The sequence below is a fragment of the Cupressus sempervirens genome, chromosome 2, assembly GCF_028749045.1.
Source record: "Cupressus sempervirens isolate cs-2001-9-10 chromosome 2, ASM2874904v1, whole genome shotgun sequence".
In the NCBI taxonomy this organism is placed as follows: Eukaryota; Viridiplantae; Streptophyta; class Pinopsida; order Cupressales; family Cupressaceae; genus Cupressus; species Cupressus sempervirens.
The window spans coordinates 778,963,111-779,035,199 of record NC_143119.1 but is presented as its reverse complement, the minus strand read 5'-3'; the positions used below and the strand labels follow the sequence as shown (position 1 = coordinate 779,035,199).

The 72,089-nt window shown below is 36.2% G+C and overlaps 1 protein-coding gene across 3 annotated transcripts; it reads right to left on the bottom strand.

Moving 5' to 3' along the window:
• Positions 1–38,159: 38,159 nt before the first annotated feature.
• Positions 38,160–59,146, bottom strand: LOC149575788 (nucleotide-sugar uncharacterized transporter 2-like). Of its 3 annotated transcripts, none has more exons than XM_089812266.1 (7): positions 58,438–59,146; positions 57,139–57,290; positions 39,632–39,840; positions 39,440–39,533; positions 39,176–39,342; positions 38,862–39,032; positions 38,160–38,764 (listed from the first exon to the last, which is right to left on the bottom strand). In XM_089812266.1, exons 1-7 carry the CDS (start codon positions 58,535–58,537, stop codon positions 38,476–38,478), a joined length of 1,182 nt encoding a protein of 393 aa, XP_089668392.1. In that variant the 5' UTR covers positions 58,538–59,146; the 3' UTR covers positions 38,160–38,475. The 3 variants fall into 3 exon arrangements, with proteins under 3 accessions (XP_089668392.1, XP_089668395.1, XP_089668394.1); XM_089812269.1 differs by having other exon boundaries at positions 39,632–39,731; positions 58,438–58,902; XM_089812268.1 differs by lacking the exon at positions 38,160–38,764 and having other exon boundaries at positions 38,858–39,032; positions 58,438–58,941.
• Between the last annotated feature and the right edge of the window lie 12,943 nt (positions 59,147–72,089).

The following is a 72,089-nucleotide window of genomic DNA, read 5'->3' as shown; positions in this document are numbered from 1 at the left end:
TTTTCACTTTATTTTAGCTACCATCTATTCCTATATGGTGATTTTGTCCTTTCCCTTTCTATTTTTCTCCAACTGAACCTCCTGCCACCAGATCTTTGCATGTCCCTTCAATTTTGCCTTTGCAAACTTGACCCTATCAGGATCCTCAATATCTTCATACTCAAAGTACTCATATAGTTCATTGATGCAATCAATCAACTCCTCTGGGTTAAGATTTCCCAAAAGTGTGGGAACTTCAAACTTAGGTCTTTTTCCAATCTTTGAGATGGCCCTAAAAGCCTCTCTTCTTCTAGGTTTTGAATTGCCTCTACTTCAAAATTTTCTTCTATTTTGTCCTCATGCTCACTTTCATCTATTATGGGAAGATTTATTCCTCTATACATTTGTTCTTCCAATTCTTGCATTTTTCTTTGGAGGGCTAGGAAACCTTTAGCTATAACACCTATAGCTCTTTCACCATGTTGTCTTTGTGGAGGCATTTTCATGCTTCTGTTGAAACCCTAGTGAAAACTATCTCACAATTAGCAATTTGTCTACACAATCAGTGATCTATCTACACACTCAACCCAAGCCACAATCCTGGTGTGAACTACCTCAAAGTTGATTATTTGTCCATGTACTGAAGAACTCTAGCTCTGATACCACTTGATGAAGGGTGCTCCCCTTAATACCATAAACCATAACAAAAACAAAGAAACAATAGCAAATGCAAGAATAAAATATGGAATTCTTATTTGAACCACAAATGTGGAATTATAAAATTCACAAGTACAATATGCTAACCCACATGGGTGCCTTCATTATGGTAATCTGCAAAACAAGTTGCAAACTATCACCCAGAGCTATCCTAGACAATATTCATGCCTTTCTTAAATAGGTAATTTTATGCTTCTTGAGAAGGTTTTAGACATTTAAACTTAATAGCTAGGGCCAACAAACCCTAACAATATATATATAGAGTCAACCAAATACATCTTTAACAATTATTTTAGATATTTTGGGTAGCCCAACTTTGAAAGGCCATAACTCACAAATTGTTGCTCTGATTGACTATTATAACCACTTTTCAAAAATGATAGCTCCTAATCTACAAGCTTAAAATATCAAAAGCACTCTTCCCTCAAGTTTTTGGACCTCATTCGAGCACTTTAAGGCCTCCAATGGTGAGCCTAAAGATTTTTCTACAAATTTTTCTACTAAAAATCCACAATAACTTCTTTAATACTTAAGCTAGAGAAATGATATTTTTATGGTAGGCTTACAATTCTAAAATGAACCTTCATGTAGAAAATGAGAACATTCTGAGCTTGTATGAAAATTTTACTAAAAATAGCAAGTTCCCATAAATAGTAACCACCTTATCTACTAGTCCTTATTAAAATAGAAAAGACTAAAATCAAAATATTTATGGGTGATGCAAGATTGCTCTTACACCTAGGATGCTCCTACATCACAACTCCTATTGCACTTCCACTTGCACCACATTCAACTTGAAATACCTTATTGAAATCAAGCAAAGCCAATATAGGTAACTCAACAACATTTTTGTTTCAAAGTCTCAAAACTCTTTTCATCTCCATGTGTCCACTTGAAATCATTTTTATTTGCTCTCATAGTCTTAGTCATAACATTACAAATAAAATTGAAATATCTTCTTCTTTTTTATTGTAGAAACCAGCTAAACCATGAAATGATCCTACCTTGCCTACATTCTTAAGTGCAAGCCATTAGAGAATTTGTTTAACCTTCTCAATGATGTAGAGCCTCACCTTGGAAAACTCAGGAGGAAATTAATCACTCAACTAAGTTGCATCAAGGGGTATATACACCTTCAAGATCAATTCTAACTTGTCTCATATTGTTTTTGATTAGATAAACAGGTTTTACAAGGATCCTAAAACCCAATGGTTAAAACATATAAGGCTGATAATAAGTGTGAAAGCCCAGCCCAAAAAGTATTAGTTCAGAGGCTAATAATAAGCATAAAGCCCAGCCAAAAAATAGAGTTCTAAGAAAAGACCAAGAAAAAAGACAAGTAATACCACGGCCTAAAGCTAAAACAAAAGCCAAAAGACAAAGAAAAACAAAAGAATAGGCGAGAGTTATTCCTCACTCTTTCTCTCCAACTCTTGCATAACCTGAGTAGCCTCGTAGGCCAGTTGATTCTCCTATGCTTCTAGCTATTGTGCCCTTTGGTCCCCCTAGTCCTGATCAGGAATGGTGTTGTCCTTTGTAGAGTCATCCTCTATTCTGGCTTCATCCCTATCTTTTCCTTCCTCATCATCCTACATTTCTCTGTCTTTGATCCAGCCCGTAAGAGAGATGATGTTGTTGTTAATGAAGCTTAACAAAGAGAACATCTGATTCGCAAGGTTGTGATTATAGTTCTCCAGGTTGTGTATCCTTCTTTCTACCAGACTGAGCTTATCAGCCAAATCTGTCCTCCTATTAGCATCCATCCCATTCTTTGTTGCCTCAATATGTCGCACCTATTCTTTAACCTCCTCCAACTCATGGAAAAGACATTTGATTGATCTAAAATTTTTAATCATACTGTTATGAGCATTATTCAAGAGGTTCATCCCTATCTCCTTGGCTTTGTCTAAAATAGCCACTATCGTCGGGTCAATGAGTTCTTCCAACCACTGTTCCTCTTGATTTTCTACGAGGATTTGGGGATTCATGACCTCCCTGAAGATGCCCATCTTTGAAGTTTTGACATTAAAGTTTATCCAAGATTTCCTCCTATCATTGACCTGCACTTCCCCTTCCACATACCCTATATTCTCCTGGGCTTGGAGGTGGAAAGGAGATAGGGGCAACATAGACACCTCCTCAAACTAAGAGCGCACTTCCTCCAAACTCTCCCTCTTACATTTCTTCCTTCCACTTTTATCCTTAATTTCCTCCTACATCTCCTTAACCACCTCCTCAGACTCTGGTTCCTCCTCATCATCGTTGTCTCCCTCCTCATCCTTCTCAAGAGGCTTCTTCCTAAGATCTCTAGGGATTTTTCTGCTAGGGGTTATGGGGGAGGGCAATTTTTTAGCTTAGTGAGTCGCTAATTTCCTAGAAGAAGAGATCCCTCCTTCCTCAAAGCTAAGGCTCTGAATTTCATCCAAGTCAGAGGAGTAACTAGAACTACCAGACTCCAAATTCTCTACCTAAGGGGGAGCAATGCTTATAGTCTGAGCCTTGAAGTGCTCGTGGATAAGCAGTAGCAGCCCCTCATGCAGAGCCAGGTTTGCGGTGGGCTTCTTTTTGAAGTTGTCCACTACCTTGCTCATAGAGGTTAACAGATAATATGGAAAGGAAATATTAGCATTATGCCAAAAATGATTCAATATAACAAAGTGGTGGCTATGATTTCTATCAAACCTAGGGTCCAACATGATGTACTCGATAACAGCTCTCAGAACATACCTCCACCGCTTCTTCATGGATTTGGGGACATAGTAGGTGTCAATCTTTCTCAACACCTTTAGTTCCTTCTCACTCTCCACAAATTCCATAACTGCATTGGCCAAGAGCTTCTTATCCCTAAAGAATTTAAAATCCTTGATAGGGATTTCGATGATAGTCGCAATCACCTCCTCCGTTATCCAAAAGTAGACTCCATTCACCTTCACCCTGCCATCCTTCCAGGACCCCACCATACTTTTGGTCACCTCCTAATCGAAACCATGTAGCTTCATGATATAATTGGTAACCCCACCCTCTTCTAGCTTTTCGCACACCTTCTCCCTACTTCTCCATTTCTCAAAATCTCCCACTAGCTCCTTTCTGCACCTTTCACCTACCATTTTTACACATTGCACACCCTCTTTACTCATGTGCTCCTCACTTTGTGACTGAAAGGGACCTTCGAGAGTAAGCAATAAATAGAGGAAAATAGCCCTACTATTGCTCTTGAAGTGAGTGTGAAAAATGAACCACAAAGTGTGTCAATTAATCTATAATGAATCACTGCAGTTACAATTTCCCATGCTTCCATTTTGAAAAGTACCCTTATTTCTTAAAACCTTCATAATCATAATTATAGCTTGATTTTCTTCGTACTTCCTTGGATCTTGTCCAAGTCAGTCAAAATTTTAACGTCCATTGGAAAACAAATTTTGGGATGCCAAGTCATTTTTTGGTCTGCGCTGACCCCAATGTTCACGAACTTGTCGGCAACCGGGTTTGCTTCCCAAAAAAATGAGTGATGTGGATTCTATTAAATTTGGCGAGGGTCTCACAAGTCTCATCAATTAGATTTGCAATCATCCATGATGGATGTGAATTACCAATGATGCACTTTATAGTGTTATTTGAATCCCCTTCATGCCATAAATTGGTAACACCAATTTCAAAAGCTAGTTTTACAACATTGCACACGACATTCACTTCCGCAAAATGATTGGTTTGGAATCCCAATGGGAGAGAAAAAGTTGCAATACTATATCCATTTTCATTCCTTATCACACCTCCACTACCTGAGGAGCTAGGGTTGCCCTTGGAGGCTCCATCGAAGTTGGCTTTGTGCCAGCCTTCAAGAGGGAGGAGCAACTTGGCTTCCTAACTTTTCCTCGATCTGTCTTTTACCTTCTCCTTTTTCCTGCCTCCTATCTCAAATTCTCCCCCCTTCCTCATAGAAAATTCTTCCTTTACATTATTGAAAATCTTTCTCCTAATAACTAAAGTCGGCTCCTCCCTATCTTTGAAAATTTGATTGTTTCTCTCCTTCCATATGCTCCAACAAAAATGGGGCATGATCCAGGAGCTAATTTCTTGCAAGACTGACCCATTGAACAAGCCATGCCATTAATAGAAAAAGTCCAGAAGGTTAGAAGGAAAGCACCAGTTGTGGCCTAAGTCCTGGGTGAGGAAGCCCCAAATTGTCCTAGAGAAAGAATAGTGAATGAACATATGGTTGCCTATCTCTGACTCTTCTTTACACAAAACACATCTGCTAGGCATGATGTGACCTCTTTTGATGAGATTTTCCTGGGTTAGATTTTTTTCCTGAAGAGCCAACCAAAAAAACATGTTGACTTTTGGCATGAGGCCAGGGACCCAAGCCCTCGACCAAGGGGGAGACTATTTTAAGTTCCATAAAGTAGAGTACCCAGAGGCAACCAAATAGAGCCCATTGGCATTATCCCTCCAAACTAGTACATCCTTATTATTGCTAAGGGACAAGGAATTAAGCATGATCATGATAGGTTTGAGATCATCTGAGATAATGGAAAGGTCCCTCCAACCCTGTTCAGTCCTATAATTGCTGACTTTGTGCCCATAAAGGTTGATGCAATCATTAGCCCAAAACCCATAGCTAGGGTTGTTCATAAAGGGGCCCTGAGAAAGCCAAGTGTCAGACTAGAATAGAATATCCTCCCCATTACCTAGCTTCCAGGAGACTTTTGAGTTAGCCAAGTCCCTGGCTTTTAAGAAACCATTCCAAACAACAAAACCTCTTGGGATATCCTCATTGAAGAGGTTGAACTGAATAGAGGGCCTCTTTATATACTTATTTATTATAGTCCCTCTCCATTCCCTTGTGCTACTAAAGATGTGCCAAATTTTCTTTGCCAAGAGGGCCTTATTGAGGTGAATGAGCTTCCTAATTCCCAGACCTCCATTTTTCTTGGGGAGGAAAACTTTGTCCCATGCAACAAGGGGGTACCTTTTATTCCTTTTAGCTCCTGACCACAAAAAATCCCTTCGAATTTTCTCCATCCTCTCACCATATTTCACCGGTATGGTAAAAAGGCTCAAAGCATATATCGGCAAGTTTTGAAGGATGGATTTAACTAGTTGACATTTTCCAGCTTGGCTAAGAATGGCTCCTTTCCAGCCTGCCAGTTTCTTACTGAACCTTTCCATGATGCCATTCCAGAAGGAATCTAAAGGGGTCATTCCCAAGGGGAGACCAAGGTAGGTAGAAGGAAGCTTCCCCACTTGACATTCTAGGATTTTGGAGATTCTCTTATGTCTGTCCTTCAGAGTATTGATAAAGAAAATAGAACTTTTATCCCAATTGATGAGCTGCCCTGACCCTCTAGAATAGGTGTCCAAAGTGTCTTTCATAGCCTTTGCCTCCTTGACCAAGGCCACTCCACCCATAATAGTATCATCAAAAAATTGTTGATGCGTAAAGGGGGTGTATTTGGAAGAAGGTTTAAAACCTTTGATCCTCCCTTCTTTCTTTTTCTTCTCCATGAGTTTTCCAATGCATTCTGCCAAGATAACTTGTCTCATATTGTTATTCAACTATTTCACTCAATATCAATTCATAATTGACATCCAAAAATAACTTCTTTGACCTCCTATAGAAACATTTGGTTCCCTACATCAACTTAATACAAACTGGCCACTTCCTCCTTTAAATTTGAAATACATAGATGAATTGATCACTTTTGAACACATAAAACTGAATTTCCACCTAATGACACACTAAATTACTAAATAACAATAGACTAATTTCTAAATCCACATCACTATTCTACATGCAAAATTTAACACTCGAGTCCAAGGCTACTATCAAACATGACATTTTGAGCATGAATTAGGATTGTAATTTCATGGTTCGGGTATATTCTTGACATTATAACATAACAATCATGTGATTAAGAATATCAATGAATACATAGACATATTCACTCTATTCAGAGATTGACTTCCGCACGGGTATGAGAAGGAATAAAAGGAATGAGGAAAATAGAAGAAAAACAAAAAAACATATAATGCATAACTCTTCCACGATCCTAGAAACCAGATTGTGGAGAGTTTTAAAAACTTATATCAGTTAGCATGACCCTCAAAATAGCAGGTATTCACTTTCATGATTCAAGAAATTGGGTTCACTATAGTAAATTCAAAACCAGACAACTTTATTTGGAATTAAAACTTAACAATAAATTTTTCCAACTATGAATATGTCATGGATGGAATCTTATAACTCTATGTTTCGATTTTAGAGAAAAGATAGGAAAGAAAAACAAATTCACAATCAAAAACCACAAAAATTAGAACACAACACTCAAAAGATATTTATTCCTTTGTTATGTATTTTATTACAAATATACCTTTTCAATACTTTCCTATCTATGATGTAGGAAGATGACACATCATCCAAAATCAAGAACAAAGAGCCATTTTTTCAAATCATGGAGAATCAAAAATTGGCGCCAACTTCCTATAGTTGTCAATTGTTTAGTTGGCTTAATAATTAAACACACAAAGCAGACTTAAAGAAAATTGACTCAACTAAAAGTCAAACACACATTGTCCTAAGTGGCTATACTTGGAGAGTTCATCGAATTACTACTACATTTATGTCACCACAATATAGGACTTTATTAAAACATTAAAATTGAAAACATAATTAAAACATTACATTAAATTTTTGCATAACTTCCTATAGCATTTTTAACAATGTTAGTTCTTGTAGTATCTATCTGATTTGTCACTGCAGCATAATACCCTATAGAATGAATCTCAAGTCCACTTGAGATGAGATGTTGTAATGATGAACCATGCTTGCTGATTTTTTTCTCATCCATCCAAATAGCTTATGTTTTTGGTCTATTCTTCCATTTGACTAAATATTGAGTGTATTGTCTCCTTTGAGTCTTCTTTATCTTTGTATTGAGTATCTTCTCCAATTGAGGTGGTGTTGGTTTAGATAATTGTTTCAAATCTAATGTTACTAATGCTTAAGGTGCTAGTTGGTTTTTTGAACCTTTGTATGGTGTGAGATCACAAACATTAAATATTGGTGAAATACCAAGCTATAGGTAACTAAATCTTGTATGCATTGTGTCCATATTTTTCCAAAATTTGACAAGGACCAACCTTCTTAAGTAATAATTTGGTATGCTTCATTTGAGGTAATCTTTCTTTCTTTAGATATGCCCATACTAAATCACCAACCATGAATTATACTTCTCTTCTTTTTTGATCAACAAATTCTTTGTATTTCGGACTTGAATTCTCTAGTTGTAACTTGACTTGATCTTAGACCTCTTTAATAGCTTTAGCAAATTCTTCACCATGTGAATTATTTGAAAAAGTTTTTGGAAGTTCTCTCATCTCAAGAATTCCTCATGGATGTGTACCATACACAATCTATAATGGATATTTTTCTATATTTCTATTCATTGTATCATTGTATGAGAATTCAACTTGAGCAAATATAGAATCCCATTTTTATCTATGATGTTTTGTATGACATCTTTAAAAAAATTCCAAAGATCTATTGATAGCTTCCATTTTCCCATCAGTTTGTGGGTGATATGCAGATGAAAAAGATAAATTTGTGCCAAGTTTCTATCAAATGACTTACAAATCTTCCATCTCTATCTAAAACAATGTTCAATGGTAATCCATGAATTCATACTATATTTTTGAAGAATAAATCTGCCATGTATGATGCATCTTTAGTGGATTTCCATGGTAAGAAATGTGCCATTTTACTAAACCTATCCACAACAACAAAAACACTATCATACCTTTTTGAGTTTGTGGTAATCCCATAATGAAATCCATACTAATATTTTCCCATGGTCTCGAAGGAAAAGGTAGGGGCTAATATAATCCTGCGTTAGTACTTTTACCTTTTCTTTTCTGAAAAATGGTGCACTCCTACACAAATTTTCTCACATCTTTCTATAACTTTAGCCAAAAGCAATTTCTATGAACCATCTTTAAAGCCTTATATAGTCAAAATGACTGAATAATGCTCCACTATGTTTCTCTTGTATGATGTTATCTCTCATTGATCATTTTGGTAGTTATCATCCAGATTAGTACATGATTGATAAATCTCTTTAAAATTATCATCATTAACATAAAAATCTTTTAGATTTGAAATTTAGTAGTTTTCAACTAAATTTGTGATGAAGTCAAAGTTTTTCTACTTAATGCATCAACAAACTTATTTGCAACTCCCCTTTTGTGCTTAATAGAAAAAGTGAATGCTTGCAATGTCTCTACCCATTTCATATGTCTATGATTCAATTTATCTTGACTATTTATGAAACTAAGGGCCTAGTTATCTGTGTATACAATGAATTTTTTGGGTAGGAAATAGTTTCTCCATTTCTTAAGGGATTGGACAAGGGCATACATTTTCAAATCATAAGAAGAATATTTTTGTTTAGCTTCATTGATTTTCTCACTAAAGAAGGCTATAGGTCTACCCTATTAACTAATTACACCTCTTGTTACTATGTTGTTGGCATCACATTCTATTTAAAAGACTTTAATAAAATTAGAAAATGTGAGGATTGGTTGTTAGGCTACTTTCTACTTAAGAAGTTCAAAGGCTTCACTAGCTTTCGTTGTAGGAGTTGAGAATCCAACTCCGATAATGTGCCAAGATCACCTGCAATGCAAATAGCTTGTTGAAGAGAAAACTAGGGAGAAAAGAGCTTGAAGAAAATATCGCACAAGAGAATATTTCACAATAGAAAATTATAATTGCTATGTGAAAATGGAATTGGAATGAATTTACAATGAGTGAGAGACCGTATAGAAAGGCCTCATGGAAGCTTGTAGAACAAGCTAGAATGAGGTAGGAGATAAGGTTGACAACTAAGCACACATCCACAAGAGGTGTAAAAGATAAGTATGCTAAAGGGAACAAACTCCCGTGTTGTCAACAACTAACCTCAACTACATGCATAAGCCTAAGTAAGCTTAAGCAATAGAATAAATAATTAACAATTAATTAATTATTTACTCTAACACCCCCCTTAAGTGCAACTTAGGGGAATGCCTTAAGCCCACAAAACAAAGGAAAATTGCAAAATGGGTCCCAAAAATGAGACCATTTTAGGTACCCAAGTACAATGTAAAAAATAAAACTAAATGCAACCTCTGTAAAATGGGGAAAGAGAGAAAACCACATGGGAAAAACTCTCCCCCAAAAAGAGGAAAAAATAACATGCTGAAAAAAACATGAAGTGAAGGAAGGAAGGCCTCAACAAATCTCCCCAAGGACAACTTTCGTAACCCCAAGCATTGACCATAACTGAAGAAAGCGAGATGATGCAAAAGGTTTAGTGAAGATGTCTGCAACCTGACCGGCGATAGGAATGTACTCCAATGCAATAACACCATCTTGGATTAACTGATAGATGAAATACATATGCAACTCAATGTGCTTGGTACGTTGATGTTCCACCAAGTTGCATGAAATGTGGATGGCACTCTGATTATCGCACCACAAAATAGTGGGACAACTAGGAGGAAAGCCAAACTCAGTCATCAACTAACGAAGCCATAAAGCCTCCTGACTAGCAAGAACTATGGCCCTGTACTCAACCTCTGTAGATGAAAGTGCTTGAGCATGTTGCTTCTTGCATGACCATGTGATGGGACCAGAGCCAAGGCAAAACACAAAGCCAAAAGTAGACTTCAGATCATCAACATCACCGACCCAATCTGAGTCATGTAGCCAACAATGTGTGGAGTCCCTATAGTGTAATGAATGTCATACATAAGTGTGCCTTGAATGTAGCAAATAATATGCCTAGTAGCTTGCCAATGACTCTCATGAGGGTCCTGAGAAAATTGAGAGACTAGGCCAACCGCAAAAGAAAGATCAGGGTGGGTGTGTGTCAGGTACAACAGGCTGCCAACCAACTATCGATACAAAGTAGCATCCACTATAGATGAGAAGTAGGAGGTAGACAAAGTAGCACCTAACTAAAATGGTGCAGGATCAGCCTTACAATCAAGCATGTGAAAGCGACGAAGCATGTCAAGAGCATACTTTTGCTGATACACAAAAATGCCAGTAGGAGACTGATGAAGCTAAAGGCCAAGAAAGTAGTGCAGCAAACCAAGATCAGTCATCTCAAACTGGTCCATCAGTAAATGCTTAAGATCCTGGAGCATGGATGATGAACTACCTGTAAGGATAAGATCATCAACATACAAAATAAGAATCAGAATCTCATCACCAAGACATTGAATGTACACTGTGGGATCAAAATGGCAACAAGTGAAGCCTGTAGATAGAAGAAATGAGTCCATTTTCTCATACCAAGTCCTAGGGGCTTGTTTGAGACCATACAATGAACGTTGAAGCCTACAAACCAAGGTGGGATCCTGCACAAAACCTAGAGGCTGCTCCATATAAATATCCTCTATGATATCACCATGCAGGAAGGCACTTTTCACATCCATCTGATAAACTGACCATCCCTGTAAAGCTGCGAGGGATAAGGCAAGACGAATAGAATTTATCTTGGCAACAGGGAAAATGTCTTAGAGTAATCAACACCCTCAACTTACGAAAAACCCTTCACAACAAGATGAACCTTATACTTATCAATGGAACCATCAACAGCATACTTAGTGCAATAAATCCACCTACAATGCACTGGTTTTCTCCCCTTGGGAAGAGAACAAAGATCCCATGTGCGGTTCTTCATCAAAGAAGAATATTCCTCCTCCATTGCATTGTCCCATTCTGAATGTCCTATCACCTCCGTAAATGTCTGAGGATCAATACTAATAGCATGACTGAGTAGAGTGGAACCTACAGTGTGAGAATGGGTGCGATGAGATGTGGATGGGTCATTAGCTAGAGATCCTGCAGCCTCAATAGTAGCTCAAGCCCATTTAGGCATCTGGGGAGGATCCTGTGGTGGAGGTATATTGGGATCACCATGATCATCATCCTCATCATCTGTGAAAAAAAGTGGAGATGAAGAGGGAGTAGTGGGAGCTAGAGGAGTCGCTGGAGGTGAGGAATAAATTGCAGGAGGGCTCTCATCAAACTGGACCATCCCGTCGAAATAGGACCTCTCTAGAATTAGGATCAAATAACCTGTAAGCCTTTACATCCTCGCAGTAGCCAACAAAAATCAATGGTTAGCTCTTCAGTTCCATTCCTTTCCTCTGAGCATTAGGTACAAATGCATATGCTATACTCTCAAAAACTCTAAATGATGACACATCAAGCTTGACATGGGACCAAGCTTCCTTAGGAGTCATATGTCAAAGTGCCTTGTGAGGCATTTGATTTTGAATGTAGTTGGCACAATTGATAGCCTCTGCCCAAAAAGATGAATCCATGGACCTAGACTGAATCATGCAATTTTCCATCTCCCGAAGGGTTTTGTTCTTCCTCTCGGCCACACCATTCTACTGAGGAGTGTAGGGCACTAAAATATGATGCTGAAGACCATGCTTAGAACTAAAATCTCTAAAAGCCTGGTTCACATACTCCCCCCCATTGTTAGTGTGTATGCGCCGAATAGAAAGTCCAAACTGCTTCTCTACAAATGCCTTAAAAACTCAAAATGAGTCGAAGGTATTAGACTTGTACTTCAAAAAGTACACCCATGTGCATCTGGAGAAGTCATCAATGAATGTAACCACATATCTAGCACCTGAAAAAGAGGGAGTAGGAAATGACATGAGGTCACTATGAATCAACTCCATAGGTGCTAAAGCATGAGTGGCTCATCCATGTGGAAAAGAATCCCTATGTTTCTTGCCAAGTGCACATCCCTGACAAACACCATCTGGAAAAGAAATCTGGGGAAGCCCAAGAACAAGTGCCTGTGTGCTCATCTGCTAAAGATATTTGTAATTGACATGCCCAAAACATTCATGCCAAAGGCTGCTTACTAAATCTGCATGTGCAACTAAACATGAACATGTGTCATCAGAAGACTCAAATCCATCAAATCTGTAGAGCTGAGATACAAAGTCAACACTCCCAGTGGCCATGATCATCTTCGGATCATGCAAGTCTTGAATAACCACATCATGTGGGGAGAACTTGACTATTTTCCTAGAGCTAGAGTGGCAAATCTAATAGATAGACAAAAGGTTCATCAAAATATCAAGAACACAAAGTACATCTTGTAGAGAGCCCCTAGCCAAAGCAACAATGCTAGAACCCAAAACTAAAAGTTGTGAAGAGTTCCCAATTGAAATTTGTGTGGTGGAATAAGGAGCAAGTGAAGTAAGCAACTTACGAGTGTTTGTTAAGTGGTGAGAAGCCCCAAAATCAACAATCCATAAAGGTGATGAAGTCGTAGCTCGTGTAGAAAGAGCATGACCATTCCCTGTAGGTGGAGATGAAGACTAAGGAGCTCAAATGTGATGCTCCTTCATGGCTTCTTCTAAAGCCTCTAATAATTTCCAACACTTGGAAACTAAATATCCATCTTTCCCACAAAAATTGCAATTCTCACTCGATTTCTTCTTGGTCCTGGAGGTAGACTCACCCGACTTTGAAGAATCTTTACCCTTGGGAGGGTTTGCTGGAGGATTAGCTAGAGGCTTAGGATCAGATTTTGTGGTATCTTTCTTTGATTTTCCTTTCTTCTTTGATTTTCCCTTAGAATTTTGAGCAACCAATGCTTGGCTAGAAGAGCCAGAGCCATCCATCTGTTGGATCTTTGCTTGTTCCCTAGTCAACCTGTCACAAAATGTCTCAAATGTAGGCATCCTGTGTCTGTCTCCAAGGGCATCCATGGTGGAGTAGAAAGTAGAAGAAAATACCTGATACTCCCCCTTCAGCTTTGAGAGTATCAAAAATATGCACTCATTATCAGTTTTGTTCTTCCCACATCCCTGTTAAACTGTACGTAGGGATTTGAACTTCATCAAAAAGTCCTTGATGGTGGGAAAGTTGGTTGGTGACAAAGAAGTTAATTCTACATCCAACTAAAGTGCTCAAAACTCATTCACCTATCCCAAAAAAGTCTAAAATTTTTGCCAATAAGCCCGTGGAGTAGTCAAACCATCCAAGTGAAATAGTAGACTATCTGAAATGTTGAGTGCAATCAGTCCCATGGCTTCATCCATTTTGTTCATGTGTTGTAGAACCTCAAAAAGTCACATAAGAGTAGGTTGATTCTCATCCAGAAAAGACCATAGACCTCTTGACATGATAATCCTAGTCACTTGTGCCTTCCAGGTGTAGTAGTTGTGTGGTGTGAGATGGGTCACAGATGAATCTGCCATTAAGAGAAAGAAGAAGATGGAAGTAGAAGGGTCTTAACTGAAGTAAATTATAGAAAATAAAGACACCCCCCCACAAATGTACAATAATATCCCTCAAATACCACAAAAACAACTATGGAAAACAAAAAATTGGAAAAGAACCTGGATTTGTTGATGCAAAATAGGAGGAAATAGAAGCCTCGACTTTGACACCAAAATGGGAGCTCAAATGAACTTAGAATCTTACAAAACTAGCACCAATGTCTCCATCTCTGAGTCATCTTTTTGACGCTTCTTTTGGATCGAAAAAAGACCTCCGTATGCTCAAGTTATAGCCAAAAACCTGACTGCTACTCCAAAATTGCAACTTGCTGGAAAATTACACACACTGGATTAAATTTTATGCTCATACGATCGTCATGAGGACATTGCCAAAAAATGATGTCAGCCACTAGAATGATGATGTCAGTAAACCTGGAAATAATATCATCTCGACAGGAAATGACATCAGTACAGGTCCCCAGAAAGGTGATGTATGTAGCCAAGAAATGACATCATTGTGTCTAAAGATGATGTCACCAGTTGAAAAGTGATGTCAAGTGGTTGAAGTGGCCACAAGGTGGCAGAGTAGTGGAAACTACTGGTGGTAGTGGTGCCTAGGAGGGAAACTCGATGGCGCAACTGGTGCAGGTGGCTCCTTGGCGGAGCTTCGATGGAGCGCTGGTGGTGAGCTAGCGGCGGTGGCTTTGGGTGGTGCTATAGCAGGAGCCACCGGCTAAGTTGGGAGCTGATGGCACACAAGCGGCCCCACAGTGGCACGTGAGTGCTATGGCGGTGGTGTGCAATTTTTTATTTTTTTCACTCTATTCATCCGTACAGCTACCTAGGAGGCCAAAAAAAATTTAGAAAAATGCTTGAAGCCAAAAACAAAAAGATTTATTTGAATCTTAACTGTAAATGGCATTCCAAATCCAATGGCAGCATCGATTTGGGCTGAAAATGCTCCAAAAATTTTCTCTACCCCCGATTTGAAGAAAAATTTCACAAACAAACTAGGGTTTGTGACTCCAAATTATGGCTTCAAAAATATTTTGAACAAGAAGCAGCAAGGAGGCTCTAATACCATGTAGGAGTTGAGAATTCAACTCCGATAATGCGCCAAGATCACCTACAATGCAAATAGCTTGCTAAAGAGAAACCTAGGGAGCAAAGAGCTTGAAGCAAATACCGCATGAGAATATTTCACAATAGGAAATTAGAAATGCTATGTGAAAATGGAATTGGAATGAATTTATAATGAGTGAGAGACTATATAGAAAGCCCTCATGGAAGCTTGTAGAACAAGCTAGAATGAGGTAGGAGATAAGGCTAACAACTAAGCACACATCCACAAGAGGTGGAAAAGATAAGTATGCTAAAGGGAACAAACTCTCGTGTTGTCAACACCTAACCTCAACTACATGCATTAACCTAAGCTTAAGCAATAGAATTACTAATTAACAATTAATTAATTATTTACTCTAACATTTGTTATCCAAAAAAATTTACATTTTTGCCCTCCTTTTATGGTATTCAAAATAGGTGCACAAATCAAACTAAAATTTCTTATGAGTTTTATGTAGAAAGTGGCTAAAACGTGAAAATTTATAATTGTTGCAGTAGTTCTAGGAATTAGACATGAAAGAATTTCACTTACCTTATCTTGATACATCTTGAGTGTTCCCTTTGAGATTATAAATCCAAGGTATGTCAACTTCTCTTGCATAAAACTACATTTCTCAAAATTAATCATCAACTTTTCTTCTTGAAGCCTCATCAACACCAAATCTATATGTTTCAGATGCTCCTCTTTTTGTCACTAAAAACTAAAATTTCATCTAGATATACTATCACAAACTTTCTTGTAAAATATTTGAGCACTACATTCATAAGTCTCATAAATGTACTAGAAGTGTTAGACAATCCAAATGGCATTACCTTCCATTCATATAATCTCTCATTGGTCTTAAATGTTGTTTTATATTCATCTCCTGGCCTAATTATTATTTGATGATATCCACTTTTTAAATTAATTTTTGAAAAATATCTTGCCTTACCCAAACAATCAAGTAAATCTTCTATTCTGGGCATTGGAAATTTGTACCTTATAGTGATCTTGTTCAATGCTCTCAAATTTTTGCATAGTCTCCATGTTCCTTCCTTCTTTTGTGCTAGGACTGTAGATACTACACATGGGCTTAGACTTTTCCCAATCAAACCAATTTCAAGTAACTCTTCAATTTTCCTTGTCAGTTCTCCATTTTGTTGTGGTGTTCACTTGTATGCAGCCTTGTTGGGTAATGTTGAACTTGGTATGAGATCAATGCAATGACTAATTTCTCTCATAGGTGGGAGACTTTTTGGTATTCCATCAGCTATGATTTCCTTGTACTTTTCTAGAAATGGTTTAGCTTCTTTAGCTACCTTTTGTTTCTTCTTTTGTCACTTCCACTTTCAAGTTTGAATGTTCCATTTCTGATGTTTCTTCCTAATCTGATTTTCAGCATCATTTTGTAATTTATCCTTGACTACTAAATTAATGCAAAGAGTGGACACTTCTTCCCTTTTACTTCTCTGAAAAATTCTTTCTTACCCATTACCATGATCTTAGCTTTCATAGCTTTTGTTTCTTCTTGACTTGGTTTAGTTATAGGTATCAATTGAATGACCTTTCCATTCTTTGTAATGGTGTATGTATTCTTCACTCCATCATGTTGTGCCTTCAGATCGTATTGCCATGGTCTGCCAAAAATTAAATGGCATGTATCCATATTAACAATATCAAATAATAATTTTTCTTTGTATTCTTCAATCTGAAATTCAACCCAAGCTTGCTCTTCCACTATAGTTTTTTGTCCTTTATTTAGCCAGGACACTTTGTAAGGATACAAATGTGGTGTTCTTGGTAACTTTAACTTCTCCACCATTTCAAGAGCTACGAAATTTTCTATAGAACCAGAGTCTACCAATACCTTGCAAACCTTTCCTCCAGACTTACAAGTAGTTTTGAAACTAGACTTCCTCTGTGGTAGTTCTTCTTTTACAAGCATCTTCAATAGTGTTTTTCTCATCATAAGTGCTTCTCCCCTTTTTAGATAACCATAAGTTTCTAAATCATCTTGTAAATCAACTTCTTGTGTAAGGTGTATTCTCCTTTCTGCATGAGTACTAGAGCTTTCCTTTGCTAGAAATTTATGTGCCATATGACCTTTTTATTTACAATTGTAAAATCTCATTGTTCTATTCATTCTTCCTGGTGATCTTCCTCTAAAATTTGGTTTTCTACTTCTAAAACTTCCTTTGAAATTATCAAACTTGTTTAATTCATTACATGTCTTTGTTTATGGCTAAAAATTTAGGCTTCTTCCTCTAAATGTGCCTCTTCCTCTGAATTATTTCCTTCCTCTACTCTGTTCCTATTCTCTTGTCTCCTCTTGATTTTCTCCTCAACTTTCAAAGCTAGTTAGTTGCACTTAGATACTATGATAGGACTCAACAACTACAACTCTTCTTGTATGTTCATTCTTAAATCATTTAGCTATCTTTCTACCTTGATACTTTTAGGTTCTACAAACTTTGATCTTAGACTCAATTTCTAAATTTCCTCTGTATAAGTGTAGATATCCATATCTCTTTGTCTAAGATTCTATCTTTTCTGATGTAACTATACTTCATAATCTTCAAGGAGATACGTCTCTTTTATCATAGAAACCATCTTTTTCCATGAACAAATTTTCCTCTTCTCTTCCTTTACTCTTTCTTCTTATATAAAATTCCACCATGTAAGTGTTGCTCCCTTCATTCTAGACTTAGCCAACTTGACTTGATGTGATTCTAAAATCTTCTCACATATAAAGTGATTCTCAAAAGCTTCAATCCATTCCAATACTAATTCAACATTCATCTTTCCTGTAAACATAGGCAACTAAGTGGGTTTTCCTCCCAAAGCCTTCAAAGCTTTAAAAAATGGTTCTCAGTTTCAAATTATTCATCCTCATCATCATCTAGCACTTCTTCCTCCTCTTCTTCTTCTACTTTCATTTCTTTCTTCTCAAGACATTCTTCATGTGTTCCAACTTACTAACTAATTCTGCCAATATTCCCTTCACTTCTCTATTCTCTTTCTAATAGAGCTCTTCCTTCTTCTCAACCTTCTTAGCTAACTCTACATTGATCACCATCTTTCTAGACCCTACTAAAGAATCTTGATCAGGAATGTACAAAATGTAACTTCACATAATTTGAAAACTCTTTAGCTCTGATACCAAAAATGATGCAGAGCCTCACCATGAAAAACTCAAGAGGAAAGTAATCACTCAACTAAGTTGTATCAAGGGGCACATACACCTTCAGGATCAATTCTAACTTGTCTCAAATTGTGATTCAACTATTTCACTCAATAATCAGTTCATAATTGACATGCGATATGAACTTCTTTGACCTCTTGTAGAAACATTTGGTTCTTTGCATCAAATTAATACAAACTAACCACTTCCTCCTTTAAATTTGAAATAAATAGATGACTTGATCACCTTTGAACACATAAAATTGAATTTCCACCCAACGACACTAAATTACTAAATAAAAATACACTAATTTCTAAATCCACATCATTCTTCTACATGTGAAATTTAACACTCGAATCCAAGCCTGCTATCGAACATGACATTCCTAGCATGAATTGGGAATGCAATTTCATGGTTTAGGTATATTCTTAACTTATCACATAACAATCATGTGATTAAGAATATCGATGAATACATAGACTTATTCACCTAATTTAGAGATTGACTTTCATGCAGGTATGAGAATGAATAAAAGGAATAAGGAAAAGAAAAGAAAAACAAAAAAATATAATACATAAATCCTCGACGATCCCAAAAACTAGATCATGGAGAGTTTTAAAAACTTTCTCTATTGTCATGACCCTCAAAATAGTAGGTATTCACATTCACGATTCAAGAAATCAGGTTCTCTATAGTAAATTCAAAACCAGACAACTTTAGTTGCAGTTAAAACTTAACAATAAATTCATCCAACCATGAATATGTCATGGACGGATTCTTAGAACTCTATGTTTCATTTTTTGAGAAAAGATAGGAAATAAAAACACATTCACAACTAAAAACCACAAAAATCAATACACAAAACTCAAAATCTTTCTATTCCTTTGTTCTGTATTCAATTCCCTATCTATTACAAATATGTCTTTTCAATACTTCCCTATCTAAGAACAAAGAGCATTTTTTCAAATCATGGGGAATCAAAAACTATTGCCAACTTCCTATAGCTATCGATTGTTTAGTTGGCTTAATAATTAAACACACAAAGCAGACTTAAAGGAAACTGACTCAATTGAAAATCAAACACACATTGTCCTAAGTGGTTATACTTGAAGATTTCATCAAATTACTACTCCATTTATGCCACTACAACATAGGACTTTATTAAAACATTAAAATAAAAAACATAATGAAAAAATTACATTAATTTTTTTCATAACTTCCTGTAGCATCTATCTAATATACCACTGCAGCACTCAAGATCCATTCTCAAACCATTGGCTAAAATTACAGATCTCAAATACACAATCTCTTCTTGCATGAATAGAAATTTCTTCAAAATAATTAGTAACTTATTCTCTTTTGGTCTCTACAACACTTGCCTAATATGCTCAAGATGTTCTTCCTTAGTCATACTAGATATCAGAATATCATCCAAGCAAACAATCACAAACTTACTCAAAAATATTTTTAGGACCTCATTCATCAATCTCATGAAAGTACTTGGTGCATTAGTCAAACCAAAAGGCATTACTAACCATTCATATAAATCATATTTTGTCTTGAAAGTAGTCTTCCAGTCATCACCTTCTCTAATTCTGATATGATGATAGCCACTCTTCAAATCAATCTTGTTAATTATTTTTCTCCACTCAAAAAATCCATTATGTCATCCATCCTTGGCATAGGAAACCTATATTTCACTATTATCTTGTTAATAGCTCTAGAATCAGTACACATTCTTCATTCTCTATTCTTCTTAGGTTCCAATATAGTAGGTACAATACATGGACTCAAGAATTCTCTAATCAAACCTTTTTGTAACAACTCCTACACTTGTCTATTAAGTTCTTCATTCTTTGTAGGTGTCAATCTATATGGTTCTTTATTTAGAAAACTAGCTCAAGGAATCAAATCCATACAATGATGTATACTTCTTATTGGCCATAAACCATCAGGGTTATCTTTTGCAACAATCTCCTTGTACTCTTTCAACAAGTTTTCAATTTTTATTGGCACTTAGCTAACATTGTCAGCTTTTTCTATTACTCAACCTCTATTATCTTTTATTTTTCAACCATTACTATTGTCTGTCACTTAGCCATTACTATTGTATGTCACTCAACCATTACTATTTTTTGATGCAGGACCATCCTGGGTGCAAGGGCAATCTTGTATCACCCAAAATAAAAAATATTTTATTTTTAGTCTTTTCCATTTTAATAAGGACTACTAGATAGGGTGGTTACTATTTATGGGTGTTAGTATGTTTTCCATTGCACCAAAAGCTCGAGTTATCAATGAACATCTCAAACACCAGACTTACCTAGATCCACAAGAGGTGGTTGAGGCATGTCAAAAACCCTAAAGGAGGGTTTGACCACCAAGTCAAAAATCTCCCCCTCAACACCAACTAAGGGTTCCACATCGACCAAATGAAGGAGAACTCTCGAGATTCAAACTCGTGACCCAAGGCTCTAATACCACTTGTTGGTATGTTTCCCATTGCACCAAAAGCTTGAGTTATCAATGAACATCAAAAATACTAGAATTACCTAGATCCACAAGAGGCAATTAACCCATGCCACAAACCTCGAAGGAGGTGGTGAGCACCAACTCAATAATGGGAACTTACTATTTTTAGTAAGTTTTTCATATGAGCTCGAAATATTCTCATTTTCTATAGGAAGGTCCATTTTAGAGTTGTAAGTATACCATAAAAATGCCATTTCTCATTCATTAGTATCAAAGAAGTTACTATGGATTTTTGGTGGAAACATTTGTAGAAAAATCTTCAGGCTCACCATTGGAGGCCTTAGAGTACCCAGATGAGTCCAAAAACTCAATAGAAAGGTGCTAGCATAGTTCTAAGCTTGTAGTTTAGGAGCTGGCATCTCCAAAATGTGGTTATAATAGCTAATTGGAGAAATGGTTCATGAGTTATGGCCTTTAGAAGTTGGGCTACCATAATTTCTAAAATAGTTTGTCAAAGATGTATTTGGCCGACTCTAAGTGTATTGTTAGGGTCTATCAGCCTTAGGTATTAAGTTTCAGCATCTAGAACCTTCTAGGGTAGCATGAAACAACCCATTTAAGAAAGGCTCGAACACTGTCTAGGATAGCTTTGGGTGATAGTTCATAGCTTGTCTTGCAAATAATCGTATTGAAGGTGCCCATGTGGGTTAGTATATTATACTTATGAATTCTATAATTCTGCATTTGCGATGCAAATAAGAAGTCCATATGTTGTTCTTGCATTTTTTGTTGTTTCTATGTTTCTATTATGATTTTATGGTATTAAGGGGAGCTTCCTGCATCAAGTGGTATCAGAGCTAGATTTCTTGAGTGTGTAGATAGATCACTAATTGTGAGGTAGTTTACACCAAGATCATGGTTTGGGCTAAGCATGTAGACAGATCGCCGATTGTGAGGCAGTTTGCACTAAGGTTTCAAAAGAAGCACAAAAATGCCTCCACAAAGATAGTGTGGTGGAAGAGCTGTAGGTGTTACACCTAAGGGTTTATGAGCCCTCCAAAGATAAATTCAAGCCTTGGAAGAAAAAATGTATAGAGGAATGAATCTTCCCATAAGAGATGAAAATAAGGATGAGGACGAAGTACAAGAAAATGTTGAAGCACAAACAGTTCTAAATCCAAAGGAAGAGAGGCCTTTTAGGTCCATCTCCAAGATTGGAAAAAGACCCAAGTTTGAAGTTCCCACATTTTTGGGAAATCTTAACCCAAAGGAGCTAATTGATTGGATCAATGAACTAGAGGAGTACTTTGAGTATGAAGATATTGATGATCCTGATAGGGTCAAATTTGTGAAGGAAAAACTAAAGGGACATGTGAAGATCTGGTAGCAAGAGGTTCAGTTGGAGAGAAATAGAAAGGGAAAGGGCAAAATCACTAGATGGGATTGAATGAAAGATAAACTGAGTGACAATTCATTCCCATGGATTATGAGCTTGATCTATTGAAGAAGATGCAAGGGTTGAAGCAAGTAGGAAAATCTATTCAAGAATATACTGAAGAGTTATACTGAGTTCTTATTAGAACTGGCTATGCAGAAGTTGATAAGGAGAAAGTTGCCTATTATCTTAATGGGTTAAGGCCTAGCATTCAAGATGAGATAAGTCTAGTTTGAATGAGTAGTATTGAGGAGGCATACCAATTTTCCCTCAGAGTTGAAGAGAAACTGAGCAAGAAGTTTGATAATAAGAATAGTGGAAGAGGTCGTCGAAGTGGAAGATCTGGTGGATAATATGGTGGCTGTAATGATGATCAAAAGAACAAAGATGAGGTTGGAAGCAATAGTCAGAACTAGAGGGGAAAGAATTAATCATTTCCATGATCATAACAATAGAGATTAAAGAGGAAGAGGCAAAGGACAAGAATATGGAAGAGGAGGCTTTCATGGAAAATGTTTTCACTGTAGAGAAGAAGCACATAGAACATTTGAATCTACCCCGCACCGACGAAGGATAGATCGAAGAACAAAAGGTGCTTGGGTGAAAGATGACTACAAGGTCATGGTCAATGAGCAGTACTCATTGAAGTTCAAGATTGGAAGCTACTAGGATGAGGTACTATGTGATATCATACCTATGGCCATATGTCATATGTTGTTGGGTAGGTCATGGTAGTTTGATAGGCATGTTTTACATGATGGGTGAGCAAATAGCTACACTCTAACTAAGGATGAAGTGAAACATAAGTTGAAGCTATTGAAGGATAAAGAAGAAAAGGTATGTAGTGCTACTAGAATATGTTTTGTTGATGGAAAAGAGTTTCTTAAAGGTATGAAACATGAGCATATGTGTTTTGCTCTAATTCCTAAAGATAGTAAAGAAGAAGTAGAGGAGGTACCTATAGAAGTTGCAGATATGTTGGAAGAGTTTTTTGATATTGTATCAGATAATGTACTTGATGGATTGCCCCCAATGAGGAAGATCAGTCACCAGATGGATTTGATTCCAGAAGCCAATTTACCAAACAAGGTAGCGCACAAAATGACACCAACAGAAAGTGAAGAGTTGAATAGGCAAGTTCATGAGTTGTTGGCAGAGTATGATTCCATGTGTTGTACCAGCAATATTAGCACCAAAGAAGTATGGAGAGTGGAGGATGTGCACAAATTCTCGCACTATCAACAAGATCACAATAAAGTATAGATTTCCATTGCCAAGGATGGATGATATTATGGACTGTTTGAGTGGAGCTAAGTACTTTACAAAGATAGATCTAAAGAGTGAGTTCCATCAAATTTGTATCAGAGAAGGTGATGAGTGGAATATTGCTTTGAAGACAAGGGAAGGACTATATGACTAGTTAGTCATGTATTTTGGGCTAACCAATGCACCAAGCACTTTAATGAGGCTCATGAATGAGGTACTTAAGGAGTTTCTAGGTAAGTTTATCATTGTTTACCTAGATGATATATTGATCTTTAGTAAGACATTAGAGGAGCATTTTATTCATATTTGCAAGGTCTTTGATAAGTTGAGGGAAGAAAAGTTACTAATAAACCTAAAGAAGTATAGTTTTGTAAAGAAAGAGTTAGTGTACCTGGTATTTGTAGTCTCACGAGAAGGTTTGAAAATGGACCCAGAGAAAGTGAAGGCTATCCTTGAATGGGCTACCCCAAGGAGTTTGATAGAGGTAAGATCTTTTCATGGACTGGCTACATTTTATAGAAAGTTCAAAAGAAGTTTTAGTAGTATTTGTGGACCCTTGACTGAAACAATGAGAGGGGATAGGAAAGAGTTTAAGTGGACTTTAGGAGCAGATAAGAGTTTTAATCTATTGAAATAGAAAGTTACTAAGTGACCTATTTTAGCACTTCCTGATTTTAACAAGCTCTTTCAAGTAGACTATGATGCTAGTGGTACTACAATAGGAGTTGTTTTGAGCCAGGAAGGTAGACCTGTTGGTTATTTTAGTGAGAAGTTGAATGATGCAAAAAGATAATATTATGTTTATACTCAGGAATTTTATGCTATAGTTCAAGCATTGAAGTAGTGGAGACACAATATTCTTTCTAAGGAGTTTGTTTTGTATACTAATCATCAAGCTTTGCAATATTTGAATAGTCAAGAAAAATTGAACCAAAGGCTTTTGAAGTGGGTTGAGTTTTTGCAAAGTTATACATTTATTTTGAAACACAAGAGTGGGAAGTCTAACAAAGTTGTAGATGCTCTTAGTAGAAGACAACTTTTGCTGACAGAAATGCAGATAGAGGTGGTTGGATTCAAGGAACTCAATACATTGTATCCAGATGATCCTAATTTTGGTAAAGCATGGAAGGCTTGTACAAAACTTGTTACACTCGACAGGACAAAGTGATTGGATTTCATGATCTAGGATAATATGTTGTTCAAAGGAAGCTAGTTATGCATCTCGAGAAGTTCAATGAGAGAGAATCTCATCAAGGAGAAGCATGGTGGAGGATTGGCTGGACATTTTGGCAGAGATAAAACCATAGCTTTGGTTGCTGAAAATTATTGCTGGCCACAATTGCAGCAAGATGTGATGAAATTTGTACAAAGTTGCAGAGCATGCCAGATGGCAAAAGGAGTGAAGCAAAATAAAGGGTTGTATCAGCCATTACCTATACCAGAGAAGACATGGGAGGATGTCAACATGGGTTTTGTTCTTGGATTACTGAGGACACAGTGCAAACATGATTCTATTTTTGTGGGGGTTGATAGATTTTCAAAGATGGCACATTTTATTCCTTGCATGAAGACTAGTGATGATGTTCATGTAGCAGAGTTATTTTTTAGAGAAGTGGTAAGATTACATGGTCTACCAAAGAGTATAGTTTCAGATAGAGATCCCAAATTTGTTTCTTATTTGTGGCATACATTGTGGAAGAAGTTGAAAATAGATTTGAAGTTTAGTTCATCACATCATCCATAGACTAATGGACAAACAGAAGCTGTGAATTGTTGTCTAGGAAACTTGCTGAGATGCTTGGTTGGAGATAAACCAAAAGAATGGGATATGATCTTACCATAGGAAGAATTTGCATATAATAATTCTATCAATAGGAATACTAGAAAATCACCATTCCAGATTGTATATGAGAGTAGTCCCAAAAATGATTCTAAATTGAGGTAGTTGGATAAAGGAGAGATAAGTAGTGCTGAAGCAAAAGATTTTGTTGAACATTTGAAGAACATCCATGAGAAGGTGAGGAAGCACATCATAAAGATGAATACATAGTATAATGTTAAGGAAGATGTGAAAAGGAGATATAAGGAATTTTAGATTGGAAATGAAGTCATGGTTCATTTGAGAAAGGAGTGTTTTCCAGTGGGTACAGATAATAAGTTGAAGATGAAGAAGTTTGGACCATGCAAGATAGTGAAGAGGCATGATTCTAGCAATGTGTATGAAGTGGAGTTGCCTGCTAAATTGAATATTTCGTTAGTATTTAATATTTCAAATTTGATAGAGTGTTATGAAGGGGGTGATGGAGATGAAGTTGCAAAAGTGCACTGGAGCATTCCAACAGCTAGTTTGGCTACAAAGGAGATTGAGGAGATACTAGATAGTCATGTTGGAAAAAGTACCAAAAATAGAACTTATAAGGATATCTGGTCAAATAGAAAGGGAGACTAGTTGAAGATTCATCATGGCTAGCAAAGGAGGAGGTTAACTATCTTGGTTTTCCTCTAAACACCTAAGACGTGACGAGCTCACTTCTCAAATTACCCCGAGCATCTGATGCAAGAGCATCCTAGGTGTAAGGGCAATCTTGCATCACCCAAAAAAAAAAAAAAATTCAGGCTTTTCCATTTTAATAAGGACTAGTAGATAGGGTGGTTACTATTTATGGGAACTTACTATTTTTAGTAATTTTTTCATACAAGCTCAAAATTTTCTCATTTTCTATAGGAAGGTTCATTTTAGAGTTGTAAGCCTACCTTAAAAATCTCATTGCTCAAGCATTAGTATTAGAGAAGTTATTGCAGATTTTCAATGGAAAAAATTGCAGAAAAATCTTCAAGCTCATTGTTGGAGGCCTTAAAGTGCCTGGATGAGGTCTGAAAACTCAACAGAAGAGTGCTAGCACAATTCCAATCCTGTAGATTAGGAGCTGGCATTTTCAAAAAGTGGTTATAATAGCCAATCGAAGTAACAGTTTGTGAGTTATGGCCTTTGGAAGAAGTTGGGCTACTGGAATTTCTAAATAATTTGTCAAAGATGTATTTGGCCAAATCTAAGTGTATTTTTAGGGTCTTTCAGCCCTAGGTATTAAGTTTGAGCATCTAGAACCTTCTCAAGCAGCATGAAACTGCCTATTTAAGAAAGGCTCGAACATTGTCTAGGACAGCTCTGGGTGATAGTTTGCAGCTTGTCTTGCAGATTATTGTATTGAAGGCACCCATGTGGGTTAGCATATTGTACTTACGAATTCTATAATTCTACATTTGCAGTGCAAATAAGAAGTCTATGTAATTCTCGCATTTTTTGTTGTTTCTATATATCTATTATGAGTTTATGGTATTAAGGGGAGCTTCCTGTATCATTTTTTGTCACTCAGCCACTACTATTACAACTTGACCCTCTAGGGATTACAGTAAAGCAAAAAATATTCTTCTTCATCTCCTTCTCAAATTGTTTCCCATTGACCATACAAACACTAACAGTAGTACAATTTACCTCCTCTGGAAATTCAATCAAAGGAAATAATGTTTTCTTCACTCCATTCACCCAAAGATTATATTTTTTCAATCTACCACCATGCACAACATGTCTATCATACTACCAAGGTCTACCTAACATAATATGATAACAATCCATAGGCATAATATCACACAGAAATTCATCAAAGTAGTTTCCAATCTTGAATTTCACAACACATTTCTCACTTACCTATAATTTATGCTCATCCTTGATCCATGAAACATGATAGGGTATAGGTTGTCTCAACCTTTGCAACTGCAACTTTGCAATCAGCTCTTCTGATGCCAAATTTGTTGATCTATCACTATCAAAAATCACTTTGCAACATGTTTTTGACATCTTACATCTAGTTTTGAAAAGACTTCTCCTCAGGACAGGTTCTCCATCAACTCTTTCACTACATAGAGTTCTCCTTACCATCAAGTTTTCTCTAGCTTCAGGTGCACTTGGTGAACCCTCAAGATCCCCTTGAATCACATCATTTTAACAATTACCTTCATTTCTCCTTCCAAAATGTTTACATTTAAAGGCTCAATTTCCTTCTTCACCATATTTAAAGGAGTTATCACTAAATCCTCCTCTTCCATAACTACCTCAATAAGAATTACCTGTTTCTCAATAAGGACTACCACCTTTCCACTCGATCTTGCCTTTCTCATCACTTTTCCATTTAGATTTTCCTTTATCTTGCACTGTATTGTCATATCTTCCACTTTCTCCATAAGATCTACCTCTACCTCTATGGAATCTACCACCTCTATCTCTCTGTCTTTTCTCATGCTTCTTTGTCAAAATCTCCTCATCTTTCAAGGCATATTGATATGATTATTCTACACTATCTAATTTTACAAAACTTATTTCATCATGAATTTAAAATCTCAATCCATTCAGGTACCTTGCACCTTTCTCAACCTCATCATCCACATGTCCATATCTGATGTCCAATCTATAGAATTCCTCAATGTACTACATTACAATTATGTCCTTTTGTCTCAAATTTTGCATCTTCCTCAACAAACTAACTAGGTAGTTAGCAAGAAAGAACTTCTTCTTCAACTTGTTTACCATTTTCAACCAGGTTTTGATCTTTTATTTTCCTCTTCTTTGTCTATCAGTTTGCAAATGTTCCCACCATAGTGAGGCATGACCTTTCAACCTAGTGACTACAATCTTCATTGTCCTATTATCAGGAGTGAATTAAAACTCAAAGAAGTTCTCCATATCAAAGATCCAGTCTAACACAACACTGGTATCCAACTTTCCATCATAAGGAACAAATTCCATAGGAGGATTTAAATGTGCCCTAGATAGCATTGTCAACAGTCTTTCCTCATCTTGATATTCCTTAAGTTCTAGATTAGGGTTTGGGGCCAATGCTTCATCATCAAGATGTGCTCCTCCCCTCTAGGTTGTCTCCACGACATCTAATCTAGTTGCGATCTATCTCAACATGTCCCATATGAAATTATCAACATTTCCTCTACCTTGAACCATTTCTATGAACAAGTTCTTACAAGATCATAACCCTCTACTAGTTATAGGTCAAAATTTGTAGATCTTCCACCCTAAAACCAAAGCCAATCAGGATTTTACACAATCTAATAACCTAAAGGATGAACCTCAAGCTCTGAAACCACCTAATGTAGGGATGTTTGGAAAAGTAGGGCCAAAGGCACACCTAACAGTCCAATCACCTTGATGAGTAAACACAATGGAAGCAAATAACAAAGAAAAACACCAAGGAGGGAGAGAAAAAAAAATGTCTTTATTGATTCATCACATTGTCTGCAAACATGTCCGGTTGTGAGGCCTTTTGGGTTGCGGCCAACATAAGAATTTCAAATTGCAAATTCAAGATCCATGATCTCTGCAAATTCTGATTTTAAACTTACTCCTCTATGATCATTCACATTTCTTTCCAAACTCTCTAAGCACTGCTTGACCTAAATCTAGACACCTCTATTATACTTGCCAAAATGGATTACAAAATATTATAGATCATTACAATAGAGAATATTGACCTCATAATGTCTTGCACACATCCTAATGCATGATCCTTACATTAAACTCATAGCACAAATTAAGTAAACAAGTTGGCTCATACTAGGAACCAATCACAAACAAACTCAGTCAAAGAAAGAACTAGTCATCAACAACCAATGAGGTCACTCAACGCATAAAGGAACTTGGCAATTATAGGACTTTGCCAAAGCATGAACTCAGCCACCACAAGGAACTCAGTCACTATTGCACTCAAAAATCATTGTGCTTGGCCAATACTAGAAATCGACAACAATTGTAACTCGAAAACAACTAACGAAAAGAACAAAGATGAGCAGGATAGCAAGGCAATTCAAGATGCTCCTGCATCACTACTAACTATGTTGAACTTCACTCCTCTCAGCTACTCCATGCTAAATTGAATGACTCAAGACATCACAAGACCCTCTACTTATACTAAACTGGGCACAAGTCAGCCTAGCAGGTTACAGTAAATAAACCCTTACATTAATAAGCTCTCAAGCCAAAAGTCGGCTTGGCAACAAACATTAAATACATGAAATAACTAAATACTTAGGATAGATGCCAAGTTTACAATGAATAACTAACTCATATGACAACATCAAAGTACACGCCCTTAGGCATAGGTCTACATCCCATCCAACGATCCAAATCCAAGAGTGCATGAGCCAACTCAATCCCACATATCAAAGTTTACATAAACAATCTCCAAAGTCTATCTAGGAAATCAGGAACATGCTACCAGCAGCCATCAAAATGGCTCTAACTCCAACACGGTAACTCCAATATTTATGTGCACTTAGGAAAAGGTTCCCAATGTACCTTGAACACATCCTCAACTACACAAACCATAGGTCCAAAAAATTTGTGGTCGATGCTCTTGCATACAGGATTGTTTACTACCCTAAGATGCTCTTGCATCAAACACCCTAGATGTGAAGAAAATATGTTATTAACAACTAGAAGAGCATCTTCTAAGGTTCAACACATAAATGTTGAACTAGTTCTTCACATATATGTCTTGTAAATTATCAACTTGTAAACTCTTTCCTTTTATCCACTTCTATAAATCTTCTCCTACAACAAACAAATATTTACTCTACTTCCCACATTGATATCTAATCCCTTGAGAACCCCTCAACTCAACTTGCCTACCAAAATCTAGGTAGCTCCTACTAAACTCTACATTCTATAAAGGAATCAACGAAAACTTCCTATCACCCTTCTCAATAGTAAACACATTCTTGGCACAATCATGCATTGCCCTGCAATCATACTGCCACGTAGTATGTGACAACTACTCATGTCCACAATATCACACAACACTTTATCAATATAGTGTCCAATATGAAAATCAATAAGACATTGCTCCCTCACTTCCAGAGCATGTTCACCTTGTAACCAATTGATCCTATAAGGACAAGGATGTGTCACTTTCTTGAAACCAAGTGTTTGAACTATCTCCTCAAGGACTAGGTTATCAGTACTACCACCATTCACAATCAAATTCCAGCATTTACTTCCAAACTTGCAATGAGTCTTGAAAAAATTCCTCCTTTGACAAGGTTCTAACATCTTCTTACCAAGAAACACTCGTCGAAATAGCAAGTTCTCCTCCTAATCAATCTCATTCACTTGATCTACATTCTCATGTACCATAACAACTCTTCTATCACCAACCTTTTGGGAACATTCAAAAGATCTATGTCCTTCACCACATCTAAAACAAGTACCCTTAAATGCACATATACATGTTTTCCTCAATTCAACAGGTTTTGGATCACCCTCAACCACTGACTTATCCTTTACAAAGTGCTCCTTATTTTCCTTCCCTCAGGAATTACCTTGATGTCTTCTTTTCAACTTTTATTCTTCCCTTAGAGCTTACTGATAAGCATCCTCAACTAAATCAATCTTCAACATACCAATCTCATCCTAAATATTGGATCTCAAACCATTAATATATCTAGCCACATTTTCCTTAGAAAGTTCCCTATGTCCAGATCGAACAATCAACTTGTAGAACTACTTGGTGTAATCCTTCATAGTCATATCTGTCTGCTTCAAATTCTGTAACCTCTTAAACAATCTAAGTTCATAATTGGTAGGAATGAACCTAGCCTTCAGTTTTGTCACCATCAATCTCCACCTATGTCATCTTCATTTAACCTTTATGTTCTTTATCTCTTTGCAATTCTTTCCACCATAAAGAAACATGTCCTTTCAACTTAGTTTGTGTCAACCTCACTCTAAGTGAATCTCCAATATCCTCTAACTCAAAGTAGTCTTCCAGCTCACCAATCCAATCAATCAAGTCTTCAAGATTCAAAGTACTTGAGAAATTAGAAACATTCATCTTATGCTACAATTTCAATTAAGGCCTAGATATATCCATCTAACCAACTCTGTCTTCCAAAGGTCTTTCCATGTGATTATGTCTTCTCCATTAGATCCAAAAACTTCAAAGTCTTCAACAAATTCCTCACAACCATCTTTAGTACCCATATTCCTTGGTACCCTAGCTATAGTTCTCATGATCTTAACAACCATATCATTCTTCATCAGCTCCATGTCAGATCTAAAATTCGCTTTACCCTTTTCATAAATTTTAGTCTCCACAAAATCACAAAGATCTGTAATTTCCCTAGGATCCAATCTTCTTGGAGGCATTATCCAAGATCTTTAGAAACCCCAAGAAATAAATCCACAAGATCAACCACCTCTGATACCACTTGATGCAGTACAAGGTAAGAGAATCCCCAAAGGAGATGTCCTAGCCCCTAGCAAGTAACCACACAATAGAAGAATAATAATAGCATAAATATTTAGATCCAAAACAATGTCAATTCTCATAATAGAATCATAAGATTTACATCCAACATGCCCAACTGTAAGGCCCTCTAGGTTATGGAAAAATATATCAGCAATAATAATAGTTATGCAGGACCTTGCAAGATCCAACCCCTAGCTAGCCTAGACCCAAATTTTGGTAGAAACCCCACGGAGAATATAAACTTGTTCTTGCAAGACACCAAGCAACCTTCTTGATTCCCAAGCCCACACTTAGCTACTAGCTCTGTTGAACTTCGCTCCTCTCAGCTACTCCATGTTGAACTAAATGACTCAAGACATCACAAGACCCTCTACTTATACTAAACCAAGCCACAAGTCAGCCTAGCAAGTTACATTAAATAAAATCTCAAGCCACAAGTCGGCTTGGCAACAAACATTAAATACATAAAATAACTAAATACTTAGGATGGGCCCCAATTTTATAATGCATAACTAACACATGGCAACAATTTTTTTAGGAGGCAATAATCTGCCTCATATGACAACATCAAAGTATGCACCCTTAGGCATAGGTCCATGTGCCATCCAATGATCCAAATATAAGAGCACATGAACCAACTCCCATGGATCAAAGTTCATAGAAACAATCTCCAAATTGTGTCTAGGAAATTAGGAACACGCTACTAACAGCCACCAAAATGGCTCTAAACATGATAAATCCAATTTTTTATGTGCACTTAGGCCAAGGTTCCCCAATATGCCTCAAATACATCCCCAACTGCATGGACCATAGGTCCACAAAATTCAAGCTTAATGCTCCTACATACAGGACCGTTGACTACCCCAAGATGCTCTTGCATCATGGACAATAGAAGTTTCTTGTAAGGTTATGCTAAAGAAAAAAAAATTGCAATAGATAGTGATTAGTGTTTCTTTGGAGTTTGAAGTGTTGGTAAAAAATTATTTTAAGTTGCCTTGTCACCACCTGAACGAGGGTTTGAGCACAAAATGAGCCCCTAACTCCAGTTTCCACCATGGGATATTTATAGCCTTTGGGGAACTATTAGTAGGGTAAATGATCTTTTTTTTCCAGATGGTAGATTGTAGAGAACTCATAATGTTGAATTTTTCCACCAAACCCTGGATGAGTTGCCAATCAACTCGACAAGGTGGAAAGCATAACAAAGTTAATAAAAATATAAGGGTGGATTGCAATGCTCCAGGGAATGGTATAACAAGGGTGCATGGATACATTAAATTCCATGTCTAGGGTTAGACCCATACATTGAATCCACTTTATTATTTGCAAGAAACTTTGAATCTTGGTCATTAATAAGCCAAATTAGGCTAGTTTTGGTCTAGACTAGTGTATGAAGGGTAGGACCCTGAAGCCCCTAAAATAATTTGAAGCTTCCAAAAGGGTATCAAAATGGGAAATTATTTGGAGGGTCTTTGACAAAGTTATGAGAAAAATCCTAAAAAATAAAAATAGAGGGCTAAAATGGGCTCTATCCAATTAGGTTTGTTTAGTCATTTTGGGCAAGATGTAAACTTTAATCCCAAAAACCTTGCAAGTTGAGTTGAACCTTGTGTATTTAAGCATGTTTGGAGTCAACCAACTCCTAATAGGTGTCATGACATCATTTGTGCCAATGTTAGGATTGTTTGGGAAGAAAGGCCAAACTGACAAGGTGAACCTATTGGAATTAGTTGGGAATTTCTACCATTGTATTGAAGGAGTAAATTTTTCCCAAGGATCTTACTGTGACAAGATCACAATCCAACACAAGGAAAGTGAAAGTGAATGCCTAGTCAATAAAGGCCAAAGAAACTAGATTACTAAGCTCTCCCTATCATCAATCGAAGTATAATCATTATTGAAAAGACATAACTAATAGATCACAAATCATCATTGTAGGGTCCTTCACATACATTACTTATTGGGAGGACTATTATTCAATATTACTTCCAATTATCGACACATCTTCAAGACAATAGTGAATCTACAAAATGGGCAATGTTGTGCCAACCTTAGACCTCACCATCTTCTATCATTAAGGTGTGCTCTTGTTTAACATATTGGGACTAGAATTTCTTCCCACTCTAATATCACAACCTCCTCTTTTATTTATAGCTCTAATGTTCTTTTCACTATTTTATTTTCCTCTATCTTGGGATCTCCCTCAGCAAGAATGATTATTTTGGCCCTTACTCCCTAATCTCCTACTTAATGGATTATGAATCTTCCTCTTCCTTTCTTCCTCTTCCGATTTATTCTCAAATGTTCTTTAATTCAAGTTCCTCCACTTATCATCTTTATCCCATCATTCTGTTCCACAATCCTCTACTCAGGGTTGCACTTCATATCTTCTTGCCCCTTTCATATTTCTTTGATATTTACAATATTGAGTGAAATGCATGTCTTGTTGGATGGATGGATCCAAAGAATTGCAATTGGTGTGATATCTCGTTGATTCATCCTCTTGTTGTGTATGGGTTCTTCTTCTTCTTAGAGTAGTGTCCCTTCTTTCTAGAAACAAGTGGCACTCAATATATTTTATGTTGGGTTACCTGAAAATATTTTACTCATTGAATTACCTCTTCTTGCACCATTGTTGTCCACATTTGGGTGTGGCTCTTTATTAATTGTAAAAGCTTTTGAATTTGTTTCTAATCTATCAAGAAAGTCTTGAATTCACTTTCAATCCACCATTTTATTCTCATCTCTAGCCCCAATTCCATTATATCTTCTTTTGTGGATGTCTTTGAATTTTTCCTCTATATCTAGATCCCTTTGGTCTCTTTTGATTCATTTATACAACAAAATGAGGTTGTCAAGACTATTGCTCTAATATCAATGTAATGTTCCTTTCTAGATACTTTTTAAAATAGTAGATTTGAAACATAAACAACAAAATTCATTAAATAGCATGAATTGCCCTTTACTAACTCTATTCAACAACAAAATCAATTAAATAATAATGTACATAAGCTTGAACAAATGATTTCTCCAACAATAAATTTATTGATTCTAATTTGATCTCTATGACAAGGGACTCTTATGATAGTCACCCCACAATGACACACAAGAATGGTAAAAAATGCTTACACTAACTCACTAAACTCTCTTGTAAATCTCTAAAATTCCAATGCACTCCTTGAGTGGTAATACACTCTAAGAACCAAATGGTTTTCATCCTCTAATCCTAGCAACCAATGGATTGTTTTCCACTAATCATAGTCTCATGTGGCTTCTTGTCCACAAAAAGATTTGAACATGAAGCATCCTATAATAAGTATAATATAGCCTACAAATTGAAAATTGAAACACTTTATGAGTTATATATGCCCCTCACATAAAAGACTAGATAACTCGCCTTAGAGACAAAATGATCCCAAGGCCCAAATTGAAACCCTACATCTCACACTATAGGTCACCTCATAGGCATTCTTCCTCAACATTTTTTACTTTCCCTTCCCCTGTGACTTGGCACCCCTTGACCTCTAATGGATCTTTCACATGGATCATGAGGCATTTCCAATCATCAACACTCCATAGTCTTCTAACATGAGCTGTGTGATATGCTTCATTATTGACCCTCAACGATTGTTTTAATGCATTAGGAACCATCTTTGGTCTCCAATGTCTCCCTAATATAAGTTAAGACAATTGTCTCAACCTGTGAACTTTGACGAAATATTGAGCTAACAATCTTCCTCCCAATTTTGTAAAAAAGGACACACAATGCCAACACCTTTATTAAATGCATATTACCTCCCTAAGCAAATGTCTACTTGTGCCCACATTAGAGATTACTTATTCAAGTAGCTACCTACCTAGGATTATTCTAGGTACATATTAATGCAATAAAGCAGTGTTAACTAAGGCAAGGGACCCATGAGGGAGGCTTGGGCTCTATATTTTAGGAAAGATAAGTCCTGTGAGATTTTTTGTGGGAGGCTAAAGGATTATTTAGAATTTTTTCCTCCAAAATAGAGCCCCTAATTTTAGCCCTCTTAACTTGAACGGGTGAAAATGGGGTGCAATTGGAAATAGCCCCACCAGCTTAGGAAAACTTTGTGTCACATTTCAACAGATAAAATAAAATTTTGAAAGAAAAGTTTTTTTTTTTTTTTTTTTTTTTTTGATTTTTTAAATTTAAATTCTTCCAAACTTCAAGCTTAGAAACTCAAAACTTTTAAGTTGTTATACACTTATATTATTCATGAGACCACTCAACTTTAAACATTCGTAAAAACTCTCAATGGTGTCTACTCTATTTTTTATGAAGTCCCCCCTCCATGGGACCCCAACCTAAGGACACATCTTTGACATAATTTGATCCATCACTGAAATAATGGCATCCCACAAACTAAAAAATATATCTCCTAGCTATGTTATAGTATTAATGTTTGAGTTTTAATAAATCATTTGACTTTTACTCTCACATGAACTCTCAATATAAATGATTATACATTAGATTTCTATAATGTATATAAACTTATTTTATCCATATTTCTATATTAATATTTTAAAATTTTCCCTACTTTTATACATTCATCCCCTCTTCCTACTAAAATAAACTAAAATAAAAATAAAAATTTACATCCCATTTCCCATTTCCCTATCAGAGAAGCTTGGGGTAATGTAGCAATGGAGCAATTAACAAAATGTGAGAGAATAAATATGAATTGACAAAACTTACTTTGAACATGTGAGGTTATAGCTTTGTTTTACCCAATGCATACAAAGCCAGCATTCTCTTTTGATTAGTATTTTAGATAGAGGATAAAAAATGGTTCCATTACCCAAAAAAAACTAAATCTGATACGAAGCAAATAGTGAACATTATTAGTCCCTGCCTTATATACAGGGCAGGGAACTAATGTTTTCTTTTACCCCCCTGTCTAATTAGTTTTTTCTCAACATGTATCACTTTTGAAAAGTTTTAAGACACTATATTTTTTAATTCATTTATCAAAACAAAAAAACACTTTTCTGATTGGTGGAAGAGTATTTTCTTGGGCTTAATTTATATTTATCGAATTGAAAAATACATAAAAATGCAAAGAGGATCAATAGGCAGTTAATATTTTTGTCAATTTTGATTTGATTTCTTCAGCCACGTGTCGATAAAAGCACTAAGCATGGAGTTAATGAGGGCAGATGCCACTCTGTGAGTCTCTGACTACGAGTGCACACTAACAGTCATTTCAGGTCTTAATTTTTTTTATATCAATGAAGGTTTTATTAGAACGAATGTGTCTGAGGGGAGTATAAATTACTTTTTAAAATTGTTAAAAAACAAATTAAAGATAAGAATACATTTAATACTTTCCCTGACAAATATTTATTTTCGAGAATGGGCACTCTTTGGTTTCGCGCGTCTCAAGTACTTTTACTATTATTATTATTATTTATTATTTATTAACGTATCTACACTAAATCTGTACTCAACGCTACATATTAGGTAAATTAAAACTATAATTGTTAAAATATATTCTCATATTACCATGTTCCCATCTTCTCTAAAATAATTATTTATTTGAAACAAATGTTATAATTGCAAAATTGTTTGTTGTTAAACATAAAACAAATATTAATTTTTAGAGTTTAGAGATTTTTAGATTTATTTCTTTAAATTTTTGTTAGGTTCGTAATAGTTTTTTCAAAATATAGTTAAAAATATCACATTTCAAAAAAAATTAATTCTTTAGTTTATAGATTCTAAATTATAAAATTTTACTTCCAATTTGAAATATTTCAAAAATAAATAAATGATTTAACTCAAAATATTAAAAAAAAATGTATGGTAAAAAAATAACAAATTTAATTGATAATATAACTTTTCATATTAAAAAATAAAAATTAAGTTAAATAGTTTAATAAAAAATACAAGTAATTCTTATTTTTGTATTACATTGTTATCAATAAAAAAATAATTTAGTTTTGGTATTGTTATATTGTAACCAATCTCTTACAAGAATGAATGAAACATTATGAACTTGTTAGAATGAATGAAACATTATGAACTGAAGCAAATTCAATATGATAGTTATAATGTCTTGTTATAATGTCTTGCAATCACCAAAAAATACTACAATCCTATTATAATGCTAAAAGGTAGGGACTCCAGCTCCCAAAGAACTCTTGTTAGTGAACACAAACTTGGAAGCCTAAAAAAAAATCTAGTAAACAAAAACAAGAAAACAATCTACTTAAGAATGTTTATCAAAAATTAGTTGAAAATTAATTACTTTCTATCCCTTATAACCGGAAGAAACTTTTCCTAAGATATGTAATTTTGGAATGGCAAATTCAAGGAAAGACACCCAAGAGCAATTTGTGTGTCTGTTGACCCAATGAGCAGCCCTATGGAATAAGTAAAACAATTACAGGGATGACTCTTATATCAATGGCACTACTACTTTCTAGTATCAGTGGTGTAGCCACATTTTAATTACTCCCCGCTCTACTTAGTGATGTACAACGAATCGTGAACTACATTTTAATTAGTGAATTCTATGGTACTGAAGCTCTTCCATTCATCAACTTTCTACAGTTTTACAGTTGAATGAGAAGCTGGTTCACGATAACCTTCATCCTTTCTTTTCATCCAAAGGTTCTTTAAACACTCTATCTTAGTAGGAATTCATGGAATCCAACACAAAATTTGTTAGCATTATCATTATTACACGGAATCTGTACCATCTCTTCCAACAGGGGATACCCCTGTAGACTTGTTAGTTTTGGACTTTAAAGAGGAAAATGAATTCTCTTTGATAGTTGTCTGCTTGATTACAGGTTCTTGAACTTCATGCAGCTTAAGATGGGTATAAAAGACCATCCCAGTTAGAGCCATTATTGCTCCACAAATGCTCTTTAGTCCAGGGTTAGAATGGAAAATGAAAAAGCTTCCTAGGAGAATGAAACAGGTCTTGAATTGTCCCAGTACAACGTGTGTTGTAGCACAAGTAGCCCTGCATAAAAGGTAACAAAATTGCAAATTTGCCAAAATCAGGTCTCCATAGATCACTCATTAAATAAGATATTAGACTTTTAAAGCAGCTCACTTACCCTAATGCTAGAGCACCTGACCATTGTAGAAGGAAACCAAATGTGGCAGAAATAATAATGGAAACTGTATTGGAGAGATTCCAATTGAATGTTAATAGGCCCGGAGGATCCAGCCATGGCATTAAAGCCAGCAAAGAAAACACTGTTATAGGTGTTGTTTTCCACATCAATCTGTTCATAGTCCAATGACTACCATGAGAATTTTATACTTAGGAACTCTATTGACTATGAATTTGATGCAAATTGTGATTGGAATGAGAAACCTCTAACTTTTTAAGTAAAAAAGTAAAGAAATAAGAAGGTCAAATCTATACGCAAGTGCAGTCCAGTTATCTTGCTGCTGTAGATTTGACCAGAGGATTTTGTTTATTGCACTTGGTAGTATCCACGCCATGGCAACCAAAGCACCAAATAGATTGACTTGCAAATCTGTAATGGTTGCAATTGCAACTCCAAGAGAAACTACCATCAATGCAAGGGCCTGTAATATACAACCAAACAGAAACCATGTCAGTGAATTATAAAACAAGCATATATCATCATATGCAAGTCAGTGAAGAAGCTAAACACGAATATACCTTTTGCAAGGAGACCTTTTTCCCAAAGAAGATAAATTCAACCAGTACAATTGTGGGTGTTACAGCAATCTTGGCCATTTGGTAAAATCCCACACTAACAAAAAATAAAATCACCTCAGATCAAAGCATACATATAAATTTCTAGGATATTTCTATTCTGTAAATAACAATTCAGTGAACTTGATGTTTCACCTGTTGTACTTCAGGCTAAGATTTGCTAGACCATTGGAAAATGCCATAACCACACCCAGAGCAGTCAGAGAAGAGAATGGCGTTGTATTGGCAGGAGGTGCTGCAGGAAGAAGATAGAATGCATTGAGAAATGCCATCAAGATCCAACTGAGGCCATAATGGATCAGGGTGAGAAATATTGGGTAGTTAAATCCCATCTTCCCAAGCAACTGAAACAACATATTTAACTTGACTTTAGAATTACTTTCCGTGTACTCTCTCATACATAAAGGCTGCCAAAGATAGCCCATCCATTCACTGGCTAAATGACAGAATGAAGGCCAGTAGAAGGGTTTGTAACTTAGTTCCAGACAGACAAAAAATAAACTTATGGATAGACTAAGTGCAATTCAGAGGGCAAAATTTATATTTTAACTCAAAACATACAAATAATTAAAGAAGCTCATGAGAAAAACTAATAACAAAAGTCATTTCAACTGCAATATTCAGATACTGTAGTGAAGTATCCACACAAGACGCATTTTTGCTAAAATGGAAGTGTTTTTTTATCTAGTTTCTGTAAGTTTGAATTATGCTTGACCATAGATCAGATGAAAAAGCAACAAGAAAATTTTTAATTACATATAGCCAGTTCAATGTTTTAGCATTCTATGCTATTAGAAAAGCAACTAAATGTTTTGGAAGGCGGCCTAAAAATCCCAACCTGCTTGATTTGAATATGTTCAGTTTACTCTCTAGTTTTTGTGCTGCCAACATTTAGACATCTCCAAATTATCTTTAGGTACTTCCAAGAAATCTATGAGCTTTTTAGGCTCTAAAAAATTTCACAACTTAACCAAAAATCCAAAGTTACACCGCCCTGGGGGACAGAGGGGTGGCAAATCAGGGGGACAAGTTTCCAGGACAAGGGGACAGGGGCCTTAATTTGGGGATGGTGGGGGGACAGGAGGGGGGTGGTGGCGGGGGATGGGAGGGGTTTTATATACTCTACATATGGTAGTTAAAATGCTAGTTATGAAAAGATGTATTGCAATATAAGATATAAAGATGTAAAAGAGTAAATACTTGAACATTGCATTGAATTGGAACATCAAACATTGAACATAAATAGTCAAATCAGCAAATAGTCAACACTGGGACATCCTCCTAGGCAGAGGTGACAGAATCTAGTAGCACCGCTGGGTAAGGGGGAACGGAATCCCCAAGTCCCTAGTGCGTCCCCGTCTCCAGGACGTGGGGCAAAAAGTGGGGGGGGCACATCCCTGTGTTATTATGCAAAAATCTCGCATCTCGACCGCCTTAGCAGACCAAATGCATCTAAAGATAGCAGCACTATTGCAGCCAATTACATATATGAAATTTCCAATGAATCATTACTTCATTACTAATATTCTCTAACTAATCTTCTTTGACAGGAAGCTTAGATTATAAACTCTGGTAAGAAATGCCCTATGTTGTACATATGCCCTATTTCTGGGCTAGTACTAATCAAAGTTCAATATTCATATTTCGCTTCAAATGGGTTATTCTGTAATAGGTTATAAAGTTGCAATTAGATTGCATCCAGTTATTTTACAATGTTGTGTTACAGATCTGTTACAGATCCAAATTAACTACAATGTTACATTCTATAGGTTAGTTGCAACTAATACCTACACGGTGTTGTTTAAATATATTCTCAAATTAGATAAAATAATTCAAATTGAGTACAATGTTAAAAACATGTGTTTGCATGGGGGAATATTAGAAAAGAAATCCCATTCATTGTTTCCTACCGTTGGCCACTTGATGATGGCACTTTGCTGTGGGATTCTATATTGCCACAACTTGTGGCTAGCACCAGCATTGTTAAAGTTGCTGCCAATAATAGCTGGAGCAGTACAGAGGTCACAAATTAAGTTGTTCGTAATATAATCTAGGAAGGACATAATGTGTATTGTTCGTGCAATAAATAATAATTAACTTTTAAGCAATGAGGGAAAGAGGTGAACCTCAACTCTTAACCCCAAAGAAAGGATGTGGGAAATCAGTTCCATGGTCTAGGAGCTAGGATCAAGTCTAAAAAACTTGAAATGAAATAATGTGTATTGTTCGCACAATAAATAATTATTAACTTTTAAGTAATGAGGGAAAGAGGTGAACCTCAACTTTCAACACCAAAAAAAGGGTGTGGCAAATGAGTTCCATTGTCTATGAGCCAGGATCAAGTCTAAAAAACTTGAACACAAGAAAATTGGACCTAAAAGAAATTGATATTGGTTAAAGTTGATGGTCCTGGCAATATCATCTGACAATGATATTACTGTGGACATTTTACATCAATACTTGACCCTTAATATGCTATGATTTCATTCTCTATTAGTCCTTGTTTTTGTTATATGCATGTACTATATTTCAATGACGTAAAATAGAATTTAGAACATAAATCTACTCATGCTCTTTATGAGTCAATGGAAATGTTCTTTTCTAAATTGTTTAGCTAAGTGTCCTTTGTTTATTGGTTTCTACTGTCATTTTCAAATGAAAATGACGGCATTTACTCTATATATTGATAACTAAATGGGGAATTACACACTAGCACTGAATCCCATGACATAATTTATGCCATGGGAAAGGATTTTAAAGGAAGACGAAATGTCTTATGCCTACAAGTAACAACAAAAGAGAATTAGTGCCTTGTTTGCAAACACTATCAAGAATGTTCAGGCCCCTGCAATTTGGAGAGGTTATGGCCTCTGGCCAAGAACATTATGTCACAATGACCATTAGTAGTGTTGAGAAAGTTTGTTTAGAGGATGAGACCCATATCACTGGTTTAGCTTTGACAGTTCTGACGTTTGTTTGAAGCCCAATTCTTCCAAGAGGACTGTGTTGTGTTTCTTTCACCAGAGAAAAATGTTGATCTGAACAAGTTCGTGCACGGCTTTTTTTACCAAGCAATTTTGGGATTGGAAATATGGCATACTTAAGTTTTTCTGGTGCTATGATCTTGTACGGATGTTTTTTTTTTCTGTTGAGAAGTCTTGTATTCCATTTTCCGGTCATCTTCCTGCAATTGCTTCGGAGCAGTTACCAAGGTCCTAATTATTCCATAGGAACAAACTTCATGGTGGTACAAACTTGTAGGAGAAGGAACAATCTTCCCACAATCTTTATTCCCTAACCATATGGAACTTCCAAGTTCTAGTTCAAAACTTTTCCTTAAAAGAACTGATCTACACAAAAGTAAAAACTGAATAAGGGCCCATCCTTCCTCTAGTCACTTGCAACTTCAGAGAGAAATAACATCCCCTGCCATTAATCTCTACTTTCAGAAATAAATGATAAAGAATGGCCAGTTTTTCTCCACCTGTTTTTCACTCTATGACACATTGAACTAGAAATTTCAAACTCTCTATTACAGACGAAAATTCCTATGTTCTGCTTCAGATCACATCCAATAAAAGCAGACCTATATCTAGATGAAAAAGGGTTGCCCACAGTTTCTTCCCATATGTGCCCCCAACTGAGAATAGTCCTTAACGTGTATGATCCCTTGGATGACAAAGGATGTCCCTGCCTCATTGACAACCATTTTTTACTGAACCTTCTCGATAGGTTACACCTTTATTCCTAGCATTCAAACAGATATACTTCCGATGATCATGCTGTTCTTGTAAGAGGACTAGCTTCTCCATAAAATTGTGCATGAATTGATTTCCCGAATGAAAATCATTTTCCATTGTTGATTCGTCTCTGATCAATACTTCACTCATTTGTGCATCTTTTGGTTCTGTGACAGACTTCTCACATCTTCAAATTTTTCTTATGGAATTTCTCTTTATTGTTTATGTTTCCCATGACTATGACTACTTCAAGCCAAACATGTAATTTCAGTGTCAACCTTGGTACTAAACTGCTAATGGATCCATATTTAGCGATATCGAACTGTTATAAAAAGCAATCACACAAATGGTGATCTGGGGTTGGACATTTTTTGTTCTACCCACAGTGACTAAATGAGTCATGCTTGCTAACACAATTCTTGACCTGTCACAATCAACAGAAGTAGAAAGGAGCAATTGTATTTTGTATTGAGTTTTGTGCTAAAATCACGTCAAACCCTATAGACAAGAAGGAAGCTTCTGTTGCAGAAATCAAGTATTGAGTTTAAAGATCTAATGAAGCACAAAAGAGTATTTTCAAATGGTTACACAGCTATGCTGGATCTCTCCTTGAAAGGCTTGAAAGAGCCCCTCCAAGCAGGCTGTGGATGTATCCAAAGAGCTGCATGGGGTATAGAGTGCACATCTGCTAGCGAGGCAAAATCAAGGCTGGATATGAAGCATAAAGTAGGAGTAAATGTTGATAGGAAGCAGAATATAGCGCACAGGAAGTGGCATTGATTGGAGCTTAAATTGTCCCCTGAATAGAGTTGCCTCCCATACCCAATCTTGGGTAAGGAGGTTCTAGATGAGGAGGAGAAAACTGGGAAACAAGGCTTGATCTGTTAACTCTCTTTAGCCTAGTTTAGAGCTTTTGCATGATTGGGCATTCAAATCATGGAGCATGGACATACATAAATCAGCAGAAATTTTTCCCTATGCACACCATTTTGTATTTTTACTTGGACCAGAAGAAGAAAAGGCCTCCATTCTTGCTAAAGGATTTTGGAAATGGGATAAGCATTGTATTGCTCATAAAACTGCGGTTTCCTGAATTTAATCCCATTATGTAATCTTCCTCAATAATGTCAGTTTGGGTTTCTCTTAAAATTCCCATTGCAGTATTGGTAGATGCATGTTTTCAAGGCACAGACAGTAAGTTAGGCAAATTTTTGGCAATAGATGCTGAAATTAATGTTCTAGCACACTCCACCTTTGCAAGAATCCAGGTGGATTTTGATTTAGCTTAAGGATTAATAGTTGAAATAAAGGTTGAAGAGTGGATACGGAAACAAACCCTGGGTTATGAAAACATCACCTTTTTTTACAGAAAATGTTTACAGGTTGTGAACATAGCATCGGTGTGTAAAGTGAGGAAAATATCCATTTGGTGGAAAGAAGCAACAGATTCATGTTTATCAGTGAAGAACATGGCAGTAGAGGTGACTGTTAATTTTTAATGCAACTATCATATCTTCTTCAGGTGTTCAAGCCATGGCAGATCAAGCACCTCCTCTGAAAAAAGGGTCCCTTTCCCACCTCTTCTGCTTCATAATTTGTGGGTTTTGTCTACACTGCCTTCCCTAAAGAGTCTATTTAAGTAGGTAAGTTGCAGTACTCTATAAAAGATAAAAATATATCTCTATTGGAAACGATGGAAAAGAAAAAGATGCACCTCTTTTATGAGTTATAAAAAGAGAGAGTCAGAGTAGAAGATACAATGTAAAAAGTCACCACTCCATATAGAATTCAAAACGCAATATGGAAATTTTCTCTGTCTGTAGCAGAAGAATGGGGTGCAGGCATCTTTATTCTTGATTCTATTGTCAATTTCATTAATCAGTTCCTATTCCTGTTACCTATTTATCTAGAAGGGGACGAATAAAAATGTTGGTTCAAAATCAATAGAAGTTTGATGCTAGACAATGGTTCTTCACTCTCATAAAATAAATGATAATTTATTCCAAAAATTCTATGCAAGGTGTTGATATTTCATGCCATCTCTCTCCCTCTCTCTCTCTCCCTCTGAGATTGGAAAGGGACCCATATGTAAGGTGTTGATATTTCATGTCATCTGTCATTTTTGTCTTTTAGTTGGGAAACGGACCCTCATATTGAACCCTTACATCTTGGTATTCAAAAAAACATAATTCCTAGCATAATGACAAAAGGAATTCCAAACAAATCTAGAAAATTCACAAAGCAATAACAGTATTTTAATCTTGTCCTGCAGAGAGCATTCCATAATGAACTTAATAGTATAAGAAGATTCTTAGTTGTCAAAACTGCAGTATTCAAAAAAATAAAGTTCCCTTAATGCTGCAAGAATCTAATGTCCAAGGAATAAACTGAAAAGTCCCATAATCAATAACTTGAATGTGCAAGGGACATATTTTAGGTTTCTGGTGAAAAGGAGCATATTGTAATGATTCAATTGATGTTCAAAAGTTCCAGTGTACAAATCAAAATTGCTTTTGTTATAAAGATGTCCTAAACAATGCCAGAAAAGCATCTAGTTCTTGTGACAGACACTAGAAACTAAGGATTGTATACACCTAAGTATATGATATTATGGAGGGATGAAGATGCCGATGTGTCACAAATCCCTTAGTTGTATTGATTCATGAGGATAACTTGTGTTTTATATTGGATAATAAGTCACCTATTTCAGGATTAGCCGTTTATCTCCCATCCCCATCCCACCAATTATGTTATTAGGATGAAGCCTATATATATAGATATAAGGTGAATATAATCTTAAGGGATGTGTGAAGAGTATTGTGTGTGTTTTGGATCTCAAGATGGAGATAGATCATCTTGTCACTTGTTCCATAAAGAGTATTGAACAGTGATCACCCGCATTAATTGCTTATTCTATTTTTTAGCATATTAGATATGAGGGTATCTTGGCCTGCAAACATAGCTTGCATTGTGTTGATATCTATGTGTAGATCCTGGCAAGTAGTATGAAAGCATTGATTTGGGCAAACAGACTATTTTTCAAAAGTTTGTTCTCCTCAAATATACGTCCATTTAAAGAGTTGTCAGCATTTAATTTTTATAAGCTTTCCAAAAAGTGATGATCATGAAGATCTAAAGTTGTATCAAGCAAAATATTGCCATGTAAAGTTGAGATATGAATCTGACTTCTGGTAACTTGTTTTGCATAGAAAAAGAACAACACAAAGAGTCAACTTTAGAGGATTTAACTCTCCTCATACAATATTTTCAATATCTTTCCAAAAAGAAGTCATAATAAGAATTCTAAGAAGCACTAATAGACTGATAGCCCTTCAAAGTGGACCCTCCAAATCAAGATCTGATAGTTTTTCAGGGTACTAACTCTTACACAATTTTATACCTTGCAATCCTGATCAATAATTTTAATTCAATTTTTTGTAAGGAAGAAATACTGACCATCTAGTTTGATGCATACTTTTATTTTCCATCTATGGTCAAGAAGGAGATCAAATGAAAGAAAAAATTTCAACAATCATCATCAAAGGAAAAACAAAACGAAAAAATGAAGAAATCAAACAAGAAGAAAATGAAGAAACAAAACAAGAGGAAAATTAAGAAACGAAAGAAGAAGAAATGAGTACTTGTATTCTAGAGGCAAAAGAATGAGTGGTGGAAAATTTTGAAGAGTCCAAGGGAGCAGAGGAAATAGGTCGAGGGTTAGTTGAGAAAAGTAAAGAAGGATGTGGACTATAGGCATCCACGTCATGATGAGAAACAATCACGAACATAAGGTACTACCCATCAAAGAAAACCTATGAACACACATGTAATTGTATGCTAAAAAATAAACACACTTCTATAAACCCTTCTATCCAAGGTAACTCATTGATTAGAAACCTTGAATGGTGGCTTATAGCTTCCTACTTGTAACATGCAAGGAATCAAAGATATGTGATTATGGTGACTCTCAAATGACCCAAGAAAGTGACCATTGCGAGGTGCACTACGAGATGGAAGATTCCATGGAGTAGAAGCAAGAATGCTAGTATCCAAAGAGCTTCAAGTGAGTATGCAAATGCAAATAAAAGTAACTAAGATGAAAATGCAAAAGATAATCTATGTTGCAAAATGCAAGAATAAGGAAAGTAATACTAATCTAACAAGATGAGTATTACATTCCTCCTAATTAAGTTGTGTGAGTTAAGCTACAAATGCAATAAAGAATAGATTAATCTAAGATGCAAGTAGTCTAAATGACAATGCAAGTAAAAGTACTCAAGTGCTCAAATGAAAGTTTAGCAACATAACAATAGCATGAAAGTCTAAGATATGAGAGAGTGAGGAGAGAGCCTCCTTTTAAAGAGAAATAGACAGAGATCAAGAGGCAAAATCAAGAGTGGAGAATGATTCTTATTTTGACTTCAAGCTCAAGATTCTCAAGAGGCAAAATCAATGGTTATGTTTAAGAGGCAAAAGAATGAGTGGAGGAGATTAAGAGGCAAAAGAGATTCCACTCACCTTGGAAAGTGTACATTCAATGTGTAGACAAACAGTCATTTTCTTTTATTTTTAAATTAGGAAATTCCTTTTTCATGTGCACAAATAGGATAAAGGGAATTTTATTTAATTTCAAGGGAGCATGTTTTTCTAATTAAATAAAGACTTAGGATAAGGTGGTCAAACTATAGGATAAAATCAGAATAAATAATTAAATGATGATTTGATCAAAGATAAATGATTGATAAATTATGCAAAATTGATTAAGCATAAGATGTAGTCTAGCATAGAGATTTAAAGTGCTAAAAGGGGGCTTATAGTTTACTAGACCATTTTTGGATGATTACAATAGTTAGAGGAATAATCACTACAACTTAATAAAAAATAAAAGGAATAACTTTGGGCATACGGGAAATTAGAGAAGTAATCTCCATGGATCTAAATAGAATAAATGAGCAACAATATGAAAATCCATGGCATCAAGAAAGAAACGGTTATCCATGGACACAAAGTAGGAATCAAATTGGATGTGAATGGAAGCATAGTAGCAAAAGCAAATATGGAACAAGGTTTGGGCATTTGCCAGTCAAGAAAAACTAACCAAGATCACATGCAGACGCTTGGATGATATAGCATGGTGTCATTTGTGTAATGATTTGAGGAAGACTCACTATTTAGTTTCTTCTCATGTTTTTGAGACTAATAGTGCCAAGAAGAGATGGCAAGTTATATACTTTTGCATATGATATAATGGTATGATGAAGATGCCAAAATATGGCACATATCCTTTTAGTTAGTTCTATTTGGTTTCTTCCCATGCTCTCTGGGAACCAATGTTTGAGTGATGGTTTGCTATCTAACTAAGCATATGATATTTTGGGACAATTAAGATGATGAGATAGGGTACACATTGGTTTAGTTAATTATATAGGGTCACATGGAGAATTCAAGTAGCTAATTATATTGGCCATGAGTCATGCTATCTTGAGATTAGTGGCTTACTATCCATTATGTTATTTGGAGCAGGTCTATAATACTCTATAGGGGAGGTATACCATTGTAGTGGACAAGTGAAGAGCATTGTGTTTGAGATGTATCTCAGGATAGAGACATAGCATGGAGTGGCTTCTTTCAAAAGGAGTATACAATATTGCCTTGTCATAAGGATTTATTCAGTTTTCAAGTATACTGCATATTAGATTATCTTGGTTGAAAAATATTTCTTGTGTTGATTCATATTCTTATTTGTCATATTATAATTATTGTCTTGCAACTTTTTGTGTTTATATATGTGCAGATCCTGACAGTAGCTCTAGTATGGCTAACTCAAACTGCATTACAAGTTACATAATCTATACGAGATCATATAGAGATCTTTACAATTGTAATGATCTAACCTCCCATGATGTCCCTTACAAAATTTCTTCAAATAAGCTTGTTGCAATACTGCCTTCTGTCTTGTTCATATTGTTGGCATGATTAAGATGTTGTACCTAGTGAGTTCCTCTCGTAGGTCCTAATCACACAAGTTACTTAAGTCTACTTAGGCGCAACATAGGAACAATCCCACAAAGTGGGATTCCCACATTTAGTCGAGTTAACACATTGTTACTTTTCTACCTTATGTGGGTGATAAGTTATCACTTTATGTAATCTTATGCAATCCTATGTCTCACCTTAGCCTACTTAACCGAGAGGTCTCCTTTGTACTCTCATTCCATTCTACTGTATTCTTGATGAGAATACAATTTATTCTTGTCATATTGATCTTCTCATATTCTTGACCTTTCTATTAGGCCTCTAGATCTTGGGTGGCTGTCTTCATAGCTAAGTCTTACACATATTCCTATGGGTTAGTTCTGGTAATGCAGGAGATTTGTGACTAGTAACTTTGATACGGAGCTGCAATTTACCAGATCCATCCTAGATGCAAACATTCTCTACCTCCATGTTAGTTTTGCGGTTGAAAAAATCAAATTGATAAGCATTGTTGAGGCATAACTGTAAAGTTTCTACAAATTCTGATCAACTTCAAATCTGGGCTGAATGTTATTGTTCAGGAAGTCTGAAATGAATTCTGGAAATTATATTTTATCTCTGACCTAAATCGTTAAGGAGCAGATTGCTAGAAGAGCAGACTTTGATAATATTGTGTGTCTTCTATCCACAATTTTGTTCCTATTTTATACATTAACCAAGGGTCTCGTCTTTCCATAAGACACACCCCTTCTAGGTCGGCCCTCTATGAAACAATCATTTTCCATAACAAACCGGTGGCCTCTATCAAATAACTAATAGTTAATTAGTAATCAACTACACTAGTTATTTAAGAGGCATATAAGTATACCTAGTAAAATGCTGATCATTATAATGAGAAGTATTTATCACAAGGTAGTATAAGGGAACTTATATCCATATCAAATCTGTCTAATCGGGAATATCAGAACATTGGTATAAACAAGTTATCAGGATTTAACACTCCCTCTTAACTTGATAATATAAATGAGAGAAACATATCTAGCAGCATTGTTTAAGCATAGAATTGTACTCTATATCTATCTAATTCTTCAATGCACATAGTATCATGGTACACATGATACTTTGTAATATTACTAAACCTGTAATATGAATTATCACTAACACTTGTGATAACAATAATGCAACATACAGGATAAAATCCGAAGAATGATAAAATTCTTCCTTTATCCAAATTGTGACTCATAGGTACTAGCAGGCCTATATCACAATGTGATCCTAAGTTAAGATCTACCAATACACAGGATAAAATCCGAAGAATGATAAAATTCTTCCTTTATCCAAGTTGTGACTTATAGGCATAGAAATGTCTACATCACAATGTGATCTTGAACTCATCCAGATCTGATAGTAGTTCTTTACTGTTCAGTACATTATCTTAGAGATCGTCATCTCTCATAATGTCTTTTATACAAGTGTTCATTATCTCAAAGATCGTCACCTCTTAGATAATGAATACAAATGGTGAAGCCCATAATGGTCAATAGCCTGACAATAATAATTTTAACTAAAAATTATTTCATTAATAATTATAGAATACAAATGTATTAAAATTCAACTATACCAAGTCTTTTCCTAAAGTGATCTATCTTCACTCAAAAGAGAGGTTTGGTAAGAATATCTACTGTCTAATCTACAATGTAAATGTATTCTAATTTTACAGTATTCTTGTCTACCATATCTCTTACACAATGGTAAGGAATTTCAATATGCTTGGACCTATCATGGAAAACTGGATTCACAAAAAGCTTGATGGAACTCTGATTATCACAATGAATAATAATAGGATTCATGGGTTGACCAAATAATCCCACAAATAACTTTCTAAGCCAAACTGCTTCCTGAGAGACCATTGTTGTGGCAATGTATTCAGTGTCTGTGGAACTCTGTGCTACTAATGCCTACTTTCTACATATCCAAGATATCATTGTTGAGTCTAAACTGAAATAGCATCCTGAAGTGCTTTTCCTATCGATAACACTTCCAACCCAATCTAAGTCTGTGAACCCATGTAAGTCCAAGCCAACTTTCTCATACTTAAAAGCCCAAAGTTAAGAGTGCCTTGTAAGTATCTCATAATGTGTTTGACTGCAACTAGGTGAATCTCCTTTGGCTCACACATAAACTGGCTGAAGACATTAACAACATAGCAAATATCATGTCTTGTATTTACCAAGTACATAAGAGACCCAATCATCTATCTGTAAAGAGTAGAATCTATGGAAGATGATTCTGTTGTTGCTTCCTTAAGTTTGTGTAGATTAGTCTCCATAGGAGAAGACATAGGTATGCAGTTCTACATTCCAAATCTCTTCAAGATGTCTAATGTATACTTTCCTTGATTAAATATGATGTTGTCAGAGTTTTGCCATACTTCCAATCCTAGGAAGTAATGAAGGAGTCCTAAATCTTTCATTTCAAATTCTCTGATTAGATCTTTCTTGCATTGATCTATAAGATGATCATCGCCTGTTATTAGTAAATCATCAACATATAGTATCAAAATTATCATATCATCTTTATCCTTTTTATAATAGAGATTTGGATCAGCTTCATTCTTGGAGAATCCTAAACTGGAGAGATACTTATCAATTCTTTTATACCATGCCCTTGGAGCCTATTTAAGCCCATAGAGAGCTTTCTTGAGCTTGCAAACAAAGACTTTAGGGTTATGAGTTTCAAATCCTTCAGGTTGTTCCAAATATACTTCTTCTATAATCTTTCCATTTAGAAATGTTGTTTTCACATTCATTTGATGTACTTTCCATCCCTTCAATGCTGCAATAGCTAGAATTGCTCTTGCAGAGGTGTATCTGGCAACTGGAGCAAAGGTTCCTTCATAATCAATTCCCTCCTTTTGAGAAAATCCTCTCGCTACAAATCTGGCTTTATATTTTTCAATGCTATTGTCAATAGCATGTTTGAGTTTAAATATCCACTTAGAAGAAACAACATATTTTCCTTCAGGCCTTGGAACAATTTTCCAAACATCATTCTTAATAATGGATTGGTATTCTTTCATCATAGCATCCTTCCAAGCTGTATGTTTAATAACATCTAAAACATTGGTTGGTTCTGATTTAGATAAATCACTCATGTTTGTTGCATCACTAGAAAAAATTTTGAGTCTTTTGCTTTCTCTGAAGGTTCCAGATGGTGCAGCGAAATCTTGTGTTTCCTCTATAGTTTTAATAGCCCAAAGTGGTCTTTTCTTAGGATTTTGAGTTTCCTCGTGATAAAGATCTTCAATTTCATCTTCAATTTCTTCAATGTTCTCCCTCTAAAACACAGATTCATGATTTTCTTAAAAACTAGGTATATGTGTAGGATCTTCAGAACTAAGGGCTCTTTTGAAAGCTAAATCTTCTTCAAATATTACATCCTTACTAAGTTCAATATTTTTCTAACCAGGAATGAAAACTCTATATGCCTTAGATGTTTCACTATACCCAACAAAAATACTTTTCCTCCCGAAGGGTTCTAACTTAGTTCTCTTTTCTTTTGGAGCATGTATGTATACTGGGCACCCAAATATCTTAAGATGGCTTATATTTGGTTTAACCTAAGAAAAGACTTCTTTAGGAGTTTTATCTCTAAGGTGGAAGTGAGGACTTCTGTTTTGAATATAGATAGCAGTACATAAGGCTTTTGCCCAAGATAATATTCTAAATTTTGATCAAATGTCATAGCTCTTGTTGTTTCTGTAATTGTTCTATTCTTCCTTTTTGCTACCCCATTTTGTTGTAGGTTATAAGGAACAATAGACTCCCTTTTAATTCCTGCTTCTTTACAAAAATCTTTCAACAAATGTGAAATATATTCCCCTCCATTATCAGTCCTAAGAGTTTTAATTTTGTGTCCTAATAGGTTTTCAGTTAAGATCTTGAATTCTTTAAATCTCTTAAGGATTTCTTCTGATTCTTTACATTTTAAGAAGTAAATCCATGTTTTCGTAGAGAAATCCTCTATAAAAAGTATATAGTACCAGAATCCTCCAAGAGAAGGAACAGACGTAGGTCCACATAAATCTAAGTGGACTAATTCCAAAACATTGTTAGTTTTTCTAGTGCTATCTTGAAATGGACTTTTGGTGTTCTTACCCAGAGTGCATTGTTTGCATATGCTTGAATGATCTTTATTCAACTTAGGTAAACTAGTTGATGCAGGAGCATCTTGCATCCAAAATAAAGGGGAGACATGTTGAATGTAAAATTTAAAAAGAAAAAAAAAAAAAAAAAATCTGGAGGAGAGAGAAAGTGACGAAAATAGAAGGAAAAATGATTTAAAAATAAAATAAGGGAAAAAGGAGAAAAGAGGAATTTCTATTTTCAAGGTGCATGGGTGGCGTAAATAGAAAATAATAAAAATAGTTGTCATTCCATTAATCGAGGTGTGTAGGTGGAAATTCTAGAAGGTTTTGAATAAATCATGTATTTAATATTTGTTGGGTGCTTAGTTGTATTTGGGTGAGAATTTAATATTTATTTAAAGGTAGTTGTATTTACCTTTTATCCCACATTGGTTGTGTTTGTAATGTCTTGGGTTAGAAGTGCCTATTTAAGGAAGGCTTATTATCATTTGTAATCAAGTTCGGAAAATAGAAGCTTTTCAAGTGTAAGCTCTTGTAGTGAATTTTCAAGTATTAATGGATGTTTTGTGAAGCATTTTTGTCATCTCTATCTCTATATTGTTGCATTCTTGGTTGTGAGTTGTTAGAGTGGTGTGGCCCTTCATCACTAGTAGCCATCTTCTCCATAATCGATAAAGCTTTTAAGTTTAGATGTCCTACTCATGAATTAAGGCTTGAATAGATTCTATGTTTAATTCATACAAGTATCCCTTTCTTTGACCAATCAACTTTGATTTCTTAAATGAAGAGTTCTTAGACTAGGTCATTACTTTATCGTCCACGAATACAACATTATGTTCATCACCTTCAAGTGTTGTAATAGAGATTAGATTCCTCTTTATTCCTGGTACATAGAGTATTCTTTTGAGATGGAGAGATATACGATACCCGACTTCAATTTCAAGGTGCAGTTCTCAATTCCTTTGACTGAATGAGTGGAATTATCACCTATGGTAACTTCGTCATTAACTTCTTCTGATATTGAGTCTAGTACTTCTTTGTATCCTATAATATGTCGAGATGATCCACTATCAATTACCCATGTTTTGCTTGATACTTCATTTGATAGTGCAGAATATAATACATGTTTCTCAGGATCATAGTTTTATTCTTTCCTAGTAACGTTTGTACAGTTTACTTGTTGCTTTGTATTCTCAGGGCAATTAGATCTATAGTGTCCAAATGTTTAACATTTGAAGCATTTTATTTTGGATAAATCTCTCTTAGGTTTGTCATTTCTTTGATTAGCCTTCTTCTTGAAGTGCTTCTTCTTACCTTTATAGGAATTTGTGTTGAGAACATGAAGTTCTACATCTCTTCAGATTTCAATTTTCCTCCTTTCTTAAGTTTCTTAGATTCTTCTTGAAGGCAATCTCCTTTATGTCTATTGAAGTCTGGAAAATTGTCTCTAGCACTTACTCCTTATGAGAATGTTTCCCATGAAACCGGTAACCCATCTATAGCCATAAGTGTTAGCTCTTTGCCTTCAATTATGGTTTATATACTTGCAAGTTCATCTCTTAGACTAGCCACCCTTAGGAAGTATGAATTCATAGATTCTCCCTTCTTTATCTGTAAATGATTTAGTTGCCTTTTTAGTGCAAGGGTTTTAATTACATTGTTAACCTCATATGCATTTAATAATGCACTCATTATATTATATGTTGTTTGATGTTTCATTAGCATAGGTACTATTTCATTTTTAACTTCATCTAATATGATTTGCATGGCTTTCCTGTTTCCTTTACTCCAGATAGTTTTATGAGGATCAGCATCAGGTTGCTTGGATTCCTTATCAACAAACTATTTCACATCATTGTCTTCAAGAATCATCATAATTCTAAATTTCCAAGTAACGAAGTGTTCTTTTCCATCAAACCTGTCTTTGGGTCTGATTGTGCTAGCCATTGAAGATAGAAGGATGTTGCTAGATATTTTTAATCTGATTGTCAATTTGCAGAGCCTATATTCGACTACCAGAGCTCTGATACCATGTAAAGTTTCTACAAATTCTGATCAACCAATACTGAAATAATGATTTGAGTCTTGCTGAAACTCGATCTACTTCAAATCTGGGTTGAATATTATTGTTCAGGAAGTCTGAAATGAATTCTGGAAATTATATTCATCCCTGATCTAAATTGTCAAGGAGCAGATTGCTAGAAGAGCAGACTTTGATAATATTGTGTGTCTTCTATCCACAATTTTGTTCCTATTTTATACATTAACCAAGGGTCTTGTCTTTCCATAAGACACACCCCTCCTAGGTCGGCCCTCCATGAAACAATCCTTTTCCATAACAAATTGGTGGCCTTTATCAAATAACTAATAGTTAATTAGGAATCAACTACACTAGTTATTTAAGAGGCATATAAGTATACCTAGTAAAACACTGATCATTATAGTGAAAAGTATTTATCATGAGGCAGTATAAGGGAACTTAAGTCTTATAAGGATATCAGATCTGTCTAATCGGGAATATCAGAGCATTGATATAATCAAGTTATCAGGATTTAACAATAACATTGCTTTCCTTATCTGGATTTCTACATTATACATCCAAATAAAGAATCTTGAAAAAATCAATGTTACAGAATTGCCACCTGTCATTTCACTCATGGGCACCAATTTTCCTCTTCTTTTGTATTTTTTGGCAATGATGAATGTCTAGCAGGGGCTCTAACCTTAGAAGTATGGAGGAACATCTTGTGCCTTGGTGTTGCTCCCTCTATCCTATCAACTTTCAAAGAAGATTCTTCTCAACATAATGTATGAATAAGCTTACGCTAGGTGTGCAGAATAATGTCATGTATATACTATATACTACGGAACCAATCCTTATCAGTTAGATTAGCAAGTGAATTTAATATTGTCTCTAAGGCAACATCCAGCAATAAACTTCTTTTGGACAGCTCAATTACTGAAATTTTTCCAGTGTAGCAACTGGTATAGGATAAACCAACAATTCCCTCTCTGAAAATGAGGGCTACCACTAACTATCACAGGGTGCAAGCACTGATTAATAATAATCCATGACATAATCAGGTTTGACACACTAATGAAGAGCTCAAGATATTTCACTTTGTGATTAGAGGTCATGTTTTACAGAACCTTTTCACATGCTTTCAATCACCAAATTTGGCTTTTCCGAATTGGAGAGATACAATCGTGTACCAATTAATCTTTGGCATACTTTGAGATGGTCTGTTCCAGTTATCTTAAAAAATGAATGAATCCTGGTGACATATTAAGAAAAATACCATATAAAACAATTTTTGTTATGTGTACCCTTTACTTCTTGTTGGTAATGGGGATCCTAACAATGGCATCACAAACCTTGGTTTTTTTTTAAGCTACCGATAGTTTGTGCAAGCTTGGATACATTACTTCAGTGGACAATAAAGTTCAATCTTCATATGATGTTCGAGTTCTAACCAGGTATCTGTTTGAACTCTGAACAGTATTTTCTAAACAGTTTCTGGCTAAATGTTCAACATTATGTCTCTCGGGGTTTTTGAGTTAATTAGCTATAACTATACACAATTATAGTTTTCTATTCATTATAAATGCTTTGCCAGTCACAAATTATCATCTTCAAAGTTTCATATAAAAGTTATGATAGTGTAGAACTCTGTAAACAGTATGCACATGTTCTCCAACACATCTAACTTTTTTATATTGTCAAAGCAAAAATAAAATGTTAAAATCCAAGACCATTACAAGAAAAAGTTCTTACACACCGATTTGTTTATCATAATGATTGCAACTGCAATGACAAAGTTAAAAGATAATGCCACTGTTGGACCACAAAAATGTTGTTGTTGACGTCTTGCCCCATCTAATGTGTGCAGATCATTGAATAAAGATGCCCTCCAGTCTTCTAACAACTTCCCTGCACAGGAAATTATATAAGGATTCAGCATCCTTATAGCAACAAATAACCATATTCCTCTTACATCGTGTCTGAGAAACATTGTAAGTAAAATGACTCCAAGAAGTTGAGCTTTTAACCATGAATAATTGCCTTGGGTAATTAACCATATTCTTTTGCATGCAATGCTCATTGACTCATACAAAAACATTTAGCATTGGACATTCCAAAGCAAGTTTCAAAGTTTGAGATGAGTTTATAAACAACAGGTGAGGCAGAGCCTATTCACATTAACAATGCAGCAGAACCTAAACAACCGCAAAAGCATTTCCATATGCATCATTTGTGAGGACTTATCAATGTGAACACATGGCTGTCAGAAGTTTGATAAGGTGAGCATTCAGCATATCCTACTGGGTGTTTCTAGCAATGTGTTAATTAAATAAGACATTACAAATAATATAATATCTATATCAGGATTTAACTATGCAGTTCTGGAGTCACGCTCATTGATCTATATTCCATGAGGAAAGTTTCACACAAACTCATATCTCATTGTCTCATACAAATGAATGGTCCATTTACTACTCACTATATATAGGTGACAATCATTTAAGTGTGCAACACTACAAACAACCATGGAGTTAAAACAATCCACCTCTTTCATTCACCACAAGAAAAGCAAACCGTGAAATGTTGAACACCCAAACAGAAAAACTATGCAACTTTCCCATTCATTGCAAGCAAAACATACCACGGATTTCAGACATCTATCCAAAAACAAACAACTCATAACTCTCACGTCTATAAGTAAAACACACCATGAAATGTGGAAGGACACTTGGTTTAATGGCAAAGCCCATATTGTATACACCTAAATGGTGCTGAGTTCAAATCAGCTACACTACTCAACCAAAGAAACATACACCATAAGATTTGAACCACCAAATAAAAACACAACCCACCTCTGGCATTCACCATTAGCAAAATATATAATGGAATTTTAACACGCAGCGAACAAAAATCACAACTCACCTCTCTCGTCTCCCGTTACTTTCAAAAAGCCATGGAATTTAAACACTTGAATAAACAACGAGAAAAAAAAGCCCAACTCTCACTCACCACAGTCAAAACAGAGTCCAAAAGTCTGAGAAAGGGAATTTCTTACCACGTTCTCCAGCATCGCTGTCTTTTCGCTTGAGCACTTTATGAAAATCCCTCCTGAGTAAATTAAACATTATTACTTGGCCAATGGGGAACTTCATCATTCAGCTCAATGGGCAACGAACAGGGCATGGCAAACAAATCCTCCTAATCAACCATGAAAGAAATTTCATTTGGGTGGCTCCGCTACCACAATTTACATTCATCTCATATCATCATACCCCATACCCGCTTAAATTTTCCATGTTGGGTGTTCTTCTTCTGCCGCATGCATTCATCTCAAGCTACATATTCGATACCTGGTTAAGAAATTATTGTAGGGTATTCTTCTTCTGATATATGCTTTCATCTCAATCTACAATATCCCATACCCAGTTCAGTAATTATCATTTGGGCGGCCTTCAGCTCCGTGCATTCATCTCATACCCAATTCATGCATTTTTCTCTCTCGTGACATAATACTCCAAAACCAACTCGGAACTCAAAACAAAGTAAATGTAGTCGTTGTGAATTCCACTTTCATGTTGGAAGAGAAGTTAAGTTTCTAGAGAAGGAAAAAGAGTGTGAACCTGCTCCGTTAAACACGTGACCACGCCTCGCTAGACACGTCCAAAATGCAGTGCAATGTAATGCAAGCTGACAACAGAAAAACATGCTTGCAGTGTGAAGTACACTGAAAAGGCCAAATTACAAGAGCATGTGAAGGCCTCACTAACGGACCCAATGAAAATGACAAATATAACATAAGGAAATGAACTGCAGAATCAGTTCAAAAGCTGTGGGGTATGTTTTATTTTTTCCCTCCAAAAAAGGATGTAAAATGCTGGAAGGCTGCCATTGGATTGAATGGCTTTTAGATATTCTTCTGGTTTTCTTAAAGCGAGTGTGAGCTCATGGAGCCACTATTTCCTACTCTTAAAATAAGATTTCCTTATGTACAACCAACAGCCTTTTTCTCTTATTGGGAGAAGTCCCTTAATTTTGCCAAAACATATTATTCAAATGACTCAAAACCAGTCTGACGACAGTAGTCTATGTAAGATTGGGCGGGCATTGTTACTTTCTAGCAATCGTGGGGTTGTTAATTAACTCATCCAATGGTCAAATGTCTTGATTGTTGGATTATGAATCTATCCAGTTTAATTGTCCGACATATCCATCCGCCTAGACACCAACGCGGAATATGGGCGTTGCCATTAAACATCCAATTGGAAGATTTTACATTGCGAGCATGGTTTAATGGCACTGCTCGTTTGGAAGATTATTCAATGTCAAGCGTTCTGTTTATTCAATGAGTGTCCTGTGATACGTTAATTTTCATTTTTGGAAGATTATTCAATGTCAAGCGTTATGTTTATTCAATGAGTGTTCTGTTACGTTAATTTTCATGAGGGATGGATTCCTATGTGAATCACTACTCATGAAAATGAGTTAATGAATCTGACTTAAAAATTACACAGTTAAATCTTAAATCCTGACACTTCTTAAAATATCTAAAATATATTAAATGAAAATAAAATTTTATATTTAGTTAAGATGATATTTTAGATATATAAGATGAATATGTAAATTTAGTAACTATCTTAAGTTATATAATTAGCACTTGCACCTTTGATGGTGCTAGGGGTTACGTCGATAGTCTTATGTAATTTTGAGTATTTGCTTGAGTATGATTTTTATGTTATATGTTTGATTCAGTTGTGTCATTTTGATTTCTTCTCTCACTCAGAATACAAATACTTTGTCTGAAGAGCTATCTGATATAGGCGATCCTCCTCTTTTTTTGCATATAATTGTATATGCATTGCTTTTCATTTTTTAGTATCTTTCAAATGTGGAAGCAGGTCGAATACGAAGACCATCTATTGTTTTTACTCTAGATCTAGTTATAAAAGTGAGTCTTTGTCTTTCAATTCCACCAATATTAACTATTTCTTTCTGTAGTGTGAGTCTCTAGGATTTGTGTATTGTGGTAGCCCATGACATGGTGAGTGGTAATTGTCTTCGGCTTCCTAATGTCATCGGCACCATTGAAACACATTTTGGCTTATCTTGATTCCATGGTGGTCCATTGCAGTTTTCAAAATGTATAACATACATGGGCATGTATGGTGGCTTGGTACCCATTTAGTAGACAATATCTGTGATTTCACCAATCGCTCCATCGACGAGTCCTACTTCTATCCAAATGTTTGTTGTAAGCATTACGCACTGTCCTATACAGCAAAGTACATATTTTTCCAATTGTTCGTTATACATCTCACTCTTATCTTTGCATCTAGTTTATTGTTGTGTTTGTGGTGATTGGGCAATTTAATGATTTTAGCATTTTCTTATTATGTAGTTTCACTACATCATTTGTAGCATGTAGATGTATAGACCTATTAAATTCTTCATTTTCACCTATGCTTAAGTGGATGTCTATATGACTCATTAGGATCTCCCAATCATGTTGTATAGGGTTTGCTTCTCGTATATTGTGTAAAAGCTGATGAAATTCTGCTTGTTTGGTACTTTCACATTTTTGTTGGAAGATAGTTCGCAAGGTAACAACTATAGTGAACTGCTCTCAAATCAACTTAGCATTTGTAGATGCTTAAAATCATCCCTAAAGACTATATTAATTAATATTGCCCATGACATTGTAATTAATTATTAATTAATTAATTATATTGTTCACATTCCTCTACTTATTTAATTAAATTATTTTAATTAAATAAGTTCATTCTTCTAAGTATTTAAATTTAATTTAAATGCTTCTAGCCTTAATATGTTAAATTAATTTAACACATGATCCTCCACATTCTTCTTTTTAAATAAATTTTACTTATTTAAATTCTCCACATCCTATTAATTCATCTAAACCCATGATTAAATTAAATCTCATTTAATTTAATCTTAAACCTAGTCTAGAGCCTAGCCTATACCCATCACTCTCATCCTTCTAAACCTACCCACTACTTAATCTCACTATTATCCTAAATCTCTTTCTAAACACCTTTTTAGCTCCTAAGAGTTTGCTCACACATGTGTGAGAAACTCTTGATCCAATGAACCTTCCATTTCATTTATGACTCTTACACCTCTTACACATTTGTCCCCCACTTTTTCCCCCAAGGTTGCTCACACATGTGTGAGCACACCTTGAGCCTCTCAATCATTAAAGACTCTTTTTGACTCTTGCATGGCTTGTCCTCTAGCCCATGTGTCTCCCTTGTGGCACCTATGTGGATGCCACATAGATGCCACCTCACCGAGCCCTCCCTCAAGCCTATAAATAGAGGGCTTGTCTCAAGCATTTGCATCTCCCATTATTTGCATTGTTGCCATGTTGGTTTGAGATTTGAGTTTTCATTCATAGTTTGAACTTTCATGGTAGTTTGAGCTTGCATTGATGGAGTCTCATAGTGATTGTGTAGGTTCATACTAACAATTTGGTAGTTGATTTAGTTTACATTATGCATTGTTAATCTAGTTTCTACATGCATTTGTAGCTTCATTTTAGCTTGCATTTTTATCATAGTTTGCATATTTAGTTAGTTCTTTCATTACATATCATCTTCATCTTTGGATGCCTTCAAGAATGGCTCTCTCCATAGCCATTTCTTGAGGTGTTCTTCATCTCATTTAGTCTAGATTCATACTTTATTTGCATACACACTTGCACTCACTCACTCAAGAGATTCATTTATTGTTGTGTTTGGGAGAGCACATCAAACACCCCCCCCCCCCCCCCCCCCATCTTAACACACCAACAAGGCCTCTCGTGGGTGTCCTTGTTGAGCTGTAGAAGTGGCTAGAAGGTTGGATTTGTTGGTTTCTTAGGGTTGCAAAACCCAAGCAAGCATTAGTTGGCATTTTGTTCTTTTCATTTTGATAAGTCTTTAATTCAATTTCAAGATTTTAAACTAGTGTTTGTTTGTTAACTCATACTTCTTGCAGGTCACATTTTCTAGCACACATTTTGGCACGCCCGGTGGGACCCACGTCCTTGGTTTCATTTCAAAAATTTGAAAACAATCCTAGTTCAGTCGTAAAACATCGCATTGTCGTCTATGAAGGCCGCAGCATCGTCTCTGATTGTCGTCTGTGCATATTAGCATCTCCGCAGACTAGCATCTTCGCCTTCTAGCGTCTTCGCAGTGATTCAAAAAAACATTCTTGCTTTTTCGCCTAAACCATTCGGTCGTCTCCGTTTCTGGTCTGTCGTCTCCGATTCTAGTCTGTCATCTGCATTTATAATCTGTCATCTCTGAGTTTTACTCTGTCATCTGCATTCTTAGTTCTGTCGTCTTGGTCTTTAGTTATGTCGTCTGTGAAGTTAATCTGTCGTCTGCGTTGTGGGCTGTAACTATTTTGTCGTCTCCGAGTTTTGGCGTCTCCAATTTTCACATTGTCATCTGCGTCTGAAATTGCTTAGTCGCCTGTCGTCTGCAAGTTTTAGCGTCTGCGTAATTTGGTATCTTCGAGTTTTGTCGTCTGCGCGTTTTGGCATCTGCGCCTGTATTCTGGCATCTCCGCGTTTTGACAGAATTGTCCAATTTTTAACAATAATTTTAGCTAATTGATTGACTTGCAGGTTTCAACTAACGGTTTTGATGCAGAGAAGTAACTTTAAGAACCTAAAAAGCAAAACCAATAGTGATTTTCATCACTAAAGGAGATTTGTAGTGATTTTTATCACTTAAACCTTAAAGGCTAATGAACTTGAATGGATTAAACACTTTCATTTGAATGCATGAATGTCTAGATTAGCCAACATTTGGACTTTGGTGCTTAAAATTGACATGAATGCGTAGGGTAGCAAACATTTGGACTTTGGTGCTTAAAAGGGACGTGAATGTTTAGGGTAGAAGACACATTTGGATTTGGTGCTTAAAAAGAATTCACACCATCTTGAATGTTTTAAAGGATAATGGACATGTATGCCTAGGCTAGACAATATTTGAAATTGGTGCTTAAAATGGACATGTATGCCTAGGCTAGATCACATTTGGGTTTGGTGCTTAAAATGAAGTCATACACTCTTGAATGCTCTAAGGTAAATTGACTTTATTTCTTGCATTTTTCTTTGCAACATTTTACTTTCACGCACTCGCTTTACTTTCTTGTTGACGAACCCGCGTTTTCATTTACGTTGGCGCTATTTTAAGTTGCAAAGAACCTTACATGTTTTAATCACGAGTGTCTTCAAGTAGATAGAAAACTTAAAGCTTCATTGGGAAAGACCAAATGTCTTTTAAACCCCAAGACCACTTACATATTCTCTCCCCTCGCGCCTTTGGGCGATCTTGGGTGCACAAGAAATAAGTGGTTTTATTTTTTATTTTTAGGAGGCCTGCTTGGGGATTTCATCACCCCTTGGGACAACCTCAACTCCAGTGTTCTGGCGGAGTATAAGAATCGGGAGGTGAATTGAAAGACACCTCTCTTGGAAGTGGAATATTGTCACTCTTGGCTAAGCTCCAAAGAACTTTATACCTTTGGGAAGTGAAGGAGGAGATTTGGGTTACCATCTCCCCCCGGCTGTGTGGCAGTATTTTCTTTCATCTACAGAGTTGGGCCTCACGTACCTTGTGTATATCGAGGACGCCCTTTAGATAAACTTTGTTCACCCTAAAAATAGCCTTATTAGGGTTGTTGGCATGTTCAGCGTGCTTGTTCAAACATTCAAAAATCAAAAGCCAAAAACATCAAAACGAGTTCTAAAATGAGTGAAATTGTGAGATAACCTTTCATTGAGTGAGATAGGTTAAGTGAGGTCTTCTTGACTCATGGTTACTTTTGGTAGTTTGTATTTTGAAATTGGTTGAGTCTAGTCACATCTTATTGCAAAGTTCTTGGGTACTTGAAATTTGAGTCTTGTTTTATTCCTGTCATGACTGATAAAGTCAACCAAGTCAAACATAAGAAAGTGAAGTTGTCCAAACCACCTATCTACAAGGAAAGGAAGAACCTAGCATACGGTGACAAACAATTTCGATACGCTATCAAAGAAATTCAAAAAGAAGAAGCTACACAAGACTGTTATGATAGAATTGAATACAATGGAAAACTTCGAAATTGGTCTGCTTTCCCAGGAGTGAACCCAAAGTTTTTATTTCCAGTGAACGAGGATTGAGTTAACTACATAAGTAACCGCAACACTTTCATCTTCTATATATACCTTCATTTTTCCAAACTCCTAGTCTTCCACCTTCAAATTTTCTTCTAGGGAGCTTAAACCTTAAAACATCTTTTGACAATTCAACACTAGACCTTTCATCTATAAGCAAACATTTATCCTAATCACACTTACTTATTTGGGATCACAAGTCCATCTCCAAATAGTGAGTAATCAATTTGGTGTCCTATCTTGCCTACAAGATCACTTGGCTATCTTTGGTAGGAGAAAGATACTACTATCCTCTAATCAATCTTTGTTTGCTAAACCAAGGTCTTTTGTTCAAACTTGGGTAGTTGACCCTTTAATCACATAAGGTTAATAGCTCTCATCCTCATTTTCTTTTTCTTCCACAATCTTCCACCCCTTGGTTTGGTTACTCTTGTATGGTGCACACACGATCAGGAAGGTTCATGTTTAATCCTATGTCACGTTTGTGGGAATTATTGAGGCAACCAGAGATGGAGAATCCTTTTCCTCCACTCACGACTTCATTAGGGAACACAATTCCCTCTAGTTCAAACCTTGGTAGGCCTAACTCAACATCCACACGAGAACCAGAAGATCCCTTCCATAGCACAACTTTGGGGGATAATGACGACAAAGTATACCAAGATGAAGATCCTATTGACCCTGACGATGTACCTAATGATGTTAGGACATTCCTTGTAGACCCCTACAATGTGGAAATGATGGAAAAATCTATTAGGGCAAACAAAACTAAGATATTCCTAAATTTGGTCAAGGATGGTGTTAATGTTCCCCCAAGCTTTGATGAGAACACTTTGTTTAGACAAATTACAAAAGGTGGTGCACCTGTGTTGCGCACTTCAAATGCAGCTCCAACTTCTAGCAAAGGGAAAGAAACCATGATGATAACTAGTGCTATGCCTACATCTAGCACTTCATCACAACCTACATTTCAATTGAGTGTAGAACATATTCAACAAATCATTAGTGCCATGCCTAATGTTACCACACATGCTAGTATTCCACAATCTACCTTGACAACTTCAATTGTGGGATGCTTAGGCATTGGACAAGTGCCTACTCAACCAATGGCAATTCCGACACAACCAATGCACTCTTCTTATTTACAAGTGCCAACCACTATGGTAAAGACATCCATGCCAATTCCAACAACTGCATATCAATACATTGGCCAAAGTGGAGTGCCTCCACCACCTCACACTACATTTGGAATTCCCCACAATTTAGGAGGTGGATTTGTGAACACCCAACAATCACAAGTGCAACCTAATCAAGATTTGGCTCAACAATTCCAAGAATTGTGAAATTTGGTCCTTAACATGAACAACAAAGGGGTGAAGGATGTCTCTTTTGAGGAAATTTTTCCTTTTCCATTTGATAAATCCATTAATATGGTGCCATTTCCAATCGGTTTTGAAATACCTAAATTTGACAAGTATACGGGAGAGACATGCCCTATCACCCATCTCAAGGAATTTTCCATTTTGTGCCAAGAGGCAGCCTACAGTGATGACTATCTTCAGAGGCTCTTTGCACGAAGTCTTGGAGGCCCTACACTTGAGTGGTTAATGAATTTACCTAACAGCTCCTTTACTTCGTTCAATGATTTGACAAGCAAGTTTATAGCACAATACTCTTACAACATTGAACATCATGCCTCATTGAGTGACTTGTGCAACACAAAACAATGAAATGGAGAAACTTTTGCCAACTTCCTACAAAGGTGGAGACATCTTGCTAATCGTATGCCATATAAAATCGAAGATTCCCATCTTGTGGATATATTTATCAAGAACTTGATACTTGAAATGTCCTTCCACATGAAAATGGCTAGCCCCGAAGACTTTTCCACTTTAGTCAAAAAGGGCAAGAATATTGAAAACGGACTTTTGGAAAAAGGTACCTTCAAACATTATAATTCATCATCCTCCAACAATGAGTCAAATAACAATAGCAAACCCAAATTCTGGTCCAAGAATAAGGGTGTTACACATGATGGTGTTACTGATGTCAAAAACCTTAAGGAGGGAACAACAACAACTACCGCAATCGAAACAACAACAATTCAAATCATGACAACCAAAGCAATCAACAATCTAGAAATCAAACACAATTCTTTCCATGCAACAACAACTACAACCGTGACTATGATCGAAATAGAAAGTTCACTAACTTTCGTGAACCTTTGGAGACCATCTTTCAAAAATTAGTGGATCATAACTTGATGGTTTTTCCTAACACACGTCCTTTTGATGAAAATCAACCAAAGTCAAAGTGGTATAGGGAAAACGAATACTGTAAATACCACCGTATCAAGGGACATGACACCAAGAAATGTATCAAGCTCAAATTTTTTATCCAAAATCTTGTTGATGATGGGGAAATTGAGGTGGAAGGAGGTCCAACCTCTAAAACTGCTAAATTGAAGATATTTCAAAAACCATTTCCTGATCACAACAATGATAACAACAATACCAACAATGCAAATCAAGCCTCCACATCAAATGCATTACCTTATGATTATTCCACTAACCACATATCAGGGTTTGACTCCTTGTGTGGTCACATTGAAGAAGTAGACACTCATGTGAATACCCTTCTTTTACAAGCAGTTGATTGTGATGCCACCACTCGACGAGGAAGACTCACTTTGCAAGCTGCCACTCCCAATAACACTAATCCCCCAATGCCACATGCGCTTGCTGTGCCATCCACCTCACAAAGACCCGCCTCTCGCTATGATGTGTTGTCCCAGCTAGGTAAGACTCTTGCAAAAATCTCCATTCTTGAGCTTCTTACCACATCACCCATCCATAAAGAGATCTTGGAAAAGGCTCTCTTGGAGTCTCGTGTTCCTAAAAACATTAATGCTTCCCAATTCACTACCATGATTGGAAACCTTGCCGCTCAACAACACCTTGTCTTCATAGATAAAGATTTCCAAGGTCCTGATCCCCACCATAATTTGTCGCTCCACATTGAAGTCCTTATACAACGACATAAGATTAAAAGAGTCCTTATAGACAATGGATCCGGTTTGAACTTTTGTACATTGAAAATGATTCGTTTCTTGGGACTTCCAGAAGACCTCCTAGATGTCAATAAAAGGATCACAATAAAAGCATATGATGAAAGAGAAAGAGAATCAAAAGGAGTTATCATGTTGCCTCTAAAAGTTGGACCAGGCATCATAAATACTAAATGCCATGTCTTAGACTTGGATTTTCCATATAACATCTTGCTTGGTAGACCATGGATACATACACTAAAGGCGGTCCCATCCACTTATCATCAATGCTTGAAATTTCCCCACCAAGGAAGAGAGATCACGATCCCAGGGGATCCTACCCCTTTTGAATTTTGTAAAAGATTGGAAGGTGCACCAATGAATTTTTGTCCAATAAGTGAGTTTGCCAAAATTGTACCTAAATCTCTCACCATAACATAACCATCTTCCACAGCAGTACCAGAATTAGTTAATGAGGATGCAAGTTCCCACAAGGGAAAAGAGAAGATTGAAGATACTAAAATTAACACCACAGGGAAGAAGGTTACTTTCTCTGATTTAGGAATGGGAGAGTATAAGTTTGAAAATGCCTTGTGTGTGGGACAACTACCACTCTCCCCTCATTCCTTTGGAAAACCTTCTCAATTGTCACCTTCTACTAATAAGGAAACCATGAAAATTAGCAAGACAACATTTGAGCATTGGGGTTCACTTAGTGATGAGCACATGGAAGATAATATCCTAGATTGGCTATATTATGATGGAAAAGATGAACCTGTAGAGTTTCCTAAGGATAAATATGTCAAGGCACCTCCCATTATTGAAAACATGGGATATCATGGTACCGGCCTTGGACCAAAAGAAGATGGAATTAGACAACCCTTAGAAGCTAATAGCTATCCTAAAGGACATGGATTGGGCTCCATTAAACCTAAGGTATCCTTTGCTGACAACTATTGTACGGTTGAACCTGATTCTGAGACTGAAGAGGAGGAATTCTTTGAAGTACCTTTCTAATACATTGAAGATGACCTAGATAATTATGTCCACGCCATTACCATAGATGACCTTTCATCCATTAACCTACCTCTCACCAACCCCGACATGATAGACTGGGACCTTCAAGATACACCACCAGCTCTCGATATCTGTAAGTCTGATGAAGCAGTGATGGCACTTTTTGGCCTCAAAAATTTCCAAGATTATGAACATGAGATCCAGTACAATGAAAAGGCCTACTTTGGTAGCCAAGTCAATTCTCTTAGTCGCAGAAGTGAAAAAGAAAATAAAAATGGAAAAATAAAAGAAACATCCTCTAGTGAAAACTCTTCTAGGGCACTATTGGATGAAGAAAAAGATAAAATAAAGGATGCATCTTCTGGTGAAAACCTCTTAGAGGCACCAGAAGAGGGAGAGCTTGACTTGCCATTCAGATCCTTGCCACCAGAAAAGTCACCTATTTTGAATGAAGACACAATTCTAGTCAATTTGGGAACAGAGGATAATCCAAGAATCACCTACATTGCTGCTACCTAAGTCTTGAGGAACAAAAAGCCATGACTGAATTCTTGAAAAAGGGAAAAATAAATTTTGCATGGACATACAAAGACATGCCTGGCCTAGATACAGATTTGGTTGTGCATCATTTGACAGTTGATCCAAAGATTAAACCAGTAAAGCAAAAGTTGCGCAAAATGCACCCTAAGGTAGCACTCTTAGTCAAAGCAAAGTTACAGAAAATGTTAGAGGCAAAGTTCATCCATCCTATTGACTATCTTGAGTGGGTCTCGAACATTGTTCCTATAGGAAAAGCATCTGGGGGCATCCGTGTTTGTTCAAATTTTCGAGATTTAAATCTCGCATGTCCTAAGGATGATTTTCCACTTCCTAACATAGACATCATAGTGGATTTGACTGCTGGACATGAGATGTTGTCTGTGATGGATGGATTTTTTGGTTATAACCAAATCATGATTGCAAAAGAAGATCAACACAAAACGACATTCACCACCCCATGGGGAACCTTTTGTTATCAAGTCATGCCTTTTGGCTTGAAAAATGCCGGCACCACTTATCAACGCGCAATGACTACCATATTCCATTATCTTCTACATGTCATAATGGAGGACTATGTTGATGATATCTTAGGAAAATCCAAGACAAGAGAATCCCACATTGATGTCCTTACCACTATTTTTGATAGATTGAATACAAAGTATGTCTTAATCCTAAGAAGTGTGTATTTGGGGTCAAATCAGGCAAACTATTAGGCTACATCGTGTCAAGAAGAGGTATTGAGGTAGATTCAGCAAAAGTGAAGGCCATCATGGATATGCCTCCACCTACCACATTGAAACAACTCCGCAGTTTTCAAGGAAAGTTACAATCTATTAGGAGATTTGTGTCACAACTAGCAAATAATGTCCATCCACTTCAGCATTTTCTTTGCAAGGGAAACAAGTTTCAATGGGATTGCCTATGCCAAAAAGCATTTGAAAAAATTAAGACATATTTGGCTAATCCTCCAGTTTTAGCACCTCCAGTTGCAGGACGACCATTGATTGTATACATTTCAACTACTTCAGTTGCCTTAGGAGCACTTTTGGCACAATTAGATGATAAGGGGAATGAGCAAGCCATATATTACCTCAGTCGAACACTAGTTGGCTCTGAGTTAAACTACACTGTTATTGAGAGAGCATGTTTGGCTGTAGTCTTTTGTACGCAAAAACTACGTCATTATATGCTTAATCATACTACATATCTCATTGCCAAGATAGATCCACTCAAGTATTTGCTATCAAAAGCCACCCTCACTGGTCGAGTAGCAAAATGGGTCTTAATTTTAAGTGAGTTCAACATTGTTTATAAGGATCATAAGGCCATTAAAGGACAAGTAATTGCAGACCAGCTTGCTGAAGCTCCTCTTCAAGGTGACCATCCCATTGTAGCCAATTTTCCAGATGACACAATTATGACCCTAGCCCCTACTACACCATGGAAATTGTTTTTTGATGGATCCTTTACACAAAAGGGATCGGGGGCAGGAATTTTGTTTGTGACACCACAAGGGGATCTCATTCCTAAGTCTTATAAAATCTCATTCCCTTGCACAAACAATATAGCCAAGTATGAAAGTTTGGTCACAAGACTACATCAAGCTATCAGATGGAATATCAAAAACCTTCTTGTCTTTGGAGACTCACAATTGGTCATTAAACAAGTCACGGATGCATACCACACCAAGGATGAGAAATTGTTGCCCTACCGCAGAATAGTTGAGGATCTTAAGCAACATTTTACAGAGATTGTTTTTCATCAGATTCCAAGGGCTAATAATAAAGCAGCAGATGCCATGGCTACTATTGCCTCTATGATTGCCATGCCAGAATATAGTCTTAAATGTGAGTTTCTCGTTGAGAATCTTTTTACTCTTGCTTATGAGCAAACTGATTCAGAGTTGGTGTGTGAGATTATTGGTCCTGAGTCTCCATGGTATGCTGACATCTTTGTCTATTTACATCACAAAACCATTCCCATAGCCCTCACCCCGAATCAAAGCAAAACATTCGTTCGTCGAACCGCCCGCTATACCATCTTAGGTGATACACTTTTTCAAAAACACTTTGATGGAACCCTCCTCTGATGTCTCAGTTCAGATGAAGCTCGAATGGCGTTAGAAGAGGTTCACCAAGGGATTTGTGGTGCCCAATCTAGTGGCCTTACGTTAGCAAAAAAGCTTCTTAGGACAGGTTACTATTGGCCCACTATGGAAGTAGATGCATATCAGTTTGTGAAAAGATGTGTTCCATGTCAGCAGCATGGTGATTTGATACACGCTCCCGCCCAAGACCTTCAGCCCACCATCACTCCATGGCCCTTTTCCTGCTGGGGATTCGATCTTGTTGGTCAAGTATACCCAAATTCCTCAAATGGCCACAAGTACATTATTGCCGCCACTGAGTACTTCACAAAGTGGGTTGAGGCTATTCCATTAACCTACATCACTAGAAAACAGATCTCCAAGTTCATCCTGAACTACATTATTTGTCATTTCGGTATACCTCACGATATCATGACTGATAATGGAACCCCTTTCAAAAATCAAGAGGTTGCCACACTATGTAGTAAATTCGGAATCACCCAGCATTTTTCCACCAGATACTACCCCCAAGGCAATGGCCAAGCTGAAGCTACCAATAAAACCATTTTGAAAATCCTAAAGAAAACCGTTGATGCAGCTGGCCATGATTGGCACATCCAAATTGCTCCCGCCCTTTGGGCCTACCGTACCTCCATCCGCACCCCCACAAGAGCCACCCCATTTTCCCTTGTTTATGGTTCCGAAGCCATCTTGCCCATCGAAATTGAGCTCCCTTCCCTCAAAATCTCTCTCAAGAACCTCATATCCGAAGAAGAATACTGAGTTGCTCGCTTGCAAGAGCTGGCACTCCTTGATGAGAGATGACTCAATGCCCTAAACCACCTCTGCGTG

Coding starts and splice junctions, on each gene's coding strand:
- LOC149575788 (XM_089812266.1), bottom strand. CDS start 58,537: ATGATGAAGTTCCCCATTGGCCAAGTAATAATGTTTAATTTACTCAGG. Junction 39,534..39,631: donor CTTAGCCTGAAGTACAACAG/GTGAAACATCAA, acceptor ATTTTTTGTTAG/TGTGGGATTTTACCAAATGG. Junction 39,033..39,175: donor GATAACTGGACTGCACTTGC/GTATAGATTTGA, acceptor GACTATGAACAG/ATTGATGTGGAAAACAACAC.